This window comes from Oxyura jamaicensis, chromosome 3 (genome assembly GCF_011077185.1).
Source record: "Oxyura jamaicensis isolate SHBP4307 breed ruddy duck chromosome 3, BPBGC_Ojam_1.0, whole genome shotgun sequence".
NCBI classification, from domain to species: Eukaryota; Metazoa; Chordata; class Aves; order Anseriformes; family Anatidae; genus Oxyura; species Oxyura jamaicensis.
The window spans coordinates 87,500,561-87,566,775 of record NC_048895.1 but is presented as its reverse complement, the minus strand read 5'-3'; the positions used below and the strand labels follow the sequence as shown (position 1 = coordinate 87,566,775).

At 41.2% G+C, this 66,215-nt stretch overlaps 1 protein-coding gene and 1 long non-coding RNA gene across 3 annotated transcripts; one reads left to right on the top strand and one right to left on the bottom strand.

The window, feature by feature from the left end:
- Positions 1-12,710: 12,710 nt before the first annotated feature.
- LOC118163396 lies at positions 12,711-15,121 on the top strand. Its single transcript, XR_004749025.1, has 3 exons — positions 12,711-12,836; positions 13,074-13,268; positions 14,862-15,121. It is a non-coding gene; the product is annotated as an uncharacterized LOC118163396 (long non-coding RNA).
- A 1,723-nt stretch (positions 15,122-16,844) lies between these two features.
- On the bottom strand, positions 16,845-37,885 carry ASRGL1 (asparaginase and isoaspartyl peptidase 1). Of its 2 annotated transcripts, none has more exons than XM_035322704.1 (7): positions 37,728-37,885; positions 36,476-36,715; positions 31,883-32,025; positions 26,586-26,740; positions 22,885-23,003; positions 20,898-21,008; positions 16,845-18,299 (listed from the first exon to the last, which is right to left on the bottom strand). In XM_035322704.1, exons 2-7 carry the CDS (start codon positions 36,660-36,662, stop codon positions 18,064-18,066), a joined length of 951 nt encoding a protein of 316 aa, XP_035178595.1. In that variant the 5' UTR covers positions 36,663-36,715; positions 37,728-37,885; the 3' UTR covers positions 16,845-18,063. The 2 variants fall into 2 exon arrangements, with proteins under 2 accessions (XP_035178595.1, XP_035178596.1); XM_035322705.1 differs by lacking the exon at positions 37,728-37,885 and adding an exon at positions 36,818-37,163.
- Between the last annotated feature and the right edge of the window lie 28,330 nt (positions 37,886-66,215).

Here is a 66,215-nt window from a genome sequence, read left to right as displayed (position 1 = left end):
CCCCCCCCCCTCCCCGTTCAGCCGGAGGGGATTCCGTGCCGCTCCGCCAATGAGCGCAGGGGGAAAGGGGCGGCCCCGGCCAATGAGGCGGCGGGGAGAGGAGAGAGTCCCGCGGGGAGAGCCAATGGGGAGGGACGGCCCCGCCTCCCCGCCCGCGGCTGCCTGAGGGGGAGGCAGCGGCGGAGCCCTCGGACCCGGCGCGGTACGGCGGTGTCGGGTGGGAGGGCTCCGCAGCTGCCCCCGGAGTCACCCCCTTCCTAACAAAGTCATCAAATGCACTCACCCTCCCCTGTCCCAGCTCCGTGCCATTCCCTCGGGTCCTGTCGCTGTCCCCAGAGAGCAGAGCTCAGCGCCTGCCCCTCCGCTCCCCTCGTGAGGCCTCCCCTCCCCGCCATGAGGCCTCCCCTCAGCCTGCTCTGAGCACACCAAGGGAGCTCAGCCTCTCCCCACACACCTTCCCCTCCAGACCCTTCACCACCCTCATAGGCCTCCTTTGGACACTCTCTAATAGTGATTAAATTGATCGGCTGACAGCCACAACCGTGCAGTCTCGTTGCCTTTCCCATGACTATATCACGCTCATTGGGTGACCCACAAATAAACTCCACTCATTCCTGCACAGTAAGTCATAGCTATACACCCAAGCACTGAATGTATTTGTTATTTAACCTCAGAACATACAACCTTGTTGCTTGTACTCGTAGCGTGAACTTACTTCAAATTATTCCAGTCTTCAAGTTCAGGCAAACATTTTTTTAGGCTCTCCTGATCCTCCTTTCTCCAGACTGTGCCTCGCAGCTCTGTCACTGGGAAATTTCACCGGTATGCTCTGACATCCAGCGCCAAGGTCATGGATGAAAATGTTAAGCTTCAGGTCTGTCAAATGCCTGATCTTCTGGAGCTTCCTGCCACGAGGGAACCCTCCCTCTGTGACACTGTCCTTCAGCCAGTTTCTTGTTGCTTTTTATCCCACTTTCCACTTATTTCCACCTGTTTATGTTTTCCTTATAAATTTGCTCTAAATCCTTAGTGTCTAGCAGTGGCAGACCACTGGGCTGCAATTGCTTCCTGCTGAGCTTGTACACCAGCTGTAAGAGGGCACTGGTGGGCAGCCCGTGCTGCTTTACCCCCACATTTGAAGAACATCTGTGACTCCAGCCTTCTGATGAGGATTGCTATAGGAAGAATCTCATACAATAAATGTAAGAATAACACCAGCTAATGCCAGCCAGCATGCTGTACGCTGCATCTGGGAGTCATCAGTATTCGAATTCATGGACGTAGATTTGGCTGAACTTGGATTTTCTCCCACACAGGACACAGAGGTCCTTCCTTCCCACCCTTTTCACCAGAGAGCTGAGTATTATTGCATGCACACATGGGGGCAAGCATCCCCTCCTCTGCGGCTCAAAAGACAGCCTTAGCTTAGATTTTGTTGTTGGTACTGCTACATTTGTGTTTCTCAATTAAGTTCCAACATGTTGAGCAGTCGTGTTCCCTTTCTAATGCCCGGGCCTTTCATCACAGAAGTTCAGGCATTAATACTGTTTGTAAGACTTGTATTTCTGTCATAGCTAGGCACAAATCCAGGAACAGAGCCTAGGTCCTAACCCCAACAAGCACCAGCTCAAACTGGACGGGGTGAAACCTAGCATTTATATGTGGAATGGTTACACAAGGGTTCAGCCAAGTCTCAGCAGCAGAGCAGAGCAAAAATGCTGGTTCTGCTCAGACGCACAGTCCCTCCTGCAATAGCCATTCCCAGCTTCCCGACACAAGGGTAAAATAAGGTGTCCACCGGTCACAACACACACACAGGTGACTTGCAGCGGCTTTATGAGCTGCCGCTGAGTGAGCAGTGGTATTTGGCCGCGTTCCTGCTCATAAACTGTTTCAAACATGAGAACAACATTTCGTAAGCCCCTCGCGCTGGGGAGGAGGTTTATGTTAGCATTTCATCTCGCCGTTGCAGTGGCTCAGAGCAGGGATGGGCACCACTGCTCTCCGCAGGCTTTAGCGCCCAGCTGGATCGATCAGAAGGCCAGGTGAGCCCAACCTTGCTGGCCTTGGACCAGCTGAACATTACTGTTCGGAGATGTTAAAACATCTCAGTAAACATATGAGATTCAGTTAGGTATTTAAGTTGTGCGGGGTTATATTTACTAGATGTTTCCAGTCACATTTTATTGCTGTAATATCTCTGAAGGAAAGCTATTACAATCTGCCAGAGGACATGCCCTCCGAGTTAGGAAGAAAAAGTGTCTACTTTGTTACGGGCATGTTTCTCACAAATGCAGTAAGTCAATGGTGTCCTTGTAGTGATTAATAGAGAAGCCATTCAGAGTCCTCGGGGGTGGGGGGTGTTTTTTTCTTTTTTTAATTACCAAGATAACTTCCTCATCCAATCCATTGCTCAAAGACATAACAACCGTGTTTTAAACATTCTCATTGCTGTAAGTGAGATGAAGAAGTGTTGATATATTCTCCCCAGAGGTCACCAGAAATACAAACAAGGTTGTGGACATAATGTATACACACAGGCTGGTGGATAAAGTCGGGGGTTATTGTACTGTAAAGGAAGCCGAACAGAAGGGAAGATTAAAGAAGACATTTGGAAGTAAGAGTTACCTGCCCTGCGTGGCAGCTGATCTCTGGCAGAGCTGCTGTGTGGGAGGCTGGGAAGAAGAAAAAGCACAGGCATTTATTGTATTTTTTAATGAAGGACAAACACCCTGCAACATTAAGGGTAAAGTCAGTGATAATCACGTTGCCCCTTTTGATCCAAAGTCATGAAATGTGGCCTCACAGATTATTTCCGTCAGAAAGCCAAGGGTGGAGTTGGGAATGTCGCTGACAGAGCTCTGCTTCCTTGTAGAAGAATATACCTGCTTCAGTATTTATTCCCAGCTTTCTCCCAGTCTGTTTTTGACTGGAAAGTGTCCTCAAGTTTCCCTCAGGCCAGCATTTTCCACCCTTCCCGTGCAGCTGTGACTGCTCGTCTCTGCCCCTTCTCTCGCAGTCGCAAGCGAACACCCCTCCAAGCGATGTGCTCTGCCCCATGCTCTGCTGCTGGGCAGCGTGGCCTGTATAGCCCGAGCCTGTGGGGGAAACTGGTGTAACACCACTGCTCCTACTCCAGAAGTGAATGCGTGTGCTGAAAGAGTCACGCAGCTAGGTGCTCCTCCAAGCAGCACACTTCAGTGACACAAAATGATTTTCTGCCCAGTCCAGCTTTCGGTGCTGCTCCCGTCTCTCAGTCTGGTGATGTCTAGCCCGGGAGGAACTGATGTGGGTTGGATACATCTGTAATAACCTGCTTAGTGCATCAGGCTAGGGTTGGGCAGTTCTGCCATTTCATTCCTGATGGAAACAACAATTCAGAAAAAAACACAAACACTCTTCCAAATTTCTTCTGCATTTAAACAACTCATCTCATTTAAACATCTCATCTGCAGGAGATGTAATACGAATATGTAAAGTTTGGGTGAGAGGGGTTATGTCTTTGCCCTCCACTATTGCCCTCAGTTCTGGGTGTCTTTGAAAGCACAACAGGCAGCTTTTACAAGTGGCTGAGCTGGTAAACAGCAGCAAATGTCCAGTTCCACACTGTTACCAAGCTCACCGTGAGTTACCATCAGGGAGCAGTATACTATGCATCGTGTAGCCTTCAGATAAAAAATCATCAGAGTAACAGGGCTGTTGTCTTGCATTTTCATCTCCCTGGTGTTCAAAGCAGAATTAAAACAACTTAGAAGATACTACTACACTTCAGAAGTGATTTTAAACTTCAGGTCTCAACTACAAAAATATTGCTCCTGATGTGTCCGACAAGATTCTAGTTAGTGCCTCGGGGGATGCCCATAATATCCCCAGTTACCCTCTTCTCTCTCTGTAATTATTATACCGTGGTCTCTTCTCTCTCTGTAATTATTAATACCATGGTTTAACTCCATCCAGCATTGTAAAAGAAGTATATGCTAACAAAAAAGGCTAAAGCTCCCTAACAGAAGGGCTAGATAATGATGTGCCGGCTGTGGAGGCGTATGCCTGCTCCCCCCGGGAAGCTTGCTTGGGCAGTGCAGTGATCTTCACATGTGGAACCAAACTTGAGGGTTGCTCATTTTTACACTGATGTACACTAGTTTTTCAACTAGTGGACATTTGGGGGGAAAAAGTAACAGGTAGGGCTCACTTCTGCTCCCATGGCCTCACCCTGCTGCCTGATTTGTGGTTCTGTTCTGTTAGATATGAGGCTATCAAGAGCTTGTTCCTAGGCCAAAAAGTCAGTGATCTAAATTGCAGAGGGGTGAGGACAGCTGGGCAATGGACACGGATTAGGGAAAGAAGACAGGAACATTGAGGCTGTTAGGAATGAAATAAGCAGGAGCCATCATCCATCAGCTGTCTAGCTGCTGACACTTGTTTTGTCCTGTACACACTTCCCATTCGTTCTGTTCTGGATAATGAGATCCATGCTCTGGTGCATCCAGGAATGATGGTGATATTACATTTTCCCATCTGAGGACAGAACATTGTGAAAACATTTGTTCTTTTTCTAGGCCTTAATAAGAAGTATGCCAATAGGATATATCAGCAGGGACGTCACACCATCCTTTGCTCCAAATGAAATTTCAACTCTAAAATGGCAATTTTCTGCTTCCCTCCTCAACTTTAATTTTAGTGTTTATGTAAGGGGTGATCAGGTTTTCTCAGACACCTTTTCACACATTTTCCTTCTCTTTTTTTTTTTTTTTTCTTTTATTTTTCTCCAAGAAGCAGATCCAGGCATGCAAAGCAGATGGACAGCCTTCTAACTAGGATGTCTGGAGACCACAGGGTGCATTGCAGCACACGTTCAGCGCTCTCTCTGGATAAAGGTTTGGTGATTTACATCTCTGAATGTTGATAGGGGCTGAGCTCACCCCGAATAACAAGAAAAAAATGTGTTCTGGGATATCTGGTGTGCTATGGACTAAGAGATTGCTTTCAGTTCCAAAGAAATGCTGTGGTTAAAAAAGCTAAAAATAAAATATCATAGACAACTCTCAAAAGATGCAGAAGATTTGAATGTTTTTGGGCCAGGTTATCAAACTATTTGCAATTCCTATTTGAAACAACGAAAAACTTAGCAGATGTATATACAGATACAGGCCTGGTAGCTTCAGTAGCTGTGTTTGCCTCACAGTAGGTGTTAAAGCTCTCCTTTTCTCCTAACCTGGCAGCTCTGGAGCAGGGTAAAGACTTTTCCAGTAGTTGTTTTCAATCGTGTTCCACTATTGTCTGATAGCATCGTTAGCTGAAACCTTAGCCATGAAGTCAAAGTGAAGCCAGGCATGAGGAAAATCTTTAGTTCTGAAGGCTGACAATAAGGGCAACGTGACTTTGAATCGTTGTTTAAAGAACAAAGGGCCTGGCTTGGCCACTCTTGTACCAGAAGAGATCGTGACCTTGTGCTACTAATCCAAGAGCGTTATCGTGGAGTTAAGAGGACCAGCAGCAGGCCAGGTGAGACTTTCCCCCTTAAGTTGTCTTAAGGCAACAGGACATTTTAGTTAATACCATGTAGTATTAGTAAAGAGCACGGAAGTCCAGTACTCAAAGGCAAACAATTAGATTTTAACTAAAAATATTGCTAGTAAATGTTTTTTTTTAAAATGTCTGTATCTCTGAAGATACAGACAGAAGTTCTCCTGCTATGAGATCTTATATATTTATTTAAACGCAGAAAGTTGCATGTGTAATATTTTAAGAGAACAGTAAAAGTGTATAGCTCTTTGCACTTTTTACCAGGAATGGGACAGAAAATACTAAAAATATAATTTCCTAAATAATTGAAATTTGGAGTAGAGATGGGTGCTGAAACAAAAGAAGGGAGAACATGAAATACTGCATCTCAGGAACTGGGATTTACTCTTTTTTTTTTTTTTTTTTTTTTTTTTGGCCAGTCATAAATGTGTTTAATTTTGCCCACCTGAGACTTGGGTTGTGTACAGGGACAGCCCTGGGAATGTGTGCCACTGATGGCAGCAGGAAGATCAGCCTTGTAAATTGCCCTTTCTTTGCTTCCCTCACTTTCCTCACCCATGCAATTTTATCACATGTACCCTTCATGAGCTCTTAAGGATTGGGGCCATCTATATGTTGGGGAGGAGTCATCGAACATCAGACAGCACCGACTGATAACTCTGTTTTGCAATGCAGGCTGCTCAGTTCACACTTACTTATCAAACAAGTTTCATAAAGCTTCTCCTCTCTAGCTGAATGTCTGGGACAAGAAAGCAAAGTAATGAGCCCACAGCTTTTGCCCTTCCCTGAGTTTGTTTTCTCGTGGACTAAATGTCTTTTTTTTTTTTTTTTTTCCAAAAGATGCTTTCAAGCTTCAGACTTTCCATGCTGTTCACTAAAACATTTTTACAGTAAATGCAGTACGAGGAGTGAACAAGTAACACCACAATAATCTATTGCATTATTACTTTCGTAATATTAAATCGCTGAACATGTCATTCATGTTTAGCATATTATTTTCTACAGTAAATTGCCAGTAAAAGTAGGCAGTAACATTTTTCTTACAGTTTAGCTGGTGGAATGTAATTAAAGATTGTATCATGTGGTGACAATAAAAAAGAGTTGAATTAGAGACCACAACTGTAATTCTTACATTTCATAACATGTGAGCACTTGATTTTGTGGCTTTCTTCCAATGTAGCTTTTATAAGTCATTCTCTTTAAAACCTGGGGGAGAAAAACCCCAAATCATCACTGTGATACTTGTGTGATACTGGCACAAGGGGCTGAAACCTGTAGGTTCCCCATAGAAACCACAGCTACTTGAAGGAGAGTGTGTGTACCTTATTCTTCATGGGCGGACCAGCACAAAACAGGGTCTGCTTCATGGGTTTCAGTGGTTGTGGCAGCTGCATAGGGTTTAGGAAGCTTGGTTGTCACCCCAGTACCAGCCCCGCTGTGTTTCACATGGTGCCTCTTCCATCTGTTCCTCTTGACCATGATCCCTTTAGCCCCAGCACTACCCATGTGCCCCTGCCTACTGCCCCAGATCTGCCTCATTCCGTCCATTTCTTCTCTTTTGGTAAGGTCTGTGGAGATCTGCGGATGGAAAATGGTTCAGGAGAGGCAGGTGTTCTTACCAAAGACTGCCCATGGGATGGATGGGAGCAAAGCAAGAGCGAACTAGAAACAGGAACAAAACTGCCTCGCAGAGTGATGAACACCAAGAACAAGTGAAACACAAGATACGAGATCCATATCCACATTACACCTGTAGAACTGGTAATGAACCAGTTTTTCAGGTCTCTGTAGTAGCAGTGGCAGAGATTCTGTATTTCTGTGCGTCCTTCAGCTGTCCACAATAGAAAATACACTGTATGGGCAATTGCATGTTTTCAGGTTAATCATTAGAAAAGTTCTGGAGCACTCTGTTGCTTCCCTGCCTAGATGCTTTTTACTTCAGTCAGCCTGCTAGGTATCTGCTGGCTCTCAGGCACTAAAGGACTCGGAGAAGCACTGTGAAGAGGCAAGGCTGTGTGTCTGTGCTGGGAGGAAGGGCGCAACCAATGCTGTGCCTCTGCTCAGCCCCTTGTCACCACATCCCACCTGCATCTGTGCTTCCCACCCTTGGCTCTGCATCCCAACCTCATTCGTGGCCACTGGAGGGTCCCTTTTGCTGGGGTTTCACCTAGAGCAGCTCTTCCAGATCCAGAACAATCTACTTGATTATAATTAATTGTCATTTCGGAGTAGGTTTCAAAACTGCACTAAGCAGAATGCACAGTTGTGTGGAATAGCCAGGTAATTTCTGTGGCACATAGCACTGCCACAGCTTGCATGCTCATCTCCTAGGTCCCAGAGCTTTGTTAAAATGCACTCTTCAAAAAGTGAAGCCTAGAAACCTCATAGTACACACATTTGAATGCCAAGTGCTTTTTTTTTTTTTTCTTTTTTTTTTTTTTTTTATTCTTTTGTCCGCTGAATAATTTAATACCTGTGTTTATTCAGCAAGGTTGTGAATGGGTGGCTGTGGAAGCAACTCACGATGACAAGCTCTGAGTGCTGGGCAGCGCTGCTTGTGTCGGGTCAGTGCTCTCCTCAGTGCCTGAGACAAATGTTGCATTCACCGGCAGATCTTTCAGCAGCAGGATAGCATGTTGAAAGGCAGCCCTGTCAAAATGACTCTGCTGCCACAGAATCTGAAATCTGATTTATTAATTAAATCATATCAGCAAGTGCTCTGGTGGTTGAAATATGCCCCTGTTAAGTGAGAAAAAAAGAACACAACAAAAATGCTGTACAGTATGCCTCAACCCCAAACTTCCTGTAAAGGACACAGCTTGTTATTTTTCAAAATATGCTGAATATATTTTCGTTATATCTTGGTTTATTGTGGCCCATGGGAACGACTGTAGAACTGAAACATGCAAGAACGGCGGGGAAAAAATGGACTTGGAGGAGGAGCTTGCATTTCCTGTGTTATGTGTCCTATGAAAGAACAGGTCAGAAGACATTTGGCCAGATTTTCCCCTAAAGGAACACATACTTAGAAATAATCTTCACTTAAACATTTGTCAAGTCATTTTTCAACGATATTCATCAAGCTAAATGACACACAAAGAGAAATAAAGCCTGCCTTAACATGTACAAAGCAAAGGGGAATGAAAAAATGCCATTAATTAGCAAGGTGCAGCTGAGAATATCGTCCTGTGGCACTTCTGCGGAGCCGCTGGAAATAGCGCATCGTGCCACGGCACATGACACCTGCCCTGCCATTTGCTCTAAGCTGGGTAATTATCGGGCAGCAAAGCTGTATTTTTAAACCCCTTTTTAAATTTTAAAATTAAATTATTTAAAAATTTTTGACCGGAGGGCTCTCCCTGAGCCGCAGCAGTTAGCCCAAGCAGGCGTCCTGGTGCCACCTCTGCCAGCCTCCCTCACAGCCCTTTCTTGGCTCCCAGCGCCTTGCCTTTGGCCAGCCTTTCCCTCCTTGGTCTTTGTGGCCAGCCTGCTGCAGATCCCAAGCCTTTAAGGTTTGGATGTCTCTCCAAGCCATACTGATGGCTGTGGGACAGTGGTGTCAGAGGGGGACAAAGTGTTGCACAGGCTTCGTAGCCTCCTGGCTGGCCTGCGCCTGCCCTGTCCCCAGCCTGGCCCAGGAGACTTGGGGCCCTGCGGCCCAGTCCCCTCATCCTGGTGCTGTTGCCATTGGAGGGGCCTGTGGGCAGCCCCTTGCTGCCTTTCCTCTGCTGGAGAGTGTTTTCTGGGCTGCTCCTCCACCTTTGTTTCTGATCCTCTTCTGCCACACCGGAAAAAAAAAGGCAGGGGCCTTTTCCTCAGCCCCCTTCTCTGAGGCGCTGCACTGGTTGCCTTGGTTGTCTTTGGTTTCAACTCCTCTGTGGTCCCAGCTCTGTGCCCACCTCACACAACCGACGTCACTTTGGGCTCACAGTGTCACTCGTTAAGCCTTTTGGTGACAGGATCTCCACCTCCGACAGCCGCTGTGCGGCTCATGGTGTGGCACAGGCCCTGACAGCTGCTCGCCCTCCCATGGGAAGCACACCCCCAGTCCTCCACGTCGCCATTCCTGGTGCTGGGCTAATACCTAGAACCAAGAAAGACTCGCTGCAATTGTTCCACGCAGTGTTCTCTGTTTTTTATTTGCCTCTCCTTGTTTCTAGTCATGTCTGCCTTTCGGCTCTGGGGGTGTAATGAGAAATCAGTGTGAATGCCATCCCCCCAAGCACTGACTCGGCACCAGAGGCTGTGCTGCCTGAGGACAGAGCACCAGCACCCTTTCTCAAGTGTCCTCTCGACAGCCCTCTACCAGAAACCACAGGAGTATCGCACAGCGATTGTGCAGCTCCTGGCATTAAACGTGAACGTGCTTGCTATGACATTTTGCCAAGGCTGGCCTGGGATTTCATGTGACAACTCACCGCAGGTACTTACACACTCTGTTGGACATGAATGCTTGGCTAGACAATAAGCTTTGCCTTGGTGGAACTGGCACAAAGCACCAACGCGCCAGACCCTGTGGGAGCAGATGGCTTGCCTATTTTCTTCCAGACATTGAGGCTCCAAATCTGTGCCACATCCCTGCCGCAGATTTGCAGACATCTTCAGCTGAACTGTCTCCTGTCAGGTTTCTTCTCCTGCCTGGCGGGACTGGCTCCAAACCCTGGTATTCATGTTTTATAGCTCATTTCTAAAATAAAAATAAAAACAGGTCTTCTGGAGTTTAAGGCTAAATCCTGAAATCGAGGGAAAAGCACACCCATGAAATCAGCGGTCCCCGAGGATCGGAGGGTCCCTTCTCTGCCAAGTGCCAGGGATGTGCACGCAGGCTGCGGCAGCGCGGGACCAGGACAGGTAGCGGGCAGCTGGGTGCAGCGAAGCCGACAGGACTCTGACATCCGAGCCTTCCTTGAGTACTGGGGATCCAGGCCCGTCTCTCACAAGTTATCAGATGCTGAGCTTCTATTTCCAGCCCCAACAGGAATTTTCTCTGCCGCTTGGACAAATATTGCTGCATTGTCCCTTAGCTAGAAAAATGGGGATAATAGTTCCCTACCTCACTAGAGAGGCCAGGTTTAAATTTAGTAGCTGCTTTTAGAAAATACTTGAGAATTTTTGGGCAGAGGGCTTTGTGTCGGTACTTCTGGCTATCGCTGCTGTCCCTAGGGATGAGGAACGTCTGCGCCACGCAGGATAAGAATAGCAACAGGGGACTGATACCACGCTCGCGTGCAGGATGGGCGAGGTGAATGCCATCTCCCTTTTGTCTGCCTTCATATATCAGCTCCTTCTCTCTTTCTTCTTATTACAGGTTTTCATTAGGAATGGTGTTTTTCACCATACACAAAACGGGTAAAGTATCTTCAGTGCTTAGTACTGCATCCAAGGGAGTTCCAGCTCGTAAAACGAACCGGTAAGAGTTTTCAGGCCATCATTTCCTCTCAATAGAAAGGATTTGGGATTTTATGCATAACAAATGTTTCGGTCTACATTGGCAAGAAAATGGCCAAGCAATTTTCTATATATTTGTTTCTATGGCTTTAGGCAATTTTCATTTCAGGAAAAAAACTGCAGAGTACACACGAACACACAAAATGCCTCGTGGAGAACAGCTAAAGAAAAATGTAATTTTACCTCAATAAAAAGGTAAGATAACTCGGCTGTTTGGCAAATCATTGTCTGGCAATGCAGGAACACCGTGGGTGCCTGGAATTCGCTTCCATTGTCCCCTATCTGAATTGCTTTGAAAAAGGTCACATGAGGAGGAAAGGAAGTTTTGACTTTCACATGCCTGTTATTGCTAAGGAAACCACTTCCTTGGTATTCACATATTCAGCATGTCTCCAGTTTTGGCTCTCTGACAAATGACATCGTGCTACTGCATCGAGTAACAAAGAAGGGTGGAGAATGCTGTTAGATAACTTGACGTGTTTTAAACACCAGTACAGTTTTTGTAGGGCTGCCAAGCTTCAAGTACACTCCAAAAGAGCAAGCGGGGGCCTTTTTTAGCTGCAAATGAGATACCTGGAGTTCAGAAGGACAGAACAAAGATTCTGGTCTGCATCTAACCGGGCTCAGGTATTTCTGAGATTTTTCGGGTTGTAGCAATTGGCAATGTTCTTACATCGTTGTAGATATTTGGAGAGCGGTTTTATAATAGAAAAATACCTGAATTGCTGCCTTTGTAGAATTTATTCTAGCTTTCAGATATATCCTTGCCTTTTATTATGCTTTCGGATACCAGAAACTGAGCATCTGAAGATAACATCTGGTAATTTCATTAAAAGCATTTGTATTTGAACTTTGGGTCTGTGGGACCTTTCCCATTTTTCTGACTTCCATCTCAACCACGGGAACAGCAGGAGCGACAAGCTACAGTTGGTTAGGACTGAGAATCCCCACCAATGTTTATTTTTAAGAGGAATGAAGCAAATTTTCTTTGAAGTAACATATTCGCAGATCTCGATCTGACAAGAAGGAAATGCATCGTGATTAGGCTTATTTCTGCTTTACGAGAAAAAGAAGTCTAGTGTGCTTCAGGCTAGAAGCGACTTTCACTGTAAATATACAATAGTTGCTGAGATTACTGGGAACAAGCATGAAGCACACACAAATCAAAGGAATTGAACAGCTAAAGCCCTGCTCAATTTACTGAGAGGCTACTATGCTTCTGGTATGTCAAGATCTATTTGTCTAAACGTTATCGGTGAAAACAACATAATGTAGTGAACTGAGCCTGGGACTGCGGAGGCCAGAAATCAATATTCTGATCTTGGCCCTGCCTCAGATGCATGCAGTGGCCCCAGAGTAGCTGTTTAATCTCCCTGCGTGCTCACCAGAGATAAAGCAGTTCAAACACAATGAACTATCTCCTCCACCGAAGAGTTGCGCAGATCAGCTCACAGCTTCTGTGTGCTTCTCTGAAGAGGTGAATTGTTACAGAAACATTATCCTTACGTGCGAGACTTCTCCATGTTTGTCTCCAGGAAAATGTAAGGTGTGTGTCTTTGGAGCTGAAATTTCGGGTCTGTTCTCCATCAGAAGACCTCATCCCAGCCCCGCTGAGATTCCAGACACAGCCTGGTGGCAGCACAGAAGCCACCCGGGTATCTGCCATGGTAATGGCCTTGTTTTATTTTTTCCTTCTTAATCACGTTAAAACTGAATTATTTAAGCAATGGTTTGGCTTTTTCTCTGAGAATGTCCTCATTTTCATTCTGTCAGTGGCAGGAATAGAGGCTAACTTCCTCAGAAGTTACTAGCTTAATGCAGAAATGATGGAGAGAAGGACCTATGCCTTGTTTATTTGGGAGGTAAGACTATGATTTAAAATACTTAAAATCATGCTGGATTTCATGTTCCACTGAATTTTCGTCATTTCTGAATGATCATCTCACTAGGGCCTTAGCTGAGCCACACTCATTGCCAGGGATCTCACAAGGGAGACCTGAGGTGAGACAGAAGACTGTTCTTGTGGCTTTGCTTGGGAGTTTTTACCAGTCTTTTTTGTTTGTTTTTAAGCAAAACACAAATTATCTTCTGTAATACAGGAAAGGAGAGAGGTATTGGCAGTATCCCTCCTCCATGAAACAGATGAGTTCCAGGTACGGAGGACACCAGAGCACCTGTGACCCAGGAAGCTGCACGATTTTCCAGCCCAAAAGAGAGGAAGTTTCTTAATTATGCTAGAAACTGCTTCTGAGTGGGCATTTGGAAATTGCTGAGAAAAGGCACGTGCTAAAACAGTAAGGCCTATGTTTACTGCTATGTACATTAGCTTTGCGCTCGTTAGTACCCGTGGAAATTACTCGGGCACCTCTAGTGGCTCTGGGTTTTGTCTCCCTTCCCAGCCAGCCCTGGTGGCTTTGCTGTCATACAGTCGCTATCGCAGGCCGTGGGCGGCAGACGACCCAAACCTGCACAAGGGCATGCGTTATCACCAGCAAATCTTGAAACACTCACTGTGGTGAATGGGGGCGACGCTGGGAGGGCGGCCGGGTTGCTAAGCACAGGGGCTGCTATGCCGCGAGCCAGCAGGGCAGGGCACAGCCACGGAGCCTAGAAGCAGCTGAGTATTTACTAAGCCGCACGCTGCCGTGCGTTTCCATAGCTTGGGCTGGAGCAAAGCCCTAGCAGGGAAGGGTCAAAAGTGCAGCGCTGCAGGGCTAAGCCCATGCCGACTGCGCCGTAACCGGTAACATCCCCGGCAGAAAAGGACTTATGGAGGAGCTGCAAGAAGAGCGGGACAGCTCCTGCCAAGGAGAATATTAAAGGCCAAAAGGCAAGAATGTTAAAAATAACGCCAGTAAAAGCCCACGTGACCAGGCCCAGCGAAGCTCACTCGCACAAAGGCTGCGGGGTACAGATGTATCCCCAATAACCTGAGAGCGAGGAGCGTGTTGGAAAGGAAAATGCGATTCTCCTCCTTCTTGGTTTACACCTCTAAAACCCAGCGAGTCTTCACTCACCCTTATCTGCGTGATCTCAGATTCCTTTATGTGACTCATTTGACACCTACTTATTTCCCAGCATACGCATTTAACTGTTTCCCTGGGCATCTTTTCCCTCTGACAGTGCCTGAGATCAGAGTCCTGCCTTCACCATTACTTCCCATACCACACTCTCTGTCCTTACCTTCCCCCTCTCATTAGGGAAGGCTGTTTCAATGCTCGCAGAGATGCTGTCTTCGGACAGGCCAGCCCACATCTGATTTCGCTTCCTCTAGTGCCATCACGGACCTTAGTAACTGCACTTTTAATTTAGACTGACGTAACCAAGATTGAAATCTGTCCCACAGCAAATATTTATCAGAGCATATCAAAGAAACAGCGTACCAAAAGAGAAACAAGCAAAACAGTGAGTGCCACTAAACTTTGCCAAGATAGATTTCAAAGTCAGTGAAAACCACCCCAGAGACAGCTAAAACGTAGGACAAAGTAGCACAGTGAAAAAAATAAAAGCGTATTTCCAAGCAGTGACGCCCTACATCTCCCACAGAACATTTTTACTTGCTTATAACTAGCAGAGATTCAGAAGGCAGGCCTGCACAGAACTAGCACTACAGGAGTAACGTCGATGCTCACTGCTCCGCCGCCTCAGTTAACTTCTTCGCCTTGATACGTGTGCCAGCCGCTGCTACCTGCTCAGGTCAGGAGCCCTTTCTGCAGAGCAATAAGGAAAAAAAAAAGAACATAACTCAACTGGCTTTATGAACGGTGTAAAATAACGGGACGCCACACTTTAATTAGATAATTAAAACTCTGTTGCTGCTTTGCTACATGCCAAGGACACTCAGTTTCTTGGCAACAGACCTCTAATTTTCCTCCTTTGATATCCAGGTCACAGCCATTTGAATTAGAGGCTCGTTTCCAGCAGCAGTGCACGACAATGGCACACAGCTTCCCGTCCTGGTGCAAGTATTCATTCCCCTGAAGTTCAGTGGCTTTCGACTCTATCAACTGTATCTGCAATTACAAAAACCGTTAAAGCTCCTATAAAGAGGATATCAATAGTCACAAAGGCAAGGGGACACCTTTCACACTGAAAAGCATATTTCAAAATTAGGTAGCGCTGTGCAATACCAGCGACTTCTTACACCAGCCGCAACGGGGTCTTTCCCGCCCCAGCTAAAGAACGTGACTGAAAGGGTGAAGAGAGAACAGTTTCATCCCTGCCTTTCAAGTTTCTTCAGCAGTTATCCCTAACGATTGTTATCGTCCCACCTTCTTATGAGGAAGGGGACAACTGTCCTAGAAGAGTCCAGCTGTCTGCTGGACAGACTACACGGGGAAGCTGCATCCATTTTGGATGAGCTGTGCCTCAGGCAGCCAGCTGGAAGAAAAGCCCCCAGCCCCAGAGCACTCCATGAGCTGCTAACGTTTAGACTGTGGGCTCCACACAGCCCATGGATGATCAAACATCCCCAGTCCATGTGCAAGGAGGGACTCCTCCTCATTCCTACCCGTGCTTCAGCAGGAAAGGCGTAACAGCACACGCAAATTTTTGACAAACAGATGCTTTTTCACAACACAGGAGTACAGAGCACGCTACCAAGGAGCTGGTAAGAGAACAAATCGCACAGAGCAGATGGCAGTCCCACTGCTTAATGCACTGTTGGAAGGTGCCCAGCTAGCCTGGTGATGAGTGATACAAGAACCTATATAGAATAATGCTCTTTGTTAAGTGCCAGCTATTTATTACATTATATTCCTGAGAACAGCTGAGGTGAATTAACCACAGTAACCATATACTGCTCCCTCTGACAGCCCTGCAATATCTGTGCTGCTACAGTGGCTGATGGCACCTTCTGGGCAGATGTGAACTCTTGCAAAGCTAACCCGAAGCCAACTGTCCAGGTTAGCGTACTGCCAAACCCCGCCAACAAACCGCTCTGCAGGTGCACTGCCGTATGCTTGCTGCTACACTAACAGCCGCCGGGGTTTGGTCAACTTGGAGCTTGACCAGAGCAGGGATGTGTCCACTCCGACGGCGTAACAAAACTGCAGCTTGAAAAAGATGCTGCACCAGCTGCTGGGCTATTTAGCTGGGCAAGCGTGTCTCTCCATGGCTACTTCAAGTAAAGGAACGGTGACGGGAAACACGCTCTCTAATCTGATCAAAAGCAGGTGTAACACAAGATTTTTCTATTCTTCTCTTTGTGAAGCCAACATCCATGCCTCCATATTACCATTTAACTCTAAAAACAACCAAGTTTCATTCTTCTTCATTAAAAAGTCATTGAGCAATTTCATCAAAACAATGTTGCAAAGTGAAATGTGGCATAACTCACAGAAGTTGTATTCTCTATTGTCTGTCCTAAGCTTGATCTTGTTCTAGGGACAGGTGAGGTAAACAAAGCAGAAGCTTGACCACAAAATCTGGATTACCTCAATATTCTGGCAATGAAGCTAAGACAATGCTACTTTCTTCCAGAGAACACAGAGAACAGCCTGTCCCCGTAAGACTGGTATCCCTCACACAAAAAGAGAACCATTAATTTTTGCTCAGGCTATTTTCCTCTGATAACGAGCACATCTTAAATACTTTTATTGTTTCATAAACAGCCAATGATCAGGTAGCAGACATCTTCTGCATTATCTCCTGTGGAACATGGTATGCGAGTACTCCGTGGCTGTTTTGCAGAAGCCATCTTGAACTACCACTGTTCACATCCAGTCACCTGCAACATCTAATAAAACAAGGATTAAAGTAGGAGGGGGGGCAGACAGTCTTGGCAACCTTACCATTCTGTATGAGCCAACTCAATAACACGGCTTATTATAGTTGGGATACAGGTATGAGCAGTTTCAAAACCTAATTTCAGATTTTTGGCTGTGTTTGAGTTATCTTACAAAGGGAACATTCCACAGTATGTTGGCATGCCATACATACATATTTGGTTTCAGAGGAAACCTAAGGTACGGCATCAACTAAAATCCATAGAATTATAACAGTGTCAACACAAAAATAATCTAGTTAAGTCAGAATATAGGGGAAAAATTAAGTATTTTTGCTCTTTTTAATTAAAACAATGCAAAATCTTAATGAAGAAACTGTACTGGAAAGAGGCAATGCAGAACGTCAATTCTGTTTTAAAAAGAAAATCCCTCCAGAAAAAGGTTCAGACTTTACAAACAAAGCTTGTTACAAGTGGCAGTTTTATTTGTTGCAGTGCAGCTTGCTTTTATCACTTGATTTTAGATCATTATTTTCCAGTTAATCATCATTTCTCTCATTTAGACAAGGTGCTCATCACTTTTGTATTTGATTAGCAAAGACTGCTGTTTTATTTGTATTTACTGAAATCATGACCTTTGTTATTACTATTCCAGATATTAAGTCCATAATATCCTTCCTCTTAACTTTCCACATCTACTTCAAAATATTGTAGCCTACTTTGTTGCAGTCTCTGTTTTTTAGTTCTAGGCCTGACGCCAATGAATGGAGTAAAATAAGACTCCTTAGAAAGCGTCACAAGTTCTCAACTCTGGAGAAAAGCTATTTTCTTTACTTCAATATTTTCTCTCCTGACCGTTACCTCAAGTCTGTGACAGCAAGTTAGTCTTACCTCTTTACTGCTGTTTGATGATTTTTCTCTGACAGTAAGCACTTAGTTATTAGGGGATGACTGCTCAAGAGACATGGAGAGCCATGTCACTTTCAAAATTCAATTTTTAGTTAATAAGTATTTCTTAAATCTTGGAAGCAGTGTCTGACAACAGGGATGGAAAGGAGTTCCTCTGATCCTGAACCTTGGGCTCCCTTTAACGTAGAATTGAGGCATGCTAACCAAGAAGCCCATAGCCCTCTACTTACTGACCATTCTCTCTCGTACCTAGAACAGGAGGATCTCCTGACTGTCCAAAGGTATTAGTAAGCACTACACACACATATCCACGACAACTGTGTCCACGTTTCATTTTGATGAATGCCTGTGAAACAATCAAAAGAGCGCAGATCTCGAAAGAAAGGTTAAATTGTCATTGTCCTCCAACAGAAACCGGAGATCTTCATTCTTCCTTAGTCAATGATTCTTCATTCTCAGAATCCCTCACTTCCAGATGCAAGTGCTTCATCAACAGATTTTGTATGCCTCTCCCCAGCATAAATCCCATAATGTAGCTCGTCATCCTTTACAGTAGCCCAGGACATCTGCTTGGTGGAGAACCTTGCTGCCCACTCTCCTGAATTGCTAACAACAATAACACCTCCCAGGCCCCCAACTCGAGTCTTCATGTAGTCTAATGCAGTGTCAGCAGCCATCTCTGGTGACATCCCTGAAAAAGAGAACAAGGTAACTTCACAATACCCGTCTTGAAATAAATTCTAAAATTCCCTTCAAGTTTCGCACCCTCCCTGTTGGAGCCAGCCAAATCTAATTCCTCCTTCAGCTAAACTGGCAAGAAACTTCCAGTGTGGTAAAGGAACTGCTTTATAGGAAGGTGCTGGACAGCTGCAAATAGCTGCTATGGTATGGCTCTGCCACAAAGACAGGATTTGAATAGCTTCAGATTATACTTCAGTTTCAGTGTTTGATACAGACTAATTCGTCAACTCTGTGTTCAAGACATAACATTTCTTCTGCCATCATCTGAAGGGTGAAAGGCCGATCTGCACGCTTTCTGTCAAATGTCTCCCATAAGCTAGGTCTAAGGCATTTATAATTTAAAAAACAAACAAACAAAAAACCACAACATTAAAACCATCAAAAATGTCAGTCAGCATCTGTGTTCCAAGTCTACTGGCCACAATGTAGCCCAAAGCATGTACTTCACATTTCTGTAACTTATAAAAAACAGAGACTGGCATTACTCTGAACTTCCGAAACTATCAGGCAAGATAAAGATGGAATGTACTGGATGTCAGAAAGCACCAGCAAAGCAACTTTATCTTTTCATTACACTTAACTCATATTAACTGGAGTGTTTTAGAAATAAATCTGCATTACTGTGTACATTATACACACAAGCCTGCAATGGCTGCAGAACATTTGTTCCATGCAAGTTTGCATACACAATCAGTAATGTTATGCAGCTTATGATGCAGAATAAAAAATGACCTTCACGTCTTCCCTGCAAATTTTGACTTAAACAAAACCAGCAGAATCAGAATTATTCACAGCACTGGTGACTGACAGGATCAAGCACTATTCTGTGTCATTATGGGTGACACTGTGACTATTCAAGTCAGTGGCACTGACTTCAAAGGGTCAGTATTTCACTGTTTGATTTTTCATCAAGACAACAGCTGCCACCGTAAGGCAGAGACTCCAGTAGCCATTAAGACTGGGCAAAGCAATTCACTCATAAAATAAGAAAATAAATTTTGTAGCATTGGTCCCCAAAGAAGGTATTTACTGTGTGAATTACTGAACAGACAAACACAATTATGGAAGAGCTCTGAAGTTATTTTTAAATATGCAACTTCAGTTGACCGTTCAAGGACTCAAAAAGTTATGATAACTTGGGAGATTATTTTCAGCACCTTCATGGAAACGTTAAAAAAAAAAGAAAAAAAAAAAAGGCCTGTTGCTGACGTGTTTTCCTGGCAACTGTGTTATACTTCTGGGCAGCAGGAATGAAGGTAGAGCAAGCACTGGCAGCAGGGTGAACCAGGGCAAACCAATTACTCCTTTTCAGCATGCACACATGTGGATTGATTTTTTTTTAATTTGCCTCATTTGCACAGTGCATCACAAGCCAGACAGTTACTATCAATGCAGAGGTTTTGCAATGCAGTTAACTTCAATCAGGAGAAGAAACTGGTTTATGTGGTTTAGAGTAAATAGTGCTTAGAAAGCCATTCAGAAATTGAATGGCAAGGGATATAATATGGAGAGAAAGGGGAGACCATGATGTGTTAGAGCTTTGGGAAATAATCTGTAGGTTGTATTTTATGCTGAAACTATAACATGACCCAAGAGATTTACAGAGAAATGCGTCCATTATGTATGCAAAAAGCTCTATAAAGCATAATAAAAATACTCTTAGCTGTTAGATCTCTCTCTACTTATTGTTTTTCTAACAGAAATGTAAATTGCAAGTTCTGCAAGTATTTCCAGGTCGTCTGGTCTCCAAGTCAGTTACAGTGTACTGCCCCAAAGCCACGGCTTTCTAAAAATACTGGTGATATCTATATTGATGGTTCTTCAATTGCATGCAATACAAGTATGTTGTCTGGCAATGTTCACGGGCTGTAATATAATCAAGGGGTTACATGGCAGGCTAAATCATGAAGGTAAAGCTCCACAGGGTCATCCCACAGTCAGATTATGTTACAGTCACAGAAGACATACTGTGTCAGCTGTTTACCACATACCCACCCAGTCAGTTTAGTAGATTTTCCAAAACAAAATGAAAACGTAAATCATAGTTAAAATGTCTTAAAAGCATTTCTGTTGCTATAATCAGAGTTGTTAAAACAAAGGCTATTACAGCTTACTAGAAAGGTGATATCCAAGCTTTCTTATTTCAGTTCTGATTTTATTTTAGCTCTAACTCTCCCCTATTGGTTCCTTAAAAATACATTGTCTTTGGTTTTTATTTCTTTGTTCAAAACATTTTAGTGTAAAATAGAGAAAGAATATTTTAAAAGCTTCAGTTAAACATTACAAAGTAAACAATAATACCTTTTAATATACATTCATCTAAAAGTGATTAAAGTAGCATGGATATTTCTGCCCACTTACGGCTATGCTAGTTTTAGTAATACTTCAGTACTTTTAGTTTCTTCTAAAGAGATGTGACCCATCCACACGTTCCTGGGAGCAACTCCTTTGACAACTGTTCTGGGATGATAGCACATAATCTGCAACCTGTCATTAGGCAACGTTTCCTATCCTCCACTGTTCAGCTCACAGGAAGTTCGGAATATACCTTGTTCCATGTGATAGAGGATCAGTCGGGCCAAGACCACTTTCATAATGCTCTCTCCATGTCCTGTGGTTGAAGTGGCACCAGAACAGTTATCAGCATAACCTCCACTTCCTTTTCAGAGGGGAAAAAAAAGGCAGTATTTTTATAAAATACAATTCAGAAGCTCTGCATTATTTAAAATACAAACAAAACTTTTCTTCCTAAGGGTTCGGAGGTTCTGCTCACTTCTAGAAGCAAAATACCAAAGTGTCCTCATTTCTGCCTCACTTTCACCATAGAACATGAGAGAAACCAGCAGTGGCCAGATGATGTCAATTGCCTGGTTATGAGAACTGGAAGATTAGTGATCTGGTTGTAGCATAAGAAACAGGATGGGCAAAAATATTTTACGAATCAGCAAGGAACAGTACAGTGAGGATCAGCAGGATAGTGACGGGATGCAGAATGCCAGGTCACACTTTACAAAAAGAGAAGGAATGAAGGAAGATCTTGTAAGGACTATACTAAGTGACCAAAATCTGGGGGGGACTTAACTGCAAGAGCAAAATTAGATCAGAGATTTGAAAAGCCTGGGCTCTGGTGAAGCATCACAAGGCACCCTGAAGAATCTCCCCAGTCCTCCCCACAAGCTGAGTATTTCTTTTCTTTGAACTCCCACTTTATTTTGCTCCCATCCTTGTTTTGCTGGCACACTCCACACCCTGTTCTACACCAAGCTTCCACATGCTCAACACGCATGTTTCCAGCACATCTCCTAAGCATCTCCTAAAAGAAATACTTCCCAGGGGCTGGGGAGGTGCATACCACAGAATTATATGGATAAACAAAGTAGCATGGGAGGGGAAAGAGGTGTAGAAGAGCAATGAAAGCTTCTTTCCTTTCCTCCTTTCTTGATCAGATCAGCACTTTCCAACAGGCCATGATTTACACGTGGAAAAACACTGCCACAAGCAGCCTGTCAACCCCCCTTTCAGTAGGCCCAAACATTTAAAAGCACAGCTAGCGTTCCTGTATCCAATCCTGCAGACCTCTAGTAACAACAGAAATTGAAAGCAGCGCACTGAACAGTGCCCAGTTTCACTTCTCCCTCACAGACATTTCCCATACTATAAGTGCCCTGAACATGACCTACCTAAAAAGGGTATTTGCAGTCAGAAATGAAGTTAAAAATGACATTCAAAATACAGAGGGCACCAGAATATTAGTAACTCAGGGTGTGAGAAAAGTTAGTATTAGTTTTATAAAATCACGTATGCCAACAGCAGTGCTATTTGCGTTTGGAACATGTTTTACTAAAAATAATTATTTTCCAAATCCCAACTCAGTGGTATAACCCTGAAGCCATCAAACAGCAAGTCTGTCCCATGAGAGGAACAAGTCTGGGGAAGGGATTTCAAGTGTCTCTTTATACTTGGATAAGAGAGCTCTTAAAATATTTCTTGTTCTACACCACCTCTATTAGGCTCTGAGGCAGTCTTATCGGGGCTCTCTAAGAACAGGAATTTATTCAAAGTTGCCAGACATCTCGCAGTTCTGGCTCACTGATATAGCTAACCCTAATTACAATTACACGTACTTTAAGGATCAAGAAAACAGCACCTTAGCAAGGAGCAGACTACATTTTTGACTTAACTGTGAGCACGGATGTACAGATAGCTTTATTAGAATGAACAAAAGAGACAGAAAAAAAAATGTCAGAAAAGGATGGAAAAAGAACTGCCCTCCCCATTTTCCAGACAGAAAAATGTTGGATGAAGATGACAGCACCACACCTCTGCTCCTAATCCCTATTTGCAAACTCCACTTTATATTAAGGAGCTTCGGTTTGAACACTGAAGTTAGGCCTCCATTTCAGATATATCACTATTTCTGTTTTATTTCACTAATAAGTAGGATTATATATTTATATATTTATTATACTTGTATATTTATTTTTTTAAACAAGGTTATCTCCAGAAAATATAAGGCAAGTCCCCACACCGCATACCTATGCACGCTGTGTCACCAACACGGCCAATCAATTTATTAGAGAGTCCTCCAGTGGATGTTGCACAAGCTACATTTCCTTCACTGTCTATAGCAACAGCGCCGACTGTTCCAAGGTCTCTGCCAAGAAAAACAGTTCACAAAATTAGGTAGAATTAAAGCCTACTTGCCAAAGCATGTTGCATTTATCTTCCAGGTAGCTTAAAAAAAGATTACTGCAAAAAATTACTGCTCATCATAAAGCCATTTTTTACCATGCTCCTCATTACAAAAATAACCACCAATATACAACAGTTCTCACAGCTTTTTATTTAATAGCACAGAAAGCACTTGATTTTTTTTCCCCTAAAATCTGATCTTCCCCCATGACTTGTTTACAATCATAGCATGGAATTTGCAACGTGAGGAGGCAAAAAAAAGGCACAACACACAATCACACAGGCCAGAAATATTTCTGCCACAGATCTGGAGCAGTTTTTTGGCTGTGACACACTTGTGGCACACAACTTGCCCCTGAATGGCAACTCAGACGCAGGAATCATGTCTCCACTGTCTGAATAGGCAGTGACCTGGAGTTATTAATGACGACGCATGTAAACAAGTAAATACAGAGAAGAGAGCAATGTTATGAATGCACTGAATCATTTCCTTCCTGTTCCTCCTCTTTCCTTTTCCTTACTCCTCTAAATGTTTGAACGCCACAGGAAAAAAAAAAGTTATTTATGTGCCTTTCAGCTAGCATTGTTCATAATGCATCATTAATACATATTTTCCTCTCTGCACTCTGTAGCTAAGCAATCTTGAGATTTAAATCACTTGGCCAGTAGAATCTGTTGAAACTGCACACCAGCTTAAAAATCTTCATGCACTGAAGAAAAATCTCAACCACTGCCTGATTTCTTCAGCACTGAATAGCCATATATAATAAGCTGCTAAAAATATACACCTATGTTCATACTTGGAGAAAAAGGGCTATTGTAGCTTACTGTAACAGTTGCTGTACTGAGAGGCAACAGTTTGAGTGCCTACATATTCCAACCCTGGCAATTCATGCAGGAGTGTTGAATATTATTTAATTAGGAGAAGTATATCCCCCAAAATCTAAATCCCTCCACAAAGGAAAAGAACTTGTGCCAGTCCTCCAAGGAACCACCCAACAGGTGAGTAGAATAGGAATACCTTTGAAAGTTGCCTGGGCATTGGTGAGGGTCTCTCTATAACCCCCAAATCTAAGTTAAGATCAGACAAAGACAAAGTTTTTGCTTATGATGAAACTCAGTCAATTTCTCACAGAATCAACTTCCTGTTCCTTCCTGCTTATGTAAAAGATCACACTGTCAGCCCTACACTTCATTCACAGCAATTCAAAGTCGACTGATGAATCACAGGCCTTACAGACTGCTCTGACATTTAGGTGGAGACGGACCTCATCTCAAACTGATATGCTGGTGCAGATGGGCTTCCCACCCATCCATCTGTTACAAAAGATTTGCTGAAGAGAATATTGGTAAATTCAGTACTCCCTTGCACACACATGTAGCGCCCTCCAACCAACTGAAGCCAGTCCTCCTGAGGAATTAAGAAAGGCATGCCCAGATGTACGTTTTCCAAGGTACATATTTACCTTAAGCACCCATGAATAATGAAAGTACACTGATCACATATGCAGCAGGCAACTATTTTGGTACAAGAGCTCAACTGTAGATAACTAAGTAACTGAGTGAGCGTATCCAACTTCAGCTGTTGTGGAGCAAACACAAAACTAAACTATTTCTACTATTTCTTACTGTTCCTTTCAACTTTCAACTTTTTTTTTTTTTTTTCTTCAGTGTCATGTGTTTTCCTTGTTCATCTTCAGAACAAAGGCAAGGAAGATATAAACAATCTGTTGTGTAGTTGGTTGACTCAGAAACATTAACAAAGCCCACAAAACTGTCTAAGCAGAGATATCATATTATAATCATTTGTCTAACGTTAATTACTGACAGTAGTAAAAATATCAACACGTACCTGTAGTATACTGGAGGGTGCTATTAGCAGTAATGGTTTTGTTCTATCAATGATTATTCTTATGTACAGCATATGTTATAATACACAATGGATTTGTTCCTTCCTTTTGGACTAAGTCTTTCATTATCCAGTACCCATGAAGTTACACGCACTTAGGCTGAACAAGCTCAAGGAATAAAACACCTGCTATTTCGTTTCAGCCCTGCATCAGTAGCAGGGTTTTCTGTCAGCTGCTGTTGCTGATGTTTGTGGGTACTGCCTGTCAGGAAAAAACAGCGTGGCTAAGACAAGAAAAAGTCTCAAGCTGTCCAGAAATACACAAACCTTCCAGGTACTCCAGAACAAGACAATGCTGAAATTGAAGATGCCTAATTATAAGAAGTTTAAGCAGCTATAAGGAATGAACAGAGGCTCAGATGCCATGCTTCCAACTGCTATCCTCAGGAGGCCAAGTGACAGTGGCAGCTACGCCATCCCCAGAACTCTTGGCAATGAATTCTAACAGTACACAGAACTCAGATAACACACAGATCAAAAAAAACCTTGTGTTGGATGCAAGATGAACTATGACTGAGACCTTCTGGTCAAGGAACAACTTCATTTTGGTTACAAGACCATATTTACAACACTTACCTCATGATTTTTTTTTCTTTTAGCAATTTAATGAAAATAACACACAGCGTGTATATTATGGCCCCATTACATTGACTTTAGATAACATGCCTGCAGAAGAAACTCTTTCCTTCTGATCTACAAATTCTTCAGCTCTGCTTCTATTACTACTTCACCGAACTGATGAGCAGCAGTAGGCAATACAGCATTTTCCCATGCAACAACCACTGCCATACAAGTGCAAGCTCAAAACAAGTTAGTGTTTATGCTACCTCACAGGCATAACAAACATTTCTGACATCTCATCATTTTCCTTCCTTTCCCATCCACCTTTCCTTCTTCTCTAGTTTGTTATGCAAGGCTTGCTTATTTTTCAAATAACTTGCACTTGGCTGGTGAGCAACACCATCTGAGAGCATCTCTTTTTCACATCCACTACTATACAGAACGTCTTGGTCAATTGTTTTCCCTCTTTCCTACAATAACTAACTGCCATAATCAGAACTTGGAAGGAGTTACTTTGTCAAAATCTGATGTAGTTTAACCACCTAATCCAGTTCAAAGACAAATCTGATCACACACTTAACCAAGACCAGTTTTCTGATTTTTTTTACACACACTTTGTCATTTTAAGTATCAGACTGGAGATACTTTACCTCACAGTTCCTCCATGGAAAACAGCTATACAAAGGTGAAGCATATGCTTCGCTGCTATATGCACTTCCATAGCTGGTGAGTTTAAGAGTAACAACAGTACTAATTTCATCCACCATTAATGCCACAAAGCCTGTACTATGTCCAAGTGTCTGACAATCTTCTCTCTCGAGCATCACTAAGTTTGTTCAAGTTTGTTCTAGTCACTTACACTTAATTCACTGAAAGGATTTTGAGGATTTTTTTAGGACATACCATGAAGACTATATCAAACCACAAATCACTCAGAACTGGAATCTTCTCAAGTCTGAGAACAGACCTTAAACCTCTGGGATTGTTTTTTTGTGTTGGTTTTTGGTTGGTTGGCTTTGTTTTGTTTTGTTTTTTGGAAGTGATACCACAAAGTAAATTGTTGTAAAAACCTACTTCTGAAACTCTTCAGGGTTGGAGTCTGGCTCAAGGTTCTTCTTCCATCTCTCAAAAGATCTCTGAGTTATGAGTTTCTCCCCTGGAGTCTCAGGAACACCCATGGCTTGAGCAAACAGCTGTGCACCATGGTCAGTCAGCAGCATGTGCTTTGTCTGCAGAAGACAGGCAAGAAATTAACTGACCATTCTTGTTTTGCCTTATACTGAGCAGTTTTGTATAGTCACTTGTTATTTTTAGAAGTAACAAAATTCCACATCGTATTTTTAAACTTCCTGGATTTCCACTCTTCTACTAAATGAAAAATGTATCAGGTCTCCAAAATACACATACAATCACCATTAGTAAAACAGAATTGCATTTATCTATTTAATGCTTCTTATATTGGGTGAAGAAAAAAAAAAAAAAATTGCTCTTTTGCTAATTTGCATGCAAGTTCTTTGTGCTGTTTTCAGTTAATCACCAAATCATTGCTCAACTGAACAACAGTTTTGTGCAGTTAACTAAGAGATCTAGAAGGATTTGACTCAGAAGAAAAGAAGAGTAAATAAATTCCTGTTCTGTTTGAAGGTATTACACCTTGTAGGAGTAAAATAACAACAACAAAATTAGCATCATTCACTTCAACTTAACATCAGCTAAACCATTTTATTTTCAGTACTTCCTTCAACAAGCTACTATTCTTACAGACCCAGAATTTCATATTTAAGAACAGAATATTGTTCCAACAGGTTTGACAGAAATTGTTTGCTCTCTTCAAACAACATTTGCACTTGCAGAAACTCCATTTTGATTCCTTTATTTAGTGAGGCACTTAGACCTGATCTTGAGTCAACAACCTTAGTTAAATTCATGCTTCCAAGCCTGCATGGCTTGCTCAATTTCTGTTTTAGAGAAATTTGCCAGAAAAGTTTGTTTCATTAATCCTTACGCTTTAGTAGAAGCTCTAAAATCTACTTTTTTGATATCAGAGTCCAGAACTGAGCATCAACTTCTTGGACCACCACATAGCTCCTAATTGCTTATCAGACCTAGGAAGGTTTTGGAGTGGTGGTCTGACAAGATAGTGTTGAGTCATTTCAGAGCACAGCAGCTAATTTCAGACAAGTTTGTGTGTCCACGCAGCAGCACAGCACACAGGTGACAACTAATGTCCAAAAGGCAAAATCACACAATGCTGGATGCAGCAGGCCTGCAGAGCCCTGCAGGGCACCCCAGAGGTTCATATTCTGCTTCTCAGCCTGAAGCGAGGATGCCACAGGTGCGGTATTTGGGTTGTGCTGCGTTCTGCAGGACACTGACAGTCTCAAAGCATCAGACTTTAAGATCACAAAATGTCTTGGGACCTCAAAGATCACCTAGTTCCAACCCCCCTGCCATAGGCAGAGATGCCACCCATTGGATCAGGTTGCCCAGGACCCCATCCAGCCTGGCCCTGAACACCTCCAGGGATGGGGCATCCACAGCTTCCCTGGGCAAGCCTGTGCCAGTTCCTCACCACCCTCTGAGTGAAGAATTTCCTCTTAACCTCTCATCTAAATCTCCCATCTTTTAGTTTAAAACCATTCCCCCATGTCCTATCACTACCTGCCCATGTAAAAAGTGACACCATCTTTTTTATAAGCCCCCTTTAAGTATTGAAAGGCCACAATGAGTTCATCCCACAGCCTTCTCTTCTCCAGGCTGAACATCCCCAGCTTTTCTTCACAAGAGAGGTGCTCCAGCACCTTGATCACTGTGGCCCTCCCCTGGACCTGCTCTAACAGACCCACATCTTTCAAAGATGTTAGAGACCATCAACTTCTGTTGATTTCTAAAGCAAAGGCAAGCAATCCCTACCATGACCAAGCCATAACACTGAATACTTCGAAGGATCAGAGCCAAACCTCTTCCCAGACCACAGACACTGAGCTCTGCCTTAGCACACTACATCTCTGCACCAACCCCTTCAAAAGCTTATGCAAGCAGGAAACGTGAGATCAAATGGAAAACGTTCCTGACCGGCCATTCACGCGTGTGGCAGCCCTGATGTCCAACATCTCGAAGAATTCAATTATCTCTTTATTGACAAATTAATTATTCAGTTCATGAAAGTAGCACCCTAGGGAACAAGGGTAACAGTCACAAGGAGCAAGTCCTTGAAAGAACAGACTCAGCCTTACGCACTGAGTGATGTTGCAGACAATAACAGAACCTTTTTGTTACGTATTTGTAACAAAGCTGAAGTGTCTGACATTCAAGAGAACTACTTTGTGCAATGCTGCCCCCCCGCCACGGCAACTAAACCGCCAGAGACACGACTCAATAACTCAGATTTTGTTTTTTGGAAATATTGCTCAACTTTTCTTTTGACTTAATGTGTATAAGAAGGCTTTCTCCTCCATCACTTGCTTTCTTCAGGAATAGAAACTTTATATTACTTTTAGTAAGTTTAAAAAGCAAGTAAGGTTTTATTATAAAAAAAAACAAACACCAAAAACGTTATTTCTTAAAACATTTTGAAGGGTTTCCTTCCATATGCAGTTTCTGATAACATACCACCTTCATGAGAAATATTTGAATATACAAGAACAAAGCTGCTGTGATAGTTTTCTTGCAGTCCTCATTGGAAAAAAGTGCCTTAAGGAGAATCCAATTTATTTTTCTCTTCAATATATATTATCCATTGAAAGAGCTAGCAGAACACTGCCAAACAACCAAAAAGCATATTTTTCTGTCTCATTCTTTTTTTTTACAGCTTCATGAATATATTTGTTAACTTTCTGAAGCGCCTGTTTTCTTCTGGGATACATTTACACTGAGTAATCCAAAAGGAAAAAAAATAAAGAAATAATAGTTTCCAGAGATCTTAATAACAAACAACAAATGTTAAATATGAGCAAGTTTAGTTAATTTTATGGGAAGCAGAGAGGAGCAAACCCCCCAAGATTTCTACAGCTGGCCTGGAATTCAGACCAGCTCTTTATTTCACAAGCTTGGCGGTGCACAGAGCACAGCAGAAGTTTCCACCTTTGTCTTGAGAAGCCTATGTCCTAACCTAAATTCTCCTCTAATTTAAAGAGCTGGATGATACAGTAGGGGAAAATGTATACACAGGCAGCTTGTGCATAGCAATGGATCAGTGCTCCACTGTTCATGTGATGCCCATGTAAAGAAGTGATGGAGCTGAGGGGGATTACATGCCCCATTAAAAAAAAAAGAAGTAATTTCAATGCATCATTCTATTTTTGTTCTCTACAAAGAGGAATAACATAACAGAAATGTAACTGCTTTCTCTATGATTTGATTAATTAACATAGTAAGCCTTCCATCTCTAGAGACAAACACGTTCAGTATTATGTATCAGAGTAGTATGTTCAGTAAGTCATGACTGGAAATTATTCTGGTGTCATCGTTCCTTGCACACCCTGAATTTGGGCACGTTTGAGCCCAGTAAGAGTGCAACAACATCCAGGATTAACATGCACAACAGTCTAAGGAGCTACTCTGACCACCAGATGGAGCCCATATTGTTCCATAATAGGATGGAAAAAAAAATTACAAGCAGGTGGGGAGTTCTTCTGTTTGTTACTTCTTTAAGGAGCTGCATGTTTTCAAATTCCTTGCGGTGGTGATGCATCTCAATACTATTGGGAAATAAGCATCCTAAAATGTTTAGGACCTCAGGAAACTCCAGTCATATCACCCCTGGGTCACAAAGCATTTTCACTTATTCACAGTAAAATAAAACAAATAAAATATACTATGAGAAGTACTGTGAAGTAGGCTGGGTTGGTGTCCCAAAATCGCTACCTATGATGAACAGAAGGGTAACGTCAGCTGGTATCCCAGTTTATAACACCTGTCAGAAAAACAGCAGAAGCTCACCTCAAGTTAGATCAAGCAATTTAGGTTAACATTTACATTTTAATTTTGTCATCTACACAGAGTTTATTGCATCTGGCCAAATAGAAAAATACACTACAGCACAAAATGGAAGTACTTCTCATTTCATGTTTTATTGCCAAACCATTATAGTTGGCCTTGTACAGCTGAATTTTATGATTTCCTTTTAAATTTGGCCTCAACATTTTTGAGCACCTGAAGCACCATATAATGACAATATAAGCCTTAAAATAGATGAGAAAGACAGAGGGCAAATTTTGGTTTATGTTTTTCATTTGGGAAAACTTTGCAAAGCTTTCTTTTTTTTTAATGTTCTCGAAAAAGAAGTGTTGTTTTGACTTTATCCTTGTAGGCACAAATTTTGAAATGCTTTTGTATTAAATAGCTTTGTGAAAAGTTTTGATTCTAAAAGCAGAACTATCCTACAATTCAGGGCAAAAATAACTCCCATCTCCTTTGGAATCTGTTGAGAACAAATCACATTTCAACCTTCTCTACAGATCACTTTAAAAGGTTAAAAAAACATACCTCCTCTTTGTTTATAAGTGTTCTTGCAAATGCAACCCCTTTTCAATCACGCGGGAGCTGCAATAGCAGCATGAGAAATGTACACTGCAAAGACAGGATGAACTGGGTGATCACTGTCACAGTCTAGTAATGGTAAAAGAGATGCACGTATCACACAAGCGGCCTGCTCTGTCATACAAACTATACCAACTGCACCATCTCTGAAAAACAACAGACATTTGCTATGGCAGCTACTAAGAGGGACTTCTTAGCGGAGTACGGTGGGATGGGTGTTGTGCAGAAGGCCAAGTAATAATCATTTAACTGCCTGGGTAGGTCTGATGTTCTTGGTAAACCTGCATCACACAGTACCCATGTTATCTTCTGCTGCTGGAAGACCACGACCTAGCGTTACAGCTGCTGCCTGAGAAGGTGACAATGGAGAAGGCCACCTAGGATCCTATGAAACTGGATTTCACGGACAAAAGCATTAGTGGATCATTAGTGGATCAGTTCCACCTTGTTGCAAACTCACTTGTACATTTTCCAACTTTTACCTTGGAATGTCAATCAAAAAATTTGGTGACAGCATAGGTGCTCTCCAAATTAACAACCCTCCCTAAAATGTTCAATACCAGCTGTAGAGCTATAGAAGCGTGACATGTTTAGGTCAATTTCTCCTTGAGGTGCCTTCCAACTGCAAGACAGAACTCAGGTATCCTTAGAGTGCTATTTTTAATAAATACTTACAATAAAAGTTCTTCATGGTCACAAGTTTCTAAGTACTACCATCCATTTCCCAGTCTTTCCTGGTTTAAGGGAGGATTATCACTGAGGTCTGTCAGCACAGTGGATGAAGTTTTAAGGGAAAAAATGTTTCAAATTCAAGTACACATTCAGCATACCTTTTCCATGACAAGCCGAGCTAGTTTTATTGGGTTTGCTATACATTTAACTGCAGATACTGCTCCAGAGGCTAGATTTTTTCCATCCATGATAATGGCATCCATTTCTACTTCACCTTTTTCATTTAGAACAGAACCACAGCCTAAAGACAAAAAATAAATAAATAAAAAGTCATTAAGAGCTAACCATCAGCTGATTTAATTATTAGAACTCATGAAGGAAACTTTTTTTCCCAGACAGTTGTTCTGACACATTGGAAGTGTGTTCTTCCTGAATACAAACAAAACAGCAGCTACACTGCTGAGTATAACCACAAAATCCAGCTATTAACAGCAATCCAACTATTAAGTAGCAATGGCTACTTAAAAACATTGAGTTTTATTTTTATATGATGAAAACCACACTTGAAACTCAAACAAATCATGAATTCAGTCATAAGACAGTACATGGAATGCCAATTACGTAATACCATCCAAAATAATTCACTAGGCATGGAAGTTAAAACAACAAGCAATCACGAACAAGGCTCTTTAATCCCTAGATCACTTCACATGCACATAAAGCTATTTTACCTTCACAATTCTTCCAACTGTAGGACACAACATAAGCCAACAGAACAGTGTATTGTTCAGTTCTATCGCAAGATTAATGGCACACAGCATCCCAAGCAGCTGCCAAATTTGGTAGAGCAGAACAGAAGTGTCCACTCACTACTGTACCAAAAGCTTGAAGTAACAAGTTCTTCCTTATTAAGTAAGAGCAGACAAATTAATTTAAAAAATATAAAAAAAAAAATCAAGTAATGAAATGCTGGGTAGTTATTTTTCTTCTGTAGTTATCAATGCTAACACTAGCCTAACTGAAAATTAATGAGATTAAAAAAAAAATGTATTGTCTCATTTTGTAATAACACCAGTAAGTGTACCACAGGGGAATGTGAAGTTTTAAGTCAGTAAGTGCACAAGCCTTGCTAATAGGGCTGGATAAGACTAAAAAATAAATTCAAAATGCACGGTAGATTTACAGAGCACCTCAGGTGGAAAGACTCAAACATTGTACAGAACTAGAACAGTTATTTTGTTTGCTTTTCGCATTAAACCAACATTAAAGCACAGCAGAAACTACTGGTAGTAATTGCTGACATAAGGCTTCCACCTATGCACTTCAGACGTGAAAACATAACGTTAAATCCCCAGTTACTGGAGGCGACAGACCTCTGTAACCCTCCTCCCATAACCTCCAAAACTCACATAACACACCTGCACACCTGACCCCTGCTCCAAACCGTTACTTTTTGCTCCCCTCCAATTGTACGAGCTATTCCAGAGTTCAGAACATGCTAATTTCTAGGCTACACTGATCTGTGGAGAGCTGACAGGTAACCCTTCTGCCACCTGTGCTAAAATCACTCTTCCAGAATCTTCCTTATTCTGATGTAAGGAATATGTCAACTCTTGTTTCTCATATAAGCCCTGCCATGTTCTTCTAGTTTCCTTTGACAAGGTGGGCCCTTGCTCATGCTCACAAAATTCCCCCTAGAACTGGGGTGCACCTTTCTCAAATAGCAGTGATCAGAACCACGGTCCCAGGGGATGCTCTACTAGCCCCTTTCATCACTGCGTTGCAATTATCTGCTGGAGATCTCTCATTGGATACATCTTAGGACTCCCTAAATGTTCTGGAGCAGAAAACTGTTGGACAGTTCCTGCAGTCAAAGGCAGCTGCCTACAACAGCCTCCTTTTACACTCAGTGGATGGAGATAGGTGGCCCCACCTGCCTTGGCTGCATTGCTATCCTATCTCATTCCACTGATGACTGAGAAAGCCTGTACACCACCACAAGACTAAACACTGAACTTTGGTTTATCTAGGGTAGGACAAATACCTCCTCTTGTGGTTAGAGACTGTCCTTTCTCCTGCTTTTCAGCACCCTGGGTGGAACCTACCTGCTTCTGAGGCATCCACTGACAGCAGCACTGGAAAGAAAGGTTTGGCTCGCTTCTGAAGTGGAAGCAGGGGAAAAAAACAAAGAGACAATAAAAAACGGAAAATTTACAGGGAGACAAATGTGTCTGACATTACCAAAATCACAGCAGGGGTGCTGAGATTCCATCTATCTAGAGACCAGTCTTGCAAAGGCTGAGGAGGAAAGAGTGAGAGGATCAACATCCTGGACTGGCAGCTCGTGTACCTGAAGTACACAGACCCAGCTAGTTAATACTGCTAATTGCCAAAGAGATGGCTTGCAGGAAGTATAACCCTGGCCACTTCCCAGAAAACAGGACAACAAACCCCATTTTTATTTTATAGAGGTAAATACCACACATCGAGTTTAAAACAGCCACTCCAATCAGGGCCCTCTTCGCATAGCTGTCAGCTCCCTTTTGCGAGCTCCTGAGAGCAGCTGTATCTAATGAGCATCGACACAATTAGAGGCATACGTAAGTGATTACAAGACTGCTTGCCTCTTAGATCAGCACAGTCAAACTTAAACGAAGGCTTAAGGCTCAAGTCCAATCTAAGCAAGTTTTGCTAAAAATTGCTCATTTAATCTACCATAAACAAGGTTTACTTCAACTTGTACTAACAATGTTAAACACCCTCATACAAAAATATAATTTGGATAAATTAAATAATTAAGGACAAATCTAACCTTGGACTACGAAGAAGTCATTCACAAGCATATTGTACTTTGTATGTCAAGAAAACGCGAAGTTACAACTATCTAGCAGTCACTGGCTATGGCAGGATCAAAGACCCTGTCCTCAAATGATACGACCATTTTTAAAGGAGCACACCCTGCTCAAAGGCGTAAATCAGGGGCTGCACACTACAGGAGAGGCTGGAATTCTTGCTCTGGTGGGAGACTGGCAATTTTGAAGCATCAGCCCAAGCTTCCTTTCTACAACTCTAGAAACAAGAAATACATGTAAAGCAGAACACTGAAAACATCTCCACATGAAGAGCTACATGAATGGTCTGAGAGAAAAGAAACATTGTCATGTCTCAGTTCACTTCTTGTCACACATTTCCCAATCTCAGTATGGCTCAGAAAAAGCAGCATTAGTGACAAGATCCCAAATAAAGGGTTAAAAAAAGCGTGTATGAGTATTGGTAGTTATTGTGATTGTACTTACCAGAGTAAGTGCTCAAATGCTGCAGACTTATAAGTTAAATAAATGAGCATAAACAGATCATTATAAAGCAAGCTTTCATCACAGAGTGTCACACTCAGCTAAAATGTACTTCCCATCTACATAATTTTGATTTACGGAACCATCAAAACTAGTATACAGGAAACCAAGAACGCATGTAATTGTTTATACAGCATGATTAAGAGTTAAAAACAACCTGCAAGCTTATATTTCCATTGAAGTTGCTTTCACACTAACATTGTACGCCTAATGTTGGGCAGAAAGGGATGCTCCTCAAGAATTAGGATTTTTTCCTGCCCTGAAGAAGCTGATGTTTTTAAAATAGCAAAGCTGAACTGCCTGTCCAGAGAGATATATTGAGGCACAGCCCAGAAGTATAAAGAGAACCAAAGGCCAAACATATCCTGATTTACTGACCTGAGCAAAACAAAGTCCTAAAGGTTAGTGACTGATTTAGAGAACAAGTGAAGTAAAAATTAAATGAGAGAACACCAGCCTGACATTAATTATACAACAGCTTCATAGAACACACCGCACCTCTAAGTCTGCTTCATCTGTTCAGTTTGAAACCTCTGAAAATCAAGAAGTTCAGCCCAAGTCTTTAACACAACACTGAAAAGTTTCATATGAAGTAAAGTCTTTCCCTCATTTGCAATTACAAGGTCAGAAGGAATATGTGAATCTCTGCAAATTAAGCAACCACATAACAAACAGGTATGTCATCTGAAATACTGACCTTTGACAGGTCTTTCTGCCCATGTTCATTCCTGACATACCTTGGTGGGGATGGTGAAATATTTTCACTGAAATGCAACTAAGTAATAAATTTGAAGTTATATGATATGGACTATTAACTAAAATTAACATTGATTAACATTAATTGCTAGGAAATTCAGCTATAAACCCCTACTGCATAAATTCATGACTCATATACCAGCAGCGTATGATTTTTGTAATATTATTTATGAAAGCACTAATTACAAGCAGTAGCTAAAAGAAAAACTCATAAAATCAACCAAAACAGTCTTCCTTTAGCAATACGTACAGGTCAAGCGTTAAGGCTTAGATATTGCTGTAGGTTACGTTCAAGTGACTTAAATATGAGTATTAACTCAACATTCACTCCATTAAGGAGTCTGTGTCTTAAAACTGAAGACACATCACAGCAACAAGGTAAGACTTACAAAACAGTCATACTGGAGCACAAGAATGAATTGGTAGGTATAAAATGCTGAAAAATAAGAAAGAGTAACTTGTCTGCCCAAGTGTGCTCACAAGAAACTGCGGTACATACAATGCTATATAATTCTACTGATAAATAAGCACCAACATTTATGCCACTTCAAAGGGAAAGCAAGTCAGCATTTTCAGAATGATCAGGACAAAACAGTGAACATACATAATGATTTTATGCCAATTTACTTCTTGAAAAATTACCTGCATTAAAATGAGGATCATCTTCCATCGATCTCACTGCCTCCTCAACTGCATCTAAGGCGCTGCCTCCTTGTTTCAGGACACTGTAGCCTTGCAGTGCAGCTCTGACAACACCAGTACGACATCCCTGTTCTCGTTCTTTGAAGATCCGTCCAGCTCCACCATGGACCACGATGACAGGCTTCATCCTGAAGGCCAAATTCCTTCCAAGGCTGTGCCAACAGGTTGCTCTTAATCAGCCTGCTTTGGAAAGAACAGCATTTAACATTTGTTCCCTTCTACATGAGGAAAGAGCCCTGCAGAAAAGTTAAGATAGGCTTAGTTTGACCTCAATGCTTTTACCTCTCAGGAAGCTGAGCACACACACACAAAGGAGTTCCTACGAGATACTCAAGTTCCAACTGGAGGAGCCCCCAGGCAACTTGGCACACCCCTGAGCTCAGCTCTGCTTCAAGCAGGGCACTGGGCTGGGTGACCTCTGAAGGTCCTTTTCAAGCAAAGGTACACTGCAGTCTCATTATTTAGCACAAAGCCTGTCTGGCGATCTTATTATTTTACAAGTTATACAGAAACAAGCATCAGCGTCTCAGTGCTGTGAGCTGCTCATTAGATGAGTGATCCCGTTCTTCAAATACAATTATATAACCAGAGATGAAGACACTGACCCGAGTTAGCAGCGTAACTCTGCTGCCTAGCTGCCAAACCTCTGACCTCTTGCAAAACGTTGTACTTTGTGCAGCAAAACACAGCGTTTAGACCTGGACGTTAACTGTTTTTATTGCCGCTTCCCACGAGCAAAGCAGCACCGCTTACACATCCTGGGGCGCAAAGGAGACAGAGCTTCACCTCCCACCGAAAGCTAGGGCAGGAAGGGAGGAAAGCCTCCACGTTAGATTCCCAGTCCCAGTATTTTTATAAGTTGTGGAAAAGGAAATCCAGCTGCTTTTCCCTCACCGTATCTGCACGCCCTCAAGAAGTTAGCCCGGCCGCCCGCGCCCCCATAGCTCCCACAGCCCACCCCATTTGGGCCCTGCAATGCCAGTAGGTGCAGAAAACTCTCCATTTTCACTGCAGTCCGAACGCGAGGCCTTCCTCCTGGAGAGCGTTTTATATTTCATCGCCAACCGCGCTCGCCCATCTGCGGGGCTACGGCTCTCCCCGGCCGTGCCGGCCGGCCGCACGCCCCGAGCCGCCCCGGAGCCGCCTCCCGGGCCCGGCGCCGGCTTCTCCGCGTTCACCCAGCCTCACCCACCCTTGCGGAGAACGAGAGAAGGGGGCCGGACCCCCTGCGGCCCCCGACCCGCCCCGTCCCCCAGCGCAGCGCGGAGCAGGGCCGTGCGCGGTGGCGGCGGGCGGGCGGTTCCCTCCCCGACATGGCGCCCCCCGCCGCCTGAGGGCTGCCCGCAGCTAAGATGGCTGCCGCCCTCTGCCCCCAGCGCGCCCGGCGAGCGGTGGGTTTAGGCTCGGCGGTGGTGGTGTGTATGTTGTCAAAATAAGGGTATATGCGTAAGTATAAACGCCAGAGATGTTGCTCCGACTCTCTGCTCTGTAAATTTGTGTCCCCACAGACCAGTGTGCCACCGGTGATCGAAATAAGCAGTCCCTTCCGCACCCTCGCCTCAGAAAAGGGCTGAGCGTGATGTCCAGGGAGAAATGTCTGCACACAGGTGTGCAGAGGTGACATCTCCACAAAAATCAGGAGCGGCAGCCAGGGAGCACAGCTTCTTCCAGCAGGTGATGCATCCTGGTGCCCGTGATGTGCCCAGTGCAGGACCAGCCGGTTTGTTCCACGATGAGACGATAACCGCCTTTATTTCTTCTCAGTGCTGTACCTTTTCCTATCAGATGTTACACCACCTTTAATTTCCTCATCACTCACTGCCGCTTGGTTTCTCCTCAAGTTAGATTAGAAAAATGACACCTCTTTCCCAAATCAAAACCCAACAATACATGGCATCCGCCCTGCCTTCTGCTCTCTTTTAAACAAACTGGGGTTACTCATCCCCAAAACACAAACTTCGTAAGTGTACATAAATTAAAACTGGAAGGTGTAGTGAGACAGAAGGAATCTGAGTCTTCAAGCTGAAAGAGACCAAATGACAATAATCTGTATATATCTATTCAGATTTTCAATAGATAACTAAGGCAAGAGATAAGAAGAGGTAAGACTTTTTTTTTTTTTTTTTTCTCTCTTTTTTTAAAATAATAGGCTGCTGATAGAACATAGTTGCTTGCTATTAAAAGAGCTACTAAAAAAATTCTTACAGGAAAGGAAAAATACTTGAAAAACACAGTGAAAAAGTTAACAGAAAAAAATTCATTTCCATAGTTTCTCACCTTTATGGAAAAAAACAATCAAACAAACAAACAAACAAAAACCATAAACAAGAATTTCTCTGAATTTATGCAAGCTCTATACCTGACTAGCAGCCAGCTGCCTTGCTTCACCATTTCTGTTTAGTTCACCACCTTTTCACTTTTTTTCTGCTTTCTTTGCTTTACGCCAGGTTCTGGAGACAGCAGTAAATGCAGTCTGCTCTGGACACACAAGGAGTTGAGTTGACGTGACCGTGCTAAAGAACAAGGATTTATGGCAGTGTGCAGTCACTCAATTGAAGATCTGTTTTGATTCTGAACGTTGGTTTAAAATGAATTAGCATGGTGTAATTAAAAGGAACTACACTGGATGGTTTTTCATTGTCACTGATAGGATTAACAAAGAGGAATTTAAATTTTGAATGTGAATTATTTGAGAGTACCTCTTTTTTAATAGAATATTTTATCTTGCTTCCAGAGGTAGTGTCAAAACAGGAAACTGATGCTAATTGAATGAAATACTTTAGAAGAATTATTTCAATTGCTTGCATGGACAGCTGAACACAAAATTTATATAATAACATTAAATTGAAATATTCATATTAGTCTAACATTGTCATGACTCAACTAAGCACGTGTGTCACCTGATAGAGCTGGAATACTCTGTTCTTACATCAGTTTTCTTCTCTAAGCTTTCTTCAGCCACCTTCTTTGCTGCAGTGGTCAAATAATTTTATTTATTTTTTAACTGAGTCACAATCATTTTCCAAATTAACATTGGAACAGCAGAGGGAGAGGGCCACCAAAAATGTCCGAGTAGGTAAAGGCAATTGTTTGATACATCATTCCTTATGAGTCAGCACTGAACTGCTTCCCGCCTATTTCACTGGGAGATAGTGGTCTTTTAAACCTTTTTATAGGAATAGGATGTTTAACGGTATAATTAGAAAAATACTGAATATTGAAGAGATGAATTAGGCAGAGTAAGCAAGTATGCTGATGAAAAAGTTCCATAGAAGTTAATGACATTCTATGTAAAGAAATGCCTTAAAACCCCACAGAACTTGCTGAAAAGTTTTTTTTATTATTATTTATTTTGCAACTAATATTTAGGGTTTCTTTTAAACAATGTATTGTATTCTATATCAGGAATCTGTTTTAAGACTATGTAAACTGATAGTTTTAAATAATTACTGCAGAAACAAATGCATTGACTTCATTCTTGCTAATTTTCTTAAGAGAGCTTTGCATATTTTAATTGCCGGAGAAGCACCTTTAAAAATATACAGAATAAATTAGTTCCTTTGCATGCTCAGCCTGGTGGAGATTAGCTTTCCTGCTTGTCAGCTGAATGTGATACACTTGGAAGAGGTGGAAATCTATTACAATAGGTGAGTAAGCACTACAGGTCTGAAGCTGGGGAGCAAGTGATCACAACATGTATGGCGAGAGAAAGTACAGCTAAAGATCATTGGGTCTTACCCTGCACCTCAGATGACTAAAATCCAACTATAATTGTACCTTCAATTTTCCCACAGAGCCTATTTAATAAGGACGAGCCTGTCTGCTTCTAGAGAAAGAATTCCCCTAGAATCTCACTGAAAAATTGATTTTAGGGACTGGCAAAGAAAGTAAACCATATTGTAGAAGTAGCTCCTTTAATATGTACTCTTTTTTTTTTTTTTTTGTATTTTGAGTAAATGTTTATGTAGAAACTTGTCTGTTATCTATAAATTATTTGAAAATATTAAGAACATGATGTGGAACAGAAAGCAGTGTTCTGTATTTTATTACTGAATTCTAGGAGCATGCATCATTGATCAACACTAAGCAAGTGTTGTAAACATGCAGAGACACAATACTAATCCAAAAAGTCTGCAAACCTGAATCTTTATATGTAGGCAGAACTCATGGAGATCAATGCAGTGTTACGATGCTCAGGTCATGCTCTGCAAAAACTTATGCATGTTGAATAACTTTGTTCACATGCACAGTCTGATTAAGTCTGCAAACCACCCCTTACCATATTTTTATTATGAAGAATATGCTACCGTTTAGAGAAGATGGAAAATTCAGTTCTTCTGAGAATCAATTAATTTTTAATGGAAATTGCAATATTTCTTAAACTTGCTTTCAGATAAGATCAGCAATGAAATTTGCAGCAGTAAGAAAACAGTAGATACGATATTCACTAAAATACATACATGATCACCTCAAATGTATTAATGAGTTGTATATTGAATAGTTTAATGGCAAATATTTTCTTCGGAAGATTGCCCAGAAATGAGACTGATGGTTTTGTTTCCCTACTTTGAGGAGATGTTAACCCAGAATGTTTGTCCATTTCCATAATACATAAAACATCAGTAGAGAGTATTCAGGGTCTGCCTTCTTCTCTTGATACTGTTTTTAATGTTGTTTGGATAAAGACCCAGAACTCAGATGTCCTTCATGTAGGAGGTTGCCCCAAACAAGAAGCTACAGCATGTTATTGCTCTCAGTGTTGTATTTTATACACAATGGAAGTGTACTAACAAAGAGACCAAAGCAGGCAGCTCTCTGTTTGCTGGGGGAGAGGAGCCAAGCAGCATGTGATACCATACCAGTAATGGGAAGTCTCAGTTGAGATCCTAGTTCTAAATCAGACACAGAGTGGATCTGACTAGTTTCCAAAGCTACAGTTTTAAAATGGCCCTGGGAGTTCCTATCTCTGCATCATGTGTGCTTATCAAGGCAGGGAATGCCCAAATTCAGCCCTCTGCTCTGCTGAAGGTGTGCTCTTGGTGAGCACCCTAAGCACAAGGCAATCAAACTGCAACACGGGTTACTGGCAGAGACTAAATTAGAAATTTTTGTTTTCCTTTTCTTTCTGTTACTGCAATAAAAAAGCCCTGAAACCATGTTGCATTCATGTCACTGCACTTCTGAAAAAAGGTACTCATCCATCACCTCTGTGCTTTTGCAGTCCCTCCCACAGTCTGTGAAGCCTACAAATGCCGCCTGCCCCGTTCTAGTGACCAACTCCAAAGCAGACAGATCAAGGTCAAGTTTTGGAGGTTATTTTCAGCTTTCTTACTGTTTATTCTAAGCTTTACATTCACTCTGCAGAACCCTTTTAGTCATTCTCATATGTGTGATCAGTTGGAAAACCTAGCTGTACATCTGACAGAAGCTTGCAAGCAAGTGCAGGGAACTTCTGCATCAACCACCTCAGTGAAGATGGCACCCTCAGGGCTGGCAAGAGTTGTACTTGCTTTGTCTCAAGTCTGTTCCCCTAGCCAAAAATACTTACAAACTCCTTAGCTATCACAACAATTGCAAGTGCTTAAAAACCCGTATTTGGGAAATATTTCTCTTACCTGCCTCTCACATTTATTTTGGATTTAAATTATGATTACATTAGGGAAAATGCAGTTCTCTGCTCTTAACGATATATAGTTAACATGCTAAACTAATTAAAACAGGGGTTTTAACTTTGCTTAGCTCATATTTTTGGCAAAACTATCCTTACCTGTTAAAATACATTTGCTTAAATAAAAACATTTACAATAAAACATTAAATAAAATACATTTGCTTAAATAATACTTGAGATACAGCTTCAGACTTAAGAACACTCTAGGGGTTTCTAGGGAAATTTATAATACACCTCAGCAGTAACTAAGGCTCAGTTGTAAGTATTTTGTCATGTATGTAATCCTCCTGAGGGTGATAGAAGTTTCCACAGCACAGATTTTAGGATGAAGTCTGGAGTTTAAAGGTCTTGTCAATATATAGAATGCCTTGGGGAGAAAAGATAGCACAGTTATTTTTAAAGTTAAAAATAATTCAGAGAGGCTTTCCCTGTCTCCCAGTTAGAAGAGAAAGAAAATTAATAAAATGACATGAAAATCTTTCTTTCTTTCTCCAGTACTTCCTATCACCCAAATACCTAGTCATGTGTTGACCTTAACTGCAGTATATCACAGAAGGCAAGAAATGAAAGGGCACCAGCGTGGCACATACAAACCAAGTGTCTTGATACTTGAGGGCTGAAAGAGGAATAAAATGACACCAAGCTGGGGCTTATAGTCATGGAAGCAAAATAATTAATTTTTTAGTAACTTACAGGTTTAACAAAGCTACTACAGAGATAATCCTGGGACTCCTCTATTGGATCTAAGATTCCCTCTTGAAAGTTGAAATGAGAGGTAACTTTCTTGTCTATGACTTATTTCTAGTGATACTGTAAGACAAAGAACTTCCAAAGAAACTTAATAAATGCAGCTCTCTGAGGTTTAACTAAGAGGCTCATCATCACTACCTGCATTGACCCAGTGGAGATGGCTTGATTATGCATAAGGTGGGCAGGGAAAAATTAAGCTTTAGAAGTTTGTTAGGTGTAAGTGCATTGCAATGCAGGTATGTTTATATACAGAACTTACTCTTTTACCAGGAGGATTACAAGGACATTGTATGGACATTAGAGAGGAAAGGAAAGGCATGATTATTTTGCTTAGTTCAAATGTTTTGTGTATTTTTTAGAATTACTTTTGTATGTGATGAAATACAAAGCTGAGATGTGACAGCAGTGGAACAATGAAAATTTAAGTGATGAAGTTAGTTTGATATAGTAATTAATGTTAATAAATGCTTAGAAAAAATATGTGCAAAGTACATAAAATAAGATTCAAAAGGCATGATCAGAAAGGTGGTTCTCTCCAGAGCTTTTCCTCAGTTTTCTTCTACCTCAGTATAAATTAGTGCAGTATCTGTAACACTGTAATAATGACAGTGGCAAAACTTAATAATAACAGTAGCAAAACTTACAATGAAGACACCATTGTGGTTATAGTTTTCAATGTGAAAAATAAGTCCAAGGGAAACATCAGGAACTAACATTTTTTATTTTGAAAACTTGACCTTTTATTTTTCTTTTATCCCTGAGTAAGGACCCCCATTCTAGTGAAGAAACTAAAGACATACAGCATGAACATCATCTAATTCCAACCCTGCTGCCACGGGCAGGGACACCTCCCACCGGACCAGGTTGCACAAAGCCCCATCCAATCTGGCCTTGAACACCTCCAGGGATGGGGCATCCACAGCTTCTCTGGGCAACCTGTGCCAGGGCCTCACCACCCTCATAGAGAATTTCCTCCTAAGGTCTAATCTAAATCTCCCTGCTTTTAGTTTAAAACCATTCCTCCTTGTCCTATCACTATCCCTTTTTCCAGTCACCGGGGACTTCACCTGACTGCCAGGACTTTTCAAGTATGATGGAGAGAGGCTTGGCAACTCCATCAGCCAGTTCCCTCAGGACCCTGGGATGCATGTCATCAGGTCCCACAGACTTGCACCTGTTCAGTTCCATTGGGTGGTCTCAAACCTGCTCTTTTTTTTACAGTGGGAGGGACTTTGATCCCCCATTCCTCACCTACAGGTTCAGGGAACCGAGACACATTGGCAACCTGACTGGCAGGGAAGACTGAGGCAAATAAGTTGCTGAGTACCTCAGAAGTTGTTGAGTACCTCCATGTTGGTCATTGCCAGTTCACTCTTCTCATTTATCAGAGGGGGAACACTCTCCTCGGCCTTTCTTTTCTGACCAAAGTACCTATGAAATATCCATTCCTTTTATTCTTTGCATCCCTTCCCAAGCTCAGTTCCATCTGTTCCTTGGCTTTCCTCACCCCATCCCTGTACTCTTCCCAGGCCACACACGTGTCCCTGCTATCACCGGCTGTGCAATTCATTCCTACACCTCAGTTTGACCAACAGGCCCTTGCTCAGCCATGCTGGTGTCCTGCCCCCCCTGCTTGATTTCTTACACATGGGAATGGAGAGCTTTTTGCATATCCATCTAAAAGTCTGATTTAAGGGTTGGATTTTCAAATGCGTTAGTCAAATTACTTACATAATGAAACAATACTGTATAAGCAAGACCATGAATAGTGGGCTACCCGAAAATTCTGAAGTAAAAATTTAAAAAGTCAGTCATGAGGCTAGTGGCAGGGAGAATTAGTCAAGTGGGGAAAAGAGGAAAGGTGTATTGCAAAATGCGAATGACAAATGAGATAGCTAGCTGATATCTGCCTCATACGATGTTAGAGAACTGGCATCACATTGCTCACAGATGATATTGGAAATGCAGTGGAAGAGGTGATGAGATTTGTGGCGGATTTTGGCGTCAGCCACGGAAGGATTCTGGAAACAAAAGGCAATTTTAAATTGATTGTGATGTGAATGAGGGAGAACCAGGAGAATTGTTTGAAAGTGGAAGCAGTACAGTGACTTTCTCCTCAAACACAGGAAAGAAAGCAGTGATGTTCTGTCTGAAGTGCAGCACAGACTGCAATTATTTCTTGAGAGCTTGGAGAAGAATCCAAGACCAGAGATGAGAGTTTTGTAGTGTCAGTTGTGCTGATCATAGGTGGAGAATATTGTTTACTTTGGTACTACGGGCTGTAAAACTTACTAAAAATGCTGAAAGCAGCAGACTTCATTTGCCTTTCAGTAAGCAAAAATACAGCTTACACATGCATGCTGGACTGTTAGATGCCTGCAAAACTGGATGTCTTCCTGAAGATTTGATCATGGTGCTGTTGCTAGCAAATTTCTAAATAAGCTCATATGAAAAGGAAGCTCAGGATTAAGTATTATTCCAAAGTTACAGAAGGAGGCAATTTGACAACTGGTATTTAAGGAAAGATGAATGGGAGTGGATTCACAGGATCTTTTACTGAAGAGACTGAAGACACTGCAGTACTCACAACACGTGAATAAACAAGCCAAAAAAGGCGATTAGGACTGCTTTAAGTAAGATAGGGGCTGAGAGTTGAAAAGAGAATTGGTAGGAATCAAAATGTAGGTACTCTTGTACTATTTTCAGCGCTGAAATATGTGTTCAGAAATAAAGCAAGCAAAAATAAAACCTTACATTAGAGCTTTTTTTTGCCAGTTTTGGGTGGAGTTGTAAACTGCAAATCAAAACAATTCTTTTATAAATATTCTCCTTTATCTGATAAGTCCCTATTTCAATGTTATTTCACAGTACCGTCTCAATTTAAAATATTAAAAGGAATATTAAATATAAACAATATTAAAAGGAAACTAAATCATGATGTGTATCTTTACATTCAGTAGACGCTTTCAGATGGAAATTATGGCACAATATGAAACATCTATTAAGAACATTCACATGTTGAAGTTATACTGCAGGTTTTGCTGGGTTGTACAGGAAAAATAAAAAAAAAATTAAAAAAAGATTTATTTCTTCATCCAAACGTTTGCAGATCTAATAAACAGCTTAACTGACATGTATGTTTGTGAAAACAGCAGATCTTTGGAGATTATACGTCAGTATTTTTTTCCATGGAAAGGTTTAAATAAGTTTAAACAAATGGTTTCCATAAGTTTAAAAACTTATTTCTGAATGTCACCTTTGTCCAAAGAACTGAAGTGGGCTATGTAATCAGTATACTGAGGCAAGGCCAAAAGACACAGCTCTGACTTTGAGTATCAGGTTCCAGTGTTACCAGTAAGAAAAGGAGACCTGGAAAATGCATCTTCTGGAGCTACTGTATGTTTTGTACTGTGGAGCTGAACTCAGACAGTGTATGGAAAGGATCAGGTTTGTGACCCTGCTGTATCACACCAGAGAGCCTCCAGAGCTTATGAACCTCCATGGTGATAGAGGTTGTATTTATTTTTTAGATATCATGGGTAAAATATGATCTGTATTGTATAACATATATATTTGGTAATGCAAAGTTGTCTCATGCTGTAATCACTATGATACAGGCAATTCCAAAACCCTGCTGTTCCTGTCTTTTTTCTTTTCTTTCACCTTTTTCATCTTTCTCACTAGTTTTCTTACCCCTTCTCCCCACCCTGAGTTTCCCTTTTCATACAGCAGGCTTCATGAATAAATTGGCAATTCAGCATTCCAAAATGATGGAAAATTCAAGAACATAAGATAGTATCAGTTTCATCATATCTGGTTAGCTACTTTTGCAAGTTAATTCCATAGATGAATCCTACTAAAGATAGAATTTGAAGGGAAATTAATTAATGTCTGGAAATCAGTACCCCTAAAATTTTGTAGGCATATAGTTACATTTATTGTCTTTTCTGCTTACTTTCTTTCCTATTTTTGCATTTTAAAAATATATATTTTAATATATATCATTTATTCATAAGTTGTTGGAAGTTCCATTATTTTTTTCACTTTGAAAAAAAAAGTTTTTTGTGGCTGCAATATTGTGGATGAATGATGTCTGTAACCAGCAGAAATGCTTCTAAGCAGGTTGAAAGGAGGACGCTAGGTTTTCTGAAATGCCTTCTGATTGAATACGAGATATGGGAGCATCCAACTTGCTTTAACAATGAATTTTTTTATTTTTTTTTTTTTTCCAGTGTAAAAATAGATCACAGTGCAATGACCCCTGAGGGAGAGAAAGGATGAAAAAGACATAAGTGTATTTCTCTAAAACTCCTGACTATATTGTTACCATCTGTGTCAAAGATGACCAAATGCGAATTGCACTGCTTCCTGTATTCTTTGAATTAAGGCTTCGTGTGTGCTGTGCTACACTGTTTTGACCTCTTCAAAATTTTGTAATTTAGTTAGCAGTTTCTTTTTCCTTATCCAGCTCATTTTGAAGGGGAAAGAAAGAACAGACCTTTACCACTGTGAAAACGCTTCATTCTTTTCTGAGTCATTACATATTTTGAATGCAGTTTTGATGAATGCATTATTGTATGAATTCAAAGCAGAATGATGTAGAAACAATAAGCAGTATTAACCAATGGGGATTAAAGACTATCTGAGTTGGCTAGGAGAAAAATTTGCTCCTCAGTCACTAATTTATAAACTTGCCAGGGGATTTGCTCAGCTGCACCTGCCTTAGCTAAGCGTTCAAATGTGAATGAGGTGGTGGAAAAAGTTGGCAGAAGAATAGGGAGTTTTTTACCTCAAGGTCACTGGTTGGAATCAGGGCAGGCTGTTAATGATTTATGCTGTCATGGTCTGATAGTTCAGAATAAATGAATATTTGAAAAAAAAAACTCCCTTTTCGAACTGACATAATTTTTACAGGAATACTCAAGTAGCATGCGCGTGCCTTAGCTGCCTAAAAGTTTGGTGTCCTGGCTAATCTCGTTGTCTAGGCTTCATTTGTAATCCATCGGGAGAGGGATTTTCAGAGTGATTCATAATCTTCTAAGATATATGTCTAAAATAGATGAGATGACTCATCCTCTGGAAGTACCTGCCACTTTGTTGACGACAGAGGGAGACCTAGATGACTAACTTACCCTAGATAGCTCAATTCTGGACTGCTAAGTAATAAGAAAAAGATCTCAGCACCCATGTCTTTTTCTTCTAATGAAAGGTGGCTGAAGTATGCAGGCATGATGAAAAGGTCTGTAAGACCATTGGTCGTGTGGAATATGCTGAAAAGATGTGCACCTACATTGCTGCCCTGCTGTATCCTGCATGAATACGTTGATTTTATTTTTTGGTAAATTAACTTATGTTGAGGGGAGGAAAATAAGATGTTTCTTTGTCTTAAAAATGCTGCTGGAAAAGGATATGTTATTTATGTTCACAGAAGTATGAAGCAATGGGCTTGAAATTTATTCTGTATAAATTTCCATTATCGAAATAGTTTTGTATTTACACCAGTGGAATTAGATGTAAAATCCATTACGCTTGATATTTATATTCTAAAAGGTTGTTCACATGCTGCCTAAGTACAGCATGGACATTGAAGATCTGCAGGGGTATATACACGATACTACTCTACTGCTTCAGATACCTAGAATATGGTAGGGCTTTTTTGCAGAATTTACAGCAATTAAAATTTAATCTTGTTAGTATTTAATGAAATACAGTGACTTGGCCAGTTTGGAAGTTGTGACATATCAGTGGCTATTCAGGAAGTATTCACAAAACCTGATTTTAGATATTGACCTCGCTTTCTAAATAAGGCGTTTAGGCAGCTGTAACCAGTGGAGAAGAGCTGGCACCTCCAGGGAGCAATTCAGAGCAACCAAGGTGAGCACTAAGTTAGTGCTCTGGATTGCACTTTGAAAGATTTATATTACTGCCTAGCTTGAATATTCTCAAATAACCTTTGAGAAACTTATCCTTCTATATTTGCAATAGAGGAAGCCTAGCCTGGTTTTGTAGGCTGGTAGGGCGGGCAACGTGAATACTACCCTTATTGTTTCCTATCATCATTTTTAGTAGAGCAGTATGTTGTCAGCTCAGAGCAGAACATTTTTATGAACATACTTAGAATATATTTCTGAACCTCAGGCTTAGTTTGTATTACAGGTGGTTGCTGCATGGTTAATGTTTATAGCATTCTTGGTTTTAAACATTTTTTTTTTTTTCTGTTTTCATTTAATGGACTGAGTACCCCCCACATGCCCAGAATAGACAGCAAAATCCATTTGGTTTTCTCACAAAGTTTGTCTTAATTTTGCATGCTCCCTGGCTGCATCATAAACAATTCTAATCTCTCCTATATCTGCAGGGCCTTGAGTACTGAGCTGCTGACTGGCACAGACGCGGCAAGCAAGACTCATTTAATGTTGCATTCAGATTGTTAGAATGCAATGTTTTGAATCAGTCTGACAAATCTTATATTCTTCTGTTGGTCAACAGCTGCTTTAGCTAAAGCACTATAGTCCTACCGTAGCGTTGAAAGTACAATAACTCTGGTTAGATATTGCTCTGCTGAGCTTAGCTCTGTTCTGAGCTTAGAAATTCAGTTGGTTGAACTCATTTGCTATGATTTGGAAAATGATCTACAGAGTTTAGGAGCATAGTGACATGTTAAAATGAGATCCGTGGATTTTCCTTTCTTTTAATATGAAAGTCCAAGTTTATAGGTAAAGTGCAAAGTCAGTGAATGGTGAAGGGAATGCACAGAACAAAGACTTTCCTTGGCCAATCGCCATTACATACAGAGAGAAAACCTCAAGATAGGGAATATTTCTTTCTTTCTGGGGGAGGTTTCAAGGATTTCTGGGAGAAAAGGAGGCATTGTACAAAAAGATGAGGGACAACTCTATGTGCTGTACACTGGGCATTGTCTTACAGTGAATGGGTTTAGATGACAAAATTATTTCAATATGGTAACCATAAGAAATAGTGAATGCATTCACTGAAGACAGTAAACAACCTTGAATCTGTTATGGATAAGTTCAAATTCTCCTCTTTGATGATTCTTGTTTTAAAGACGAGGGTAAAATTGCAAAGGACATAAGGGTGTATCCAGGGGAACAAGAACATAATTTATAGTCACCAGAGCTGTTTGATGAGGCTCACTTACCAGATACCTGATAACAAGGAAGAACCAATCTGTCACTGTATGGTTCCGTACAGAAGATTTGTCTAGAATAGGGAGTGTTAAACTGGCTAATGGAAATTACTTGAGCACCTACTGAATTAATTTTCATTTTAAACATGATGTTGTTTAAAGATAACAACCGGCTGGACAGCATGTCAGGTTTTGTATCTGAGTGCATCTGTTAAAAAGGACTGTGAGAAGTTTGCTGGTTGTGAATAGAAACCTGCCTGTGTTGTCAGTTAACATCTTCCCTACCTAGGGCAAAACTTTAAGTGATGCATAATATAGTTAGGACTAGGGTGTGAGCTCCTGCCACCATTACCTCATCCAAACTGCTATCATTTATTCAAGAAATGTAATTGTTTCTCCAGTGAGTGATGAAAGTGGCTCATTATATTTGATCTTTTATGTACCATAGGACTACTGCTATTGCTAGCTCGGAAGACTTTTTGGCAAATGAAGAGACTGCTTGTTTGGAGCATTCCTCTGTCAGTTTGAAATCCCCATGCTAGGGCTTCGAACTTGCTGTGAGTGCTCTGCAGTAGTACCAAGAGAGCTGAAATAATCAACAATAGGAGCCTTTTATCTCATGTCTGAAATCCATAGATAGAAAGTGAATGTATATATAAATATTTCTCTTTAATATTTCACATCATGCTTCCACTTAAGAAGTTTAAAGTTCTTTCACTGTGAGTGGACATAAGCCAAACCAAGCCACAGGATTAATCATAAATAATTTACATGAAATACCTCTACTAAGATATCCCACAATTTCATAAAGAATGAACACATGTTCTAAGAATACATAAGGACTGCTAAAATTAGCTTGCTTTAACACGCCCAGGAACAACACATGAAGCTGCTGTTGGAAGTTTTTCTGACATAGCTGGTCATGTTGCTAACTGTTCACAACAATTAACCATTTTATTATTTTTTTTTTTTCTTAGAACTGCTTCCAGATTAAGAAAAAAAAATCTGTTGAAAATTCTGAACAATGTTGACTGGTAAAGGCTATAGAACAACTATTGCTGAAATAAACAGGATTAGCTTGGGATTACTTCCTCTACAAAGACTCTGCAGCAGTGCCTTACTCCTCCTTGCTGAGAAACGTCAGCCCTTTCAGGTCTCCATGGTTATCTCACAGAATGAAAAGTAAAAGCATTCTGGGATGATTATATAAAGACTTGTAAAGGGTAAGTGCAAACTGAAAAACAGTATTTGAGGACTGAACAGTGCATTTTCAGATGGCTAAGTATGTGCGTGTATGGTTAGAGAGTTGAAGAGCAGCCTTAAGCTGTCCGCCATCAGACAGACATTGGTTTTGGGAAGGTACAGAACAGGTTTCAGTGATTTATCAGTGAACATTTTAAACATGTACATATTGGTTTGATTAAGGCTACAAGACATGATAAGTAGCTGGACTTTATGTGGAAACTACATCAATGGTTCAATTATTAAAATAAAACATCAGCAAAGCACAAAATATCGAATATTCCTAAAACACCTGTACAAAAGAGATTTAAGAACATAGTTAAAAGGACAGGCTTGCATATGGATGTGCATACCATTAAGGCTGGGGAACTGTGGATTTCTGCCATGTTCTGTAAGTGTAAGATACATAAATTAGAATCGCTTTGGGATAGTGTTGCTTGCATGAATCGCTTCTCCACTGTTTTGAATTTATGAATAAATGAGCATGATGTGACTACCCCTGTCTCGTATTGATCTTAAACTGCAGAAAATATCCTGTATGCAGTGGCTTGCAGATATATAATATCCATAAGCTATGTTTCTCAGTATTGATTATAGGTATGTTATGTTTACAGACAACTCAGAGCTGGGAGGACTGAAATATACCCAGGAGAGGTTTAATATTGAAGTGGAGAAATAGACTGAGAAAATCAGGATGCAGTTCAGGAACAAATTCAAAGTGCTGCTCCATTTAGATGATATTTCTTATCTAAAATGTAGGCATGAGGAATGGATAGTGGTGCTTAGGTTAAGCATGAGTCAACAATGTTGCATTACTATAAAAATAGTAAACATGCTGAGGAGACGTGACAAAACTTCAAGTATTGAAAAGACTTGGAAATAGGAAAAGAAAAACCTAAGAGAATAATAGTACAGAAGTACGAGAGTCTGGAAATACAAAACGGGCCTAAATCACAGAAATTTTCATTTTAAATATTATCATTAGGTTATTTTTGCTAGGAATGTTGAAAGCACTGGGACTGTGGGTGCTTCATGGCTTGCCTGTTTATGAGCTGGTCAGACAAATATCTGTCAGGAATGACATAGATATAATTGATTTTGTCTTGGGATTAGATACATTTTGGTTTCTACCAGCTCTGAATTCTATTTTTCAATATGATAATAAAACTTTCCATGTTGTTTCATGCAAATATGCGTAGAGATGCAACTGAAAGGGAGTTTAGAGCCTTTGACACTAAGCACTGAATGAGATACAATTTTCCTCCAACATAAAATCAACTTTTGTTTTCACTGAATAGTCAAACTTCTAATTTAGCTTTGATTTCATATTGCTCTCTCCGTGTCATTCATTCTTCACAATATTAGATCTTACCCATAGATTCCTATATCAGAATGATATCTTTGCCACCTTTGTCCTCTGGAGGCTTGGTACGTTGGGACAACACGGAAAATGAAATTGAAATGACTGTGGCCTCCAAACTCAATTCAAATAGAAAATATGCTGCTGCTGTTGAAAAGACAAAGGATATTCTGTGACAGATTAAATAAATGTCATATGTACTGGAAGTAATTGATCTACCCTACTTGGTATTGATAGGGCATCAGCTGTGCTATTGTAATGTAACTCTCAGAGAGAATCCAGAGGACAATAAATAAACATCTGAGAAATATATGACTCGTAAGAGACAGTAGAATAGAGTGTCAAAATGTGAACTGGGGAGCTGTCCCTCTCATTTAGGTGTCTGACTTGCTCTTTACCTATATGTGTTTAGTTAAGAGATACACTGTTCAGTGAGGTGTATAGTACATATCTATGTACATTAACACTCTTAAGGGAAGGACGTTAACTCTTCCAGTCTGCTCACTGATCCAAAATACTTTTCCCGATCCACAGTTTCGATGAAATAGACAATTTAAAGAGGAACTTGTATTTTATTTTACATTGCCACAGTAACCAGAAGCCAGGAGAGGCTGCGTTTTGCTGGGCAAAGCACATAAGTCTTAGTTTCACCTCAGAGTGCCTGTGTTTTCTCTGATTCCAACCGCTATTTATCTGATAATACCATTTGCTAAAACAAAAGACAGTGAGAAATGCCTATTTCATGATATACCCCTACATAAATGAAGAGGTGTTGAGGTGTGGAAGTATCCAAACCAAAAGGTTGGATGTAGCTTTCAGTTACCTCACACCACCACCACTACCTCAATCCACTACGCAAAGACCTTCCCAGACTGAAGTGACTCAGGATTTTGCACAGCTCTTTGGTGCAATCAAAGGGTTTTTCAGACTATTGAGAGGAAGGAAGTATTTCCACAGAAAAGAAATTTAGGTAATTAGCAGTATATGTTGTGGAGCAGATTTAGAGGCTTGCTTTGTGTGTGTGTGTTTTCATAATGAACAGACTGTATTTCCTAAAGCCTACTTTTTCTTTTTAAATTCATTTTTGCCAGCATATATGTTATAGGATATTAAAAGGGTTAACAATGAATATGCAGCCTTTATTAAGGAGGGACTTTTGCTCACAAACTGTTACAGTTGAAATGATCCCCGTCCATTTTAAGCAGAGATTGTTTCTGTTTGCACAGCCATAGCCCAAGTAACTCTTTTGTACAGAGTAAATATTTGAATAAAAGGCTGAAGTATGTGCAATCAGTAATGTCTGTGAAACACTATTGGAAACCTGTCTTCAGTAGAAGTTTTCAAATTTGAGAAATTTAATAGTTTTTCTCAATTTCCTGTGAGACTAAGAAAAATCTAAGAGATTTTCCCCATTATATATGTGACACCAGGCCCATCTTTTAAAATAATCATCAATTTCCTTATTAGAAGTTCTTACCTGGATTTTTATAGAATTCTTCTAAAACACCATTTATCTTCTATTGAACAGTAGATTCCTTGAAATAATTACATTCTGCTAGAGCGTATTTGCATCTTACCTAATCTATCAAGAAGCATCTTTCCATTCTTCTTACTCTCGAATTTCTTCTGTGTTTTCTTTTCAGAATTAAAAAGTCACTCTTCTTGTTAACTTTAAGCATCTCTTGCCTAATATCTGAACAAACAACAATACATCTGCAGATAAAATTGTAAATCTGGTATCTGGAGTTTATTCCTTTTTATTATATTGTCTCTCAATGGCTATGTTCAAAATAATCCCCACAAAAATATGTCAAATATCTATTACGGTCCATTACCTTAATGCAAATATTAAAATTAGTAAGTGTACTATGATTAACGATTAGTGAAGGGATATCATGTAGTCTAACAAGGACCTTGTTGAAATCAATGCTTTATATATTTTATATTTTCTGTGTTCTTCTCTCAACTTTCTTTCCTGTTCCATGCCTCATGCCTATTCCGTTCCAAATGTTTGAATCTAGTGCCACATCAACCAAATCTGATGAAGGAGACAACTTTGAGGTAATTTTTATACAAGTTTTGTGAAGTCAGGATTCTGAAGATCTTGACAAGTTGGAGAGTGTGCAGCTAGTGCAATAAAATGGCTTGGAGGTGGAAGGTTGAATTTGTCCACTTCAGCTACATGACAGTAAAAACTCTACAAAGGCATGATAACAATCTATAAACACTTTAATGGTGTAAAAAAAGAGAAGAGTTATGTAGTTCAGTGAACAAGATATAGAATTGAGAATGAAATGAAGAAAAACAAAATTGATCAGCTCTGGGATTCAGTTGCTTGTGCTGTTACTTGTTCTCTGCAATAGTGCTCCTCAAGGGAAGAACAGAAAGCCTCCTTTCATGGCAAAACACCAGTAAGTGACCATTTGTGAACAGTCCTATATGAACATAAGACATAGCTCATAACAAATTCCTAATTTAACACATAATTCTGCAGGAACTAAAATGTCTGTGGTTTTTGATCTACTCTGAAATGGATGGAACATTGTTGAATCAATTTCTGATTGGATTAGAGCATATGTTTAAATGATCCCTGGAGGTCTTTAAAAGACGTTTAGATGTAGAGCTTAGGGATATAGTTTAGTGGAAGATCTGTCAGCGTTAGGTAGGAGGTTGGACTCGGTGATCTTGGAGGTCTCTTCCAACCTAGACTATTCTGTGATTCTGTGATTCTGATTCCTTCTTGTCCATTACATTTGGTTGCACCTTTGATGTCGAGGGCATCATGCAATTTTCTTCTAGTTCTTCACCTGAAATATTCCTAAGCAGTGAACCAAAACTAGAAGACAGACAGTTCGAGAGTATGGATGTGTGCTGTATACTTGTGAAGAAAGAAACTGAGGTTTGGTAAGTGTTGATAAATGCTTAGCTCAGGAAGTTGACTTGGTGAATTCCCTCGCAGAATCACCTGAAAAGTTCTATGAGATTTCTGCTCAAGTGGCCCTAGGACACCCAGCTAATTCTAGCAAGTGATAAGGATGGAGCACTAGATGCTAAGCTGCCTCCTTTTGGTCACTGTACTTCTGGTACACATTTAAAGAATACATGAATCTTCCAGTCTAGAAATATGAGCTGCAGCACTGTCCCTTCTGTAGGACTGTCAGGCCATTGCTTGGCACATCGCATTGCTGCATTCATTGTCAAGAATATGCCCACTGCTCCCCTGCCCTCTCTGCTGCTCTGGTTTCACAGAGCTGGCCATGGCAGCAGCTGAATGAGACACAAAATCAGAGCAGATCGGCTGTGATGGGGAACTCTATTTTTTTTTTCTTTGTGATGTGATTTTTTTTTTGTTAAGTGTGAACTCACAATCAAAGTAGTATGTTGTTTTTTCCCCAAATGTGTTCTCTCCATCCTAACTGTAATTCCCTTTCATGTCTCAGTAAACCTAATCTGGAGCTGAGTTTGCATAGCCTTTGGTGCCCATTCCACTGTATTGAAAATGTATACAACATTTTTTTGAACTCGGTCTGCATCTTTCCCTCCTTTATGAGGCCTCTGAAAAGGAACATTGAAGCAGTTCCTATGAGAAATTATGCCATCGATAACTGCTGTGTAACCATAGATGCACCTTTTTAAAAACCTTTCAAGCTTTCAAACTGTCCACTTTAACTATATACATCTTTTTAGCCATTTACTGTCAATTTACCTATCATACACATCTTTGGCTCTTCCTTTAAATGAGACTCTGTCATTGAATTTTACATGCGTGGAGATATATGTAAATGCTGTAATGTTTACACATAGACGGTGTTAAAACTGACTGTGAAGCTGTCTGAAGTCCCAGGAGATACTTGGGGAAAAAAAAAAGGGATTTCAGGAATGAAAATGGAGATAATAAATTATTTGAAGCAAAAGCTCCAAGCTCCATGTGTTTGTGCAGCATCTAGCACAATATCGCCTTGATTATGCCTAAAGCTCTTGAGTCCTGTTATTGTACGTGACAACCCCAGATTATATTATTTATAAACTATAATTTTCCACTTTTTCCCTTTCTTGCCATGAATGTTTTTAATCTTCTCTCAACCTAGCTAAAGATTTTTCCCCCTCTTATGAATATGTATCTTCCTATCCATCATATATTAATTTGGAAAAAAAAAGAGAAGATAATTTTTAAAAGTTAAATAAACAAAAGGCCCTAGTTTTAAACCAACAATGGCATAATACTCAATATTCCAGGACTGAACCCAGCAATTCATCCTTTGTGGATCCCAGAACTTATTACCAGCTCCAAAATAAATGGGCACAGTCCCAAATACTGAGATTGACTTGTTATCTGTATATGTACTTTTCAGATAACAGACATTAAATAATTCACTATACAAAGTCTTATTTCAATTAAAATGGTAAAACTGATAAAGAAGTTTTCTTTACTTTTGGGAGCAGATCTCTGGCTTGTAATTGCATTAATTACAAATACACACAGATGAAAAGTTGTTCAAATGCAAATGCCCTTAATGAGAAGAAAGCAATGGGGAGTATCATTTTTAGTAGCTGCAGTTAATGAAAGTATTTGATTTTGTTTTAATTGCACTTTTAATAAAATAAAGTGCTCTCACAGTGATGAGATTTAACTAATACAGCATCACGCAACAGCAGTGCTAGAACTTCCAAAGGTTGGTGATGTTGGTTGGATCAGTCAGTGGCAGGCCATGAGTGGAGAGAGGTGAATCAAGGAGCTCTTGTTCCTGGGCAATGCTATCTGTCATGAGGTGCTGATCTCTGGCTAGCAGCTGTGTGCTAAAGAACGTGACCAAAATAAAACACTGGGAAGACATTTTATGCCTTAAAAATCACAGGGGGATGAATAAATAAAGCTAAGCCTGAGACCCACTGTTTTCATAACTTTCTACCATAGAAGGGGGAGTTGGGAGATCCATTTTGAGAACGTTTATTTCAGTTTTTCTCTACTGTTTTCTGTGCAATAATTATCTAATCCTTAGAAAAATATCCACACACAATCTAATGTACCGAAGTGTTATTTAAAAACCAAATAAAAGCTAAGTCAGAATTGGAAAAAAAATCCTCCTTTTGTTTGCTTGCTTGCTTGCTTTGAAATGGGTTTGTGCACTGCGGGAGTAATTTCATAGGAAGTGCTGTGCTGTCTTGTGGGCAGCTAGTGTGTACACATTACATGTTGAAGAGTTGCCATCTAGTCCAGCCCTCTGCCCACGAGCTATGCCTAAACTATTCCTTACAGAAGTTTTTTCCACCTTATCTTTAAAAAACTTTGGTCGTGGTGGTTTCCAGGCATGGTTTGGTGCACTCTTGTGCTCAATGCAATTATGGTACCAGAAGCAAGGAAAAGGAATGCCTTCTGAAACCCTCTTCCATGTTACGGAAATAATTTACATCTCCTAGGCTACACTAACCAAAGCCAAAGACTTTTTAATTAATTTTTTCTCCCATGGAAAAATGTTGCTTTCACTCTTTCTAATGTTCAAATAGTTGACACTACAAAAGGGTTTGAACTTTCCCTAAAGTTTTCTTAATATTTTATGAAACACTGTGAAGGAATTGCAGCAATTTTCTTCAAAATGATTGATGGCAAGATGGATCATGGAATCATAGAATATCCAGAGTTGGAAGGGACCCACAAGGATCATTGACTCCTGGGTCCCCAAAGGACCACCCAGAAATCAGACCATGTGCCTTAGAGTGTTACCCAAATGCCTCTTGAACTCCATCAGGCTCGGTGCCATGACCAGTTCCCTGGGGAGCCTGTCCCAGTGCCCGACCACCCTCTGGGTGCAGAACCTTTCCCTAACCCCCACCCTGACCCTCCCCTGTCCCAGCTCCATGCCGTTCCCTTGGGTCCTGTCGCTGTCCCCAGGGAGCAGAGCTCAGCGCCTGCCCCTCCGCTCCCCTCGTGAGGGAGCTGCAGGCCGCCATGAGGCCTCCCCTCAGCCTGCTCTGCTCTGGGCTGAACAAACTGAGGGACCTCAGCTGCTCCTCATACGTCTTGCCCCTTAGACCCTTCACCATCTTTGTGGCCCTCCTTTGGACACTCTCTAACAGTTTTATATCTTTCTTATACTGTGGGGCTCAAAACCGCACAGAGTACTGGAGGTGCGGCTGCACCAGCCCAGAGCAGATCAGGACAATCCCTTCCCCTGACTGGCTAGCAATGCTGTGCCTGATGCACCCCTGGATGCATTTGGCCTTCCTGTCCAAGGCACACAGGTGGCTCATGTTCAGCTTGCCATTGACCAAAACCCCCAGATACCTTTCTGCAGGGCTGATCTTTGGCCTCTCGTCACTCAGTCTGTATGTGTAGCCAGCGCTGCCCCTTGCCAGGTGCGGAGTCCAGCACTTGCCCTTGTTAAACTTCATGTGGTTGGTGATTCCCCAGCTCTCTAGTTTGTCCAGATCTCTCTGCAAGGCCTCACCACCTTTGACAAAGTCAACAGTTTCTCCCAATTTGGTATCGTCCACAAATTTGCTTAAAATATGGCCCCCAGCTGCAGCTCCGGCCCGGGGCCTGCTCCTGCGGGGGCTCTCCATGGGCCGCAGCCTCCTCCAGGCCACATCCACCTGCTCCACCGGGGGCTCCTCCACGGGCTGCAGTGTGTAGATCTGCTCCATGTGGGACCCATGGGCTGCAGGGGGACAGCCTGCTCCACCGGGGGCTCTCCACAGGCCGCAGGGGAACTGCTGCTGCCTGCCTGGAGCACCTCCTGCCCTCCTTCTGCACTGACCTGGGGGGCTGTAGGGCTGGTTCTCTCTCATTTCTCACTTTCTCGCTCCTCTCTCCCACCTGCAGCTGCCCAGCAGGTGTTTTTTTTTTTTTTCTTTTTTTTTTTCTTTTTTTTTTCTTTTTCTTTTTTATTATTATTTTTTTTCCCCTTTCTTCAGTCTGCTCTCCCAGAGGCCCACCCCGCATCACTCCCTGGTTTGGCTCTGGCCAGCAGCGGGTCCCTTTGGAGCCGGCTGGAGCTGGCTCTGCTCTGACATGGGGCAGCTGCTGGGCTCTGCTCACAGAGGCCACCCCTGCAGCTCCCCTGCTACCAAACCCTTGCTGTATAAGCCCATTACACCCCCTTGTACCTGTGAGGAGCGGTATCTAAACCTCAGTGGGCTACGTTTCTTTGTGTGTGAATTTAGAATACCAGGCTTTCAAACTAGTTCTACAATTCAAAGATGAGTGAAATTCAGAAAGAGTGGTCTGTTTGCAGACATTTATGAACAGCAAAAACGTAGAATGTATCAAATAAATAGGAATGTTTTCATTTAACTCTAATTATAATTAACATAGTTGAAGGTGTGATAAAAGGTTCCCTTAATAAATCTCAGCTGTTTGCATCATATTTAATGAAGAAACAGTTATTTTTAGCATTTCAGCAGAATATAATTTGATATAGTGACAGTGTTAATTTTATACTTTTTTTTTTCAAAGAAGCAAGTATTTCAGAGGTATGTACATGGCAAATTAATTTTTCATAGATATTATGCATAAATGAAATTTAGAGAAAAAATATGCATATCTTAAATTGAATAGATTCACCATAGAACCCTGATAAGCTTTCACCTGCTGTTAATTTTCTTCTGAGATGAAAACACTAATGAGCAACAAAAACAGATGTCTAAGCACATCTTAGAATGGAAAAGAGAGTTTTAAGATTAGAAGTTCTCACAGATTCTGAGTCTAAGCAAAACCCCTGTAGAAGCCCATGGAGATCTCTCATGTAAATTTACCAGAATCCAATATATAAAGCCACTCACATGACAATCTCCATGTTTTGAAAAAGAAAAAAGTCTCAAACAATCATATTTACCCCCAGCTAGTGAGTTTCCTTCACTGTCCATGTGAACAGTATTACAGTGTGTGTGAGTAGGTTGGATGGATGTTCACTCTGCTGGGCTTTGTATGAGCTGGGATCAATGAACTGGGTGGCACATACTGCAGAACACAAGCCTAAGCATCCTGCATTTGAGTCCCTTGCCAGGCAGGTATCTGGGACACCAAGAAAAAAAAAAAAAAAAAAAAAAAAAAAAAAAAAAGTATTGCTGCTATGTCATTTTACTGGAGCTTTGGGCTTTTATGTGATCAGAGCACAGCTGGACATCCAGAAGGTGCTTTTTAAAGAAAGCAGCCTACATAGGTGTGCTTGCCAGGGAAATGAAAAGGGGGGAGGGTAACAGGAGTGAAGTAAAGGGAGAGGCAAGAGCAGGAGGGCATGGGCATCATATTGGGAAAGGAAAGAGAGGCTAGGGAAGGTCAGGTCAGAGAGGACTGAAAGGACTGGGAGGGAAGAGGGACTGGGGACTGGGGACTGGAGGTGTGGGGTCATTCCCAGTTTTCCATTCTCTTCCTTTGTGTGTGAATGAGGGATATCTCCTAGGCAGCTCTAAGCATTTCACCTTTCTCACACAGAAGCTCACGAAACGGGCTGTTTGCCACCTTTTCCACATATTCTGGGGAATATGGCCAGGGCTGTTGTTGCACGTTGTCTCTGCTGTAGGTGTACCTGCACTCATTTGATAGCATTTAGATGAATGACCCGGAGAACCTTTCCCTTTGCAAAGCATAGGTGTTTTAAGTGCTCTAAAATTGGCATGTTTACTCAATTTACTGTGCATTGAAGTGATGCAAGTCCAGAGCTACACTTTGGGGATTTTCTGAGCTAGGGGTTCTCCAGAGAGAGCATTCTGGGGAAGAAAGAGCAAGCTTTCCTTACAACTGTCAGATTCTATGATTTTATTTTATTTTTTTCCTTCTGAAATACAATGGCTGTATTGAAATTTAAAAAAAAAAAAAAAAAAAAAAAAAAGGAACAGGATCTGGATGGCCAGGATGCAGAGAGTAACTTGCACACTGTGAAACAGTGAAGGAAATAATGACAGAATGAGACATCAATTTGCTTTTAAATGCTTTGTATTACTGCAACTGTCATGTCATGAAAGCTCACTGACATCTGAGCTATAGATCCAAGTTTCTTTTCTGTTTTCAGATACAGTGTTTCAGACACAACTGTAATCTCCATTGTGCTATAACACAGCAGTAGCTTAAAGATAAAAGAACTGGGCACTTCTAGCACCTTTGCAGGTAGTGAAGAGTGATGTGGGATCTCGAGAGGCACTCACTGGCCTGGGGGGGACTTGTGACCATGCCTTGTGAGCTGACCCCTTCCTTCACTGTGCAATATCAGCAGTTGTATTTACCCCTTTGAGGGGGAAGCTGCCGGTGAAAAATGTTGTCTGGTTCCACACACCTGAATTAAATCACTATAGCAACATCTTTAATGAATATCTCCAACTGCTTAAAAGTCCACTAGCATCTACAAAAACAACTGCGGATACATTCTCATCAAGAGAAAGTAATTCACTGGTGAAAAAATCTGCTAAGGCTGTAGACACATCCAGACATATCTTGTGCCCTTTCAGAATAGGAAAGTCAACAAATATTAGGCTTCTAGAAAACCATGAAATGAAGAGTTATTTTAAGATCTCAAATAACCTTAATTCTACTGTATTTGAACAATGACCCAATAAACACACAACTTTTCTTTTTGTTCTGAAAACTGTAATGAAAGAAAAGCTACTTACATCTTCTCTGTGCTCAAACTTGTCCAAAAAAAGTACATCCCACCTGCTAAATTTGATAGCTAACTTCTTCTCTTCCCACTCCTTTATCCTTATGCAAATGTGCAGTGCATCACAATTTTTTTATTTTTCCATTAGCCACTACACAAAGGATATTAATCTCCATCATCGGCCCTGACAACCTTTACAGCAAAAAGACCCGTAACGTGACCATGCCCACCCCCCTACCTGTGAAAATGCAAAAACGTAGTCAGTTGCATCTATTAAGGCATCAGCACATCTCTTTTTTGCTTTGATCACATGGCAAGTTCTGAGAGAGCGGCTCCTGTTCGTCCTGCACAGAGCATCCCCTGACATCTCCTCTCAGACCCACAGCTCACGCAAGCTGCTCTTGTTACGAACAGCAGCTATTCCCATGAAGGGCAAGGCACTGGGACTTTTTGCAGCCTTGAGCTAGTGTCCCCAAGGGGAGGACAGGCAGGACAGAATTCAGTTTGTCTACATTTTCTGAGCTTTCTTACAGGTTTGAGGTTTGCTGAAATTGAAATTATATGAAGGTACCATCAGGCAGACATAATTTCTCTCAGTAAATTTCTAAACAATATTAAACAACTTATCAGCATATAAAAAAATGACCCAGTAGCAGAAGAAAGAATGAAAACTTGGTTTTAGTCTTTTGCATTCTTTATCTAAATATCTTACTTGCATAGCTCAAAACACTGTTAATTCTTCATCTTACGGTCTGTATTATGTTCATCTTAACAACAGGCTTAGTGGTACAAGATGACAAAGGTCCAGGTTTCCTAAAGTGTGAAATTCCAGCAGTAATCACTGGAGGTGAATTGCCTCAAATACTGGGGCCAAATACGAGTCTGTGAAGTGTAAAGGGTAGGAGACACCTCAAGAAATCATGCAGTTCATTTTCCTGCTAAGAGGCAAAACTAAGTATATGCAGGCCATCAAGGTCCATGGAAACTGGCAAAAAGTACAGCTGAGGGATCGATCGCATCGAGCCCAGCATCTACTGACATCTATGACCTTGGCCTTCAAGGATGAGCAAGGAGAACAGCCATTCCCAGCCATGGGTAGAGGCCTGGAGTGGCAGCAAGGGTCCTGGTCATCTCCACGGGCCCACAGACTCAGTCCTGCATCCTGCTGCCATGCTTAATGGGGAGGAGTGTTTTATTCCTGCACGTGTCCTGCAGGGCTATCCCAGTCTAAAGCCAAAGAGTTGAACACACTGGACCACACTGGCATGGCCCATAGCTGACAGGTATCTTTCTAATATATTCTCGCCCTCACATAGCAGGGATTCCACAAAGTCCCCAGCTAATCTGTTTTACGGCTTATAATTAGAAGACACACTGTTGATAAATGATTGAAAATCATGCTTAGTGAAATGTAATTGTACAGTATTTTCATCTTTTCAATATAATGGAGTCATCTTGCCTAAGGATAAATATCTGAAAGTTGGTTGTCGATGTCTAGACTCATCAACCTAGATTCCCTTTATAGCCATCTGAAAGAAATAGGCACCTCCAGGGCGTGATTCATCTGTCTGTCTTGGAAGAGATGTTAAGTGGAGAAGAATTGCTTTCTAAAATACATACCACAGAAATGACGAGTCGTACAGGAAATGGAATTTGTATTATGTAGGAAATGGATTTGAAAAAATTGTTTTCTTCAACAGTAGAATGAAGAAAAAAAAAAGTCTCTCAGAATTTCAAGAAAATGACATTTAAAAATTCACTCTCATTCAGTAGAACTGAGAGACTTTTGTTGATGTTTTCTCCTTATTTTGTTTTATAATTTATAATGGAAAAATTGCATTTGGAAATGAAAAAAAAAGTTTTTAATAAAAATTGAAACAGGATGAGGTCAAACAAGCTTTGATCTCGTTGGGATGCTTTAACATGGATTGATTTTGTATTTTGAAAGGCAAGCAAAATTGGCCCTTTCCTACAGAGCATCTTGCTTTCAGCATTTTTAAAGAAAAAAAAAGTGACTACATAGTTGTCTCAACTAGCTATAAAAGTTTCGTATGAGTGGACAAACCTGTGTAAAATGAACTTTTTAAAAACTCAAGATCCTCTTTATAAAAAAAAAAAGTCACTTTCAATTAACAAAGGTATGCTAACTTTCCTTAGGCTAAAAAGTAGCTCTGACTTAAAGGCCTAACTGTGGCATAGTTTTGCAATACTTCTTATAAAAGCATACTTCTGATAAAAGTAAAATAATTAGGCACATAAGCTTACTTTTTGCTTTTATTTATTTATTTATTTTAGTATATATATATATATTTTTTGTCACAGCTTTCTTGAAAGACATGACCTTAGACTTAAGTATCATACGGGCCCTACTTTTGTGTTACAATGTGCAAACAATAAAAATGGTGCTGTAAGGAGAATTTGTTCTGATTTCCCCATCAGAATTAGTTGGGGATCTGAATTTTGTGTTACACATTAATAATGGATATAAAGCTATCTGAGACTGCGAAGCTAATACATCGGGCTACACTATGACAATAATGAGCTCTGACAGTCTAACTGAATAAAGAAAAGTTTCACAGAACTGGGTGTCTGGAAGGAAGACATCAAAGCTGACAAATGACTTCTAGCTAGCTTGCTTCCTTCTCCAAGGCATGTTCTAGTGATGCTGAGGGACAGATGTTAAATGGAGCTAGACAGAATTGAATACACTTCAGGAAATGTCTCTCTGATAGAATGATTTACACACCAGGAAGAAAGAATAATATTTTTTTAGGAAAATCTGAATGATATGTTAAATGTTGCTCAGACACATAATATGGGTGAACTAACAGGGAACTGTCTTCTCCATAGCATTTGCACTGGAGAGTATCACACTTAATACTCATTGAAGAGACGTAAATATTTTTAGGACATATCTTATATATATGCTTTAGGATGGACACACCTAAGAAGTAGTTATTTGTCTCCCTGGATCAGAAAGGAAGTCTAGGCTACATAGCTTTGATGGAAATGCTTACAATGGACCTATCATAAACCTTAAGTGCAGGCTCAGGGTTTGGATGACTAAACCACTGTCTGCAGAATATTGTATAATTGCCATTTTTATTACATTGATTTTTTTTTCATCAGCCACTTGGATTTAATGCAGTGCCAGAAGTCTTCTATAGACTAATTACCTATCTGTTTAAGGGAGAAATGAAAGTTGAAACATATACATGATATTGTACTTAGGAAGAATCTGACTGTAACACATCTGGAAAAAACAGAAGGAAAGAAAATATTACCTACTTGTAAGCTCTGTGATCTTCTTTCCAGGATAAAAACAAATTGAATTAACAAAAGCATACTACCAAACAACAACAAATTAAAAAAATATTGGCTTCTAGTTCATATCATAATACTGAATAGTTCTTCCCCTGTGGCAACTATGTTTTGTGTTTATAATACTGCAATATTTAGTGGATAACAGGTTAAACTCAGCTTCTGTGTTGGTTTGTAGTGTCAAGGTCCCGAGTGCACCACCAGGTCTGGATGTCTCAGCCCAGATGCCTGGGGTCTCCCCTTCCCTGTCCTTGGCCCCAGGACCCCCATTTCAGCTCACCTTGGGACTACCAGCCTCATGCCCCAGCTATGCTGGTGTGTGTGACTCCAGTCTTGCCTCTGATCCTGTCTCCTTTTGCTCCTGACTGACCCTGCAGATGGACCCTGGACCTGGCACATTGCTTCCCACGCCAGGGGCTGTTGCAGGACCCTGCTACGAGCCCCCAGCTCTGTGCAGTGTGGTCAGCCCCCGCGGGATGGCACCCTGCAGGCAAGACCACAGCCTGCACTGGGGTCACCCGGAGCTCCTGGCTCACCTCCCCCTAGGGAGCAGCCAGCCCCACACTGCTCCCGACATTTAGTCTTCTGCACAGTGTCCTCT

What these genes read in the sequence shown, in the direction of transcription:
- ASRGL1 (XM_035322704.1), bottom strand. Translation starts at nt 36,662, where the DNA reads ATGAAGCCTGTCATCGTGGTCCATGGTGGAGCTGGACGGATCTTCAAA. An exon ending in AACCCTGAAGAGTTTCAGAA is followed by an intron (nt 23,004 to 26,585) that starts GTAGGTTTTTAC and finishes TTTTCTTGGCAG; the next exon opens with AGACCTTGGAACAGTCGGCG. An exon ending in TGGTGACACAGCGTGCATAG is followed by an intron (nt 21,009 to 22,884) that starts GTATGCGGTGTG and finishes CCCTCTGAAAAG; the next exon opens with GAAGTGGAGGTTATGCTGAT.